Here is a 72,089-nt window from a genome sequence, read left to right on the forward strand (position 1 = left end):
CGCTCACGTTTTTCTTGTTCTTTCTTCTGAAAATACGTTTCTCCTCTCTCCTTTTCTCTCGATAACTCTCTTTGCATTACGTGTTGCTACTGTCTGCAGGGTTGTTCTATACGCTGCGTTTTTCATATCAGTAGCATTACGATACAACTGATCGTACCACGGGTTAATTTATGGTATTTTTTGGTACCCAGGAGTAGCTTTTGCTGCAGTTTGTAGGGAGTTGATAATTCTTTGCCATTGTGCTTCTATACTATTATCGAGACAAGTAGTGCTTTCGTAAAGCAGGTGGGTATGTTGAGCGGAGTTGCATTCTGCTACTTGTTGTGTTTGCAGCTTTTCGATGTCAGGTTTCCGTGTTGTGTTAGATTGCATCTTTGCTGCTACATTGAGACGAATGCGATCCTCGGAACGAGTATACTCTAAAACACTGAATGAATGCCTTCCGTCTATCACAACATGATCGATTTGATTTCTCGTTGTTTGATCAGGAGAAATTCAGGTGGTCTTGGGTTCATCGAAATGCTTGAATCTGGCGCTGCTAACTACCATGTTTTGTTGCTGCCGCAAAGTCAATCAACCTCATGCCTTTGTCTGATGTTTCTTCATGGAGGCTGAATTTTCCGACGGTGGCGCCAAAAATATTTTCCTTTCCGATTTTTGCATTAAAATCCACTAGCAGAATTTTACTTCACTTTAGAGAATTTTACTTTATTTTAAGAGTTAGTATCGGGTGATTTCAAGTGAGACCTATCGATTCAAAAATTCTGAACTCAAATTTAGGTATATTAATGATAACAAATTGTCATTGAAATCTAGATTTTGATTCTCTGTGTACAAGTCTTAAAAATCTAGACTTCAATAACAACAACAAATATAATTCTTATTTCATTTTTGTTTTATAGTTTACGTATATTTATTTTTTATTTGGCTTCTCTAAATTATTGTTACAGAGTTGAAGATGTATTTATTGTTTATTTTATATATATTTATAAAAATCAAGAAAAAAATATTAAATACACTATATAGTCACTTTGTGTACTGATGCCTTGGCAATTATTTATTTATTTTTTTTTGAGTATTTATTTATTTTTTTTTTGTTTATTTATTTCTTCTTATTGTATTGAGTTGAACAAGGTCTAGTATTATGAGAATTGCTATATATTGAAAAAATATATGTATATTTGCCTTAATAAAATAGCATGTGATTTAAAAAATAGATATCAATTTTTAATTTGTAATGTTTAATTTTAAAAAAGACCTGATTTTATTGATTTTCATATTTTTTTTCAAAACTAATAATAATACATTTTAATAATTTGTTTTTTTTTCAATTTTATATTTATTTACAATTTATGGAAAAAAGTCCGATTTTGTATGTTTTTATTTAATTGTTTATTTGTGAGTTTGAAAAATATATGGAGTACTTTAACTGTATAGTAAATATTTATTAATAATAAAATAATTATTTTCTTGTGTTTTGTTTTTTTAGCTAACTATAATACAATACTTACTGTAACAAAATATAATTATGATATCAATTTTAATTCTTGTTATTCTACATTTTTTTAGAAAAAGAAAAATAGGTTTTGTCGCTACAATTATATATTAGTTTGTATATATGTATGATGTATGTCTTTTATCAGTTTACAGTTTGTTTTTCTGTTTTTTAATTATTGTATTTTGTATTTTATTTATAATAATTATCAAAATATGTAATAAAATAATGGATATGAATGTGATTAAGTATTTTCGTTATTTTTAGAATTTTGAAATTAATTTTGCATGGAATTGTATGAGTAAAGAAGATTATGTATTAAATGAGTGGGCTTTTCAAAAGCATTGAGGACATTTTTAAATTTAAATAAAAAAATAAATTCTAAGTTTGTGAAATGTCATGGAATTGTGGGTGATGTGCGTCTTCTAGCTGAGATTATTTTGGTTTCATACAAATTTGTTTATAATTTATTTTAAATATATATTTTTGAAATAAAAAACCCGTGTCATAAAATAAAATGTCCAATAAATAATATGATTATGACGTTATCATTATAGAACCAATACAATGGCATTTTTAAATTCATTGAAAATCACTTACATTTTTTAAAATATATATTAGAAAGTTCATGGATTTTTTAGAATATTTTTGATGACCTTGCTGAGATCATGAATTTGGAAAAAAAATAAATAACTTCAATATGAAACTTTGGGTTTTTTTACCTAATTTTTGAGAGTCTAAAGACGTGCCTTTTTATGAAAGTGTTTTGAGGATCATTAGATTCTATCTGAAAAGTGTAGGACCGGTTCTGGCCAAAGAAGACGCCTATTGTTTTTGGTAAAGATCCAAACTCCTAAAGTACGTAGATTCGAGAAATTGAAATTATATCCAAGAGAAGTGGTTGGACCTTCATCCCTTTGAAATTAGACATGTCAAAGACGACGCCTGTAATTTTCGATAAAAATGAACCGAAAACTTTATGCCGCCCAGTTTTCTAGTCAATTATAAGCCGAACATTACAACTTTTACACCGTGAGACGGAAATCCGGCCAACTAAGTAGAATGTCTGTTTTAATGATAATCGGTGAAATATTTATCGTGTCAAATGAACCAAGACAAATGAATTTAAATCTTATATTATAAATGTTCACTTCGGGAAAATACAATTTGGAAAAGACGATGGGATAAGAAAGAGGATCTCACGAAATGTTGTGCAGTCTCCAAATATAGATCCGTAGAATGTTAAAGTTCAGGGATAGATGTGTAGGTTATTAGCTGGTCGAGGCCGTCCGACTATACTGCTCCGTTCACTGGTTTAAATATTTGAAAGTGGCGTGGAATAATGCCTTTTTGGAGATTATGATTCTCTATTCAGATAAGTAGACTTTAAAATTTGAGATCCTATCTGAATACTTTATTACTCACTTCATAAACTGTTGTATATATTGACTCCCTCATTCTGCTCAAATTAACTTTTGGTTATTCATTAAATTAAGACGCCATAGACTTCGTCGAAAGAGACTACATTTAACTCGTCTATAAATAATCCCTTCACTTCGTTTACGAAGACTTCCTTCTCTATAAAGTCTCCCTTTAGGTTGTCTATAACGACTACCCTTAGATCGCCCAAAAAAACTCCCTTCAGCTTGTCAATAAAGACCGCCTTCAGCTCTTCTATAAAAACCGTCTACAGCTCAATAGCTCGTCTATAAAGGCCGCCATCAACTCATCAATAATATCCTCCTTAATTTTCTTTTTATAAAGACCACCTACAGTTCGTCTGCAAAATGCGCCTTCAACTCTTCTGCAAAGACCGACTTCAGCTCGACTATAAGACAGCACTCAACTTTATTATTAAGTCTACCTCCAGCTCGTCATGATGGTATAAAGATCGTCTTCAACTCTTCAAAAATATCCTCCTTAATTTTTTATAAAGACCATCTACAGTTCGTTTGTAAAGACCGCCTTCAACTCTTCTATAAATACCGACTTTAGCTCGACTATAAGGCCGCATTTATTATGCTTTCCTTCATCTCGTTTAATAGGTTTGTCTATAAACATATTTCCTTCAGCTCGATTATTGAAATTTTTAACCATAAAAAGATTTCCTGCCTTCAAATTGCCCATAGTAGTCTCACTGTCTTTAGATTGCCTATAGAAGACTCCTCCTTGAACCGTTAAGAAATTCATACATTCAGATCGTTTACATGCAGTCTCTTCTCGTTTACAAATAATCCCAGTCTTTCAAAACGCGTTTGCAATTCCCATTTAAAATTCTCCAGGACACAGCTCATCCATAAGGAATCAATTCGCCTTATCTCATTCAGAAAACTTTTAAATACATCCTTCTGTCCGCCTATAAAATACCTTTGCTCCAGTTCTTCAAAAAAGCTAAATTGAAGGTAGTCTGTAGAAGAGCAGTTTGCAATTTAATTTGGGTCGTTTATATAGAATTCCTAAACTTCCGAGCAAACATAAAGGTTTACTTCGCCTCAGCTCATTTTTAATATTATGTATAAAATTCGTTTCATTTCAGTCCGTCCATAAATAATCGATCTATATTTAAAACCCTGTCATTTCAGCATAACTGCAACTTATAATAAAAACAAATTTTTTACGACCGCAGGTTCTTTTTTTGTTGGTATAGACAACTTTCTGAATATAACTCGCCCATAAAAAAAAGATCCACAATTGGGTTTCCCTTTCAGCTCCTGTATAAAAACATTACTTTAACTCGTCTACAGACTCCCTTCAGTTCGTCTAAAAAACTTCTTCCCTTTCCACTCAGGTTTTTTAAAAAAGATTCCTTTGACATAGACTTGCATACAATTCAAGCTTACAGCTCGTCTATAGGTACAAACATATGTATGAGACTCCATCAACTAGTATTTAAACGATTGCATTAGCTTCAGCGAATTTTTTTCTAATAAAATCCCTATTAAGTTCAGCTTCTTTATAAAAATGTTCCATATTTTAGATCAACTATTAAGATTATTTATCCTCAGCCCATACATACGTTGTTGGTGGTTTTTAATAGCCCACTAAAATTTTGAAATTTATATTGAGATCATATTTGTTAGTGTTGCCATATTTCTGCAGCTTCATTAGTAACGTTTTGGTCTGTTAGAATTCCAATGTTATGTGCAACTATTGGTGATTTCAAGATACCCAAATCCAAAATAAATTAAATATTATCGACACAGGGGTGCTGGATGTTTTTGGAAGAGATATATTCTCCAAAGCAAAAAATAAAATGATCTCACAAAAATTTGTTTCAGTTTAAATTTCAATATAATTTAACTTAAATATTATGAATCCTATCACATAAGCCTGTGTATAAATACTATAATATAAATAATCCATTCATAATCTAGTTTATAATGTTTATCTGGGCATTCTTACTCAAAAATATTAAACCAATTTTAATGAAGAAACCAAAATAATCTCTTCTACATAATATAATGAAATGATATTTCACAATTTCTATGGAAAATCAAAATAATAAAATAAAGATCTAAAAATTATGAAATGATTATACACAACACATATTTACCATATAAAGCACAATCTAGAGACTCCACACTATACTAAAAAAAATATTAGCTTAAAGTTGTTGTCACACATTTTTGTTGTTGTTGATGTTGTCAGTGTTAGAATAGTTGTTGTAGTAGTAGTTTGTGGTGCTAAAAAATCAGTGTCTTTAGAATTGGTGGTGATATGGTGGAGTTGGTGGTGGTAGTGGTCATAATTAACAAGCTGTTGGTGGGTTTAACCTATTGTTATCCAAAGGATGGGTGTTACAGGAAAATAAAAAACACAAAAAAGAAAGAAAAAAATATAAAAAATTTATAGGATTAAATATCACCTAAAAATACTAAAGAGAAACACACACACACTCACATATAGAAATATATAAAAAATATATAAGAGAAAAATGAACTAAAAAATATTAATCAAATATCTTACGCATCGGTGCTGGCACTTGGTCCAGGATCTTCAAATAGTACTTCTGAACGTGTACTGATAATATAAATCAGACAGAACGAAATGAAAAATACCAAAACGCCGGTGCTTAGTGTAACAATTTCATGGGTACGGGACGGACGCAAAAATAGTCGTGAACTCAACGAGCTCCATGTTGATTCAGTCCATGTGGAATATTCACCAGAACTCCAATTGTAATCTATAAGGAAATATATTTTGTTTAATAAAATAAATTGGGTCCCAATAAGCCTCGTTTCTAGACAGCAGATAATTACAAAATAATTTCTATAGTTCAATAATAAAAAAACTATTTCTGCTTCATATAGAAAAAAACACCTCCATTAAGACTCTATAGAGATTCCTCTTACCTCGTCCATGAAGACTTCCTTCTAATTTTCGCCTTTGCTCGTCTATAAAGACTCCCTTCAGCTCGCCTATAAAGACTCCCTTCAGCTCGCCTATAAAGACTCCCTTCAGCTCGCCTATAAAAGACTCCCTTCAGCTCGCCTATAAAAGACTCCCTTCAGCTCGCCTATAAAATACTCCCTTCAGGTCGTCTATAAAGACTCCCTTTAGCTCGCCTATAAATACTCCGTTCAGCTCGCCTATAAAGACTCCCTTTAGCTCGCCTATAAAGACTACCTTCAGCTCGCCTATAAAGACTACCTTCAGCTCGCCTATAAAGACTCTTTTCAGCTCGCCTATAAAGACTCCCTTTAGCTCGTCTATAAAAGACTCCCTTCAGCTCGTCTATAAAAGACTCCCTTCAGCTCGTCTATAAAAGACTCCCTTCAGCTCGTCTATAAAAGACTCCCTTCAGCTCGTCTATAAAAGACTCCCTTCAGCTCGTCTATAAAAGACTCCCTTCAGCTCGTCTATAAAAGACTCCCTTCAGCTCGTCTATAAAAGACTCCCTTCAGCTCGTCTATAAAAGACTCCCTTCAGCTCGTCTATAAAGACTCCTTTCAGCTCGTCTATAAAGACTCCTTTCAGCTCGTCTATAAAAGACTCCCTTCAGCTCGTCTATAAAAGACTCCCTTCAGCTCGTCTATAAAAGACTCCCTTCAGCTCGTCTATAAAAGACTCCCTTCAGCTCGTCTATAAAAGACTCCCTTCAGCTCGTCTATAAAAGACTCCCTTCAGCTCGTCTATAAAAGACTCCCTTCAGCTCGTCTATAAAGACTCCCTTCAGCTCGTCTATAAAGACTCCCTTCAGCTCGTCTATAAAAGACTCCCTTCAGCTCGTCTATAAAAGACTCCCTTCAGCTCGTCTATAAAGACTCTCTTCAGCTCGTCTATAAAGACTCCCTTCAGCTCGTCTATAAAGACTCCTTTCAGCTCGTCTATAAAGACTCCCTTCTGCTCGTCTATAAAGACTCCTTTCAGCTCGTCTATAAAGACTCCCTTTAGCTCGTCTATAAAGACTCCCTTCAGCTCGACTATAAAGACTCCCTTCAGCTCGTATATAAAGATATCCTCTAGTTTGTATATAAAGAAGCCCTTCAGCCTACATATGCCTTCCAGGCGTCTATAATGACACCCTTCAGCTCACTTATAAAGTCTTCCTTCAGCTCGCCTAAAAGTACTCCCTTTTGCTCTGCTGGTCTTTAAGATTTCCCTCATTCGTGCTGAACTTGTCCAGATAGGTTTATGGAATAGTCTTATATAATTCAACCTACTCACTTTCTATGATAAATGCAGGACTTAAGGCTAATGAAAAGTTTTGTGTGGTCAGGCCACACTCTCCCTGTTTGCTATAGCCAGCAAACCAATATTTTGGCAATTGGGTACAATTTTCCTGGCTGGCATTGGGTATTTTTTGTGAGAGCAAATAACCCATTATGCGATAAGTCCATATGGTGGCCTCCTGGCTATCTCGATTTACACTTATATAGCTGAAATTAAAAAAAAAATTGAATAATGAAATAAAATTAAAATCTAATTTCAAAACTCACCGATTTGGTGCAATCAAAGGCAACTTCGAAAAACTATTCGGCTTTGAGGCAGCAAAGAACAGCGGACAATTTTGCGACTTTATAAAACAATACAAAATCTCATCGATTAATATTGGGCTGGGTAACTCCTCACCACTGTATTCCTGCCCGGTTAACATTTCATACAAAGACATTGCCACCACCGCTGAAACATTGCGTATTTTCATTTGTACATCTTCCGCATGGAAATATTTCCCCGCATCTCCGTTCACCATTAACTTTGTCCAATCCAGCGATGAATTGGTATAATTATATTTCAAATTTGCCCCATCATCATATACCGAATGATAGAAACGATTTTTGGGGGGTGCATTCAAGATTGCAGCAGGGAATGAAATGTTTTTCCTTAAAAACGATTGTGCCGATGTTGGTGGCATTTGATAGCCCACAAAACTCTGGAAATTTATATTGAAATCATATTTGGGAGTGTTGCCATATTTCTGCAACTTCATTAGCAACGTTTTGGCCTGTGGAAATTCCAATATTGTGTGCAGCTTAATATTGGTAATTTCATCGAATGTACCCAAATCCAAAATAAATTCAATATTATCGAAAGTAATGGGTGCTGTGTGGGTTGAGGGTTTGGGAAACGATAAATTCTCCAAATCGTAGACAAAACGCTGCGAACCAATATAATCATACGATTCACCGTTAAATATCATAAAGAGAATATTTAATTTGGGATTCCTCAATTGTTGTTTATCCTTGAGCAAACGTGACAGAGTATGAGCAACACTGACGAGTATGGTGTAACCGGTTAAGGAATCCATTGCACCAACACCTGGAATGAAAAAAAATATATTTTTTTAATATTAGAATAATTTAATTTATAGACGAGCTGAACGGAGTCTTTGTAGACCAGCTGAACGGAGTCTTTGTAGACCAGCTGAAGGGAGTCTTAAGAGACGAGCTGATAGGGAGTCTTTATAGACGAGCTGATAGGGAGTCTTTATAGACGAGCTGATAGGGAGTCTTTATAGACGAGCTGATAGGGAGTCTTTATAGACGAGCTGATAGGGAGTCTTTATAGACGAGCTGATAGGGAGTCTTTATAGACGAGCTGATAGGGAGTCTTTATAGACGAGCTGATAGGGAGTCTTTATAGACGAGCTGATAGGGAGTCTTTATAGACGAGCTGATAGGGAGTCTTTATAGACGAGCTGATAGGGAGTCTTTATAGACGAGCTGATAGGGAGTCTTTATAGACGAGCTGATAGGGAGTCTTTATAGACGAGCTGATAGGGAGTCTTTATAGACGAGCTGATAGGGAGTCTTTATAGACGAGCTGATAGGGAGTCTTTATAGACGAGCTGATAGGGAGTCTTTATAGACGAGCTGAAGGGAGTCTTTATAGACGAGCTGAAGGGAGTCTTTATAGACGAGCTGAAGGGAGTCTTTATGGACGAGCTGAAGGGAGTCTTTATAGACGAGCTGAAGGGAGTCTTTATGGACGAGCTGAAGGGAGTCTTTATAGAGGAGCTGAAGGGAGTCTTTATAGACGAGCTGAAGGGAGTCTTTATAGACGAGCTGAAGGGAGTCTTTATAGACGAGCTGAAGGGAGTCTTTATAGACGAGCTGAAGGGAGTCTTTATAGACGAGTTGAAGGAAGTCTGTATAGACGATCTGAAGGTAGTCTTTATAGACGAGCTGAAGGGAGTCTTTATAGACGAGCTGAAGGGAGTCTTCTACATAAATAGATAGCCATCTTTACACAAGCTGGAAAGGGGAAAAATCTGATAGTTCTTCGAAAATATTCTTTAAAAAAATCCATGTTTGTGGCTCTGAAAGACATTAAAAAATCCACTTTTATGGCTTGGATAGTCCTTCAAAAATATTCTCTAAAAAATCTACGTTTACAGTTCAGAAAGGCCTTCAAAAAAATCGACGTTTATGGCTCTGATAGTCCTTCCAAAATCGACATATATGGCTCTGTTAGTCCTTCAAAAATATTCTTTAAAAATCCCACTTTTATGGCTCTGATAGTCCTTTAAAAAAATATTTTCTAAAAAATCAATTTTTATGTTTTTGATAGTCCTTGAAAAACATTCTTTAAAATATCCACGTTTATGGCTCTGATAGTCCTTGAAAAATATTATTTCTACAATCCACGTTGATGTCTCGGATAATCTTGGGAACATTTTCTCTTAAAGAATTCAATAGGAACACCTTCTGGCGTTCTTCGGGTCTTTCTATGGGAAGACCTTGGTGTTTATAAAATATCTCCTGTATAATAAGATTTTCTGGTCCTTTTAACCCTGTATAAGTAGTCCTTTTGGTCCTCCACAAGAAGACTTTTTGGTCTTCTTGCCTTCTATAAGTAGACATTCTGATATTTTAGAATAAGATCTTCGACTCTTCTATGAGAGAACATTCTATAAGAACTTCTTCTTCAGGTTCTCTATAAGAAGAAATTTTTGGTCTCTTATAAGAAGTAATTTTGGTCCTCTATTTCTTCTTCTTTATGTAGAACTACAGGTCCTCTATTAGAAGACTTGTTGGTTTTCTGAGGGAATATCTGTTTATGGTCTTCTGGACCAAATAATCACAGCACAGAAGACCTTATTTGAGTTTATCTCCATTAACCAAATAAGTCCTTATGATCCTCTATTAGAATACCACCCACTCCATATGCTGTTGTCTTTGTATGCCCTCCTCTGAGAAAAACAAATTTTGGTCTGTCAAAAAAAACCCCTCCTGATGGCCTTCTTCTATTTGAATACCACCCATTCCATGTGTTCTATGTTGTACCCAAAACAATTGCCAGCATTAAAAAAAAAAGGAATTTGGGTTTTTCCATTACCACGTTACCAATTACCTCACGCACACTCAATTGTGTCACCATATGTCAGCGAAATGACTTTTGCGCCGATCCACAATGTAATGCCAACAAACAAATTCCCATCGTATATCATCATCGGAATGGAAAATGGCACCCTTAATACGACGCTGTGGAAATAAACCATTCAATTGTTAGAATCGAAAAAAAAACAAAACTGCAGTAATTTGCCATATGGCACTTGCGCAAGCAAGCACGCACACACACTGAAGATTAGCTGACAGGTAATGACACTGGCTGGTATACAAAGGATGTACACCTGCCGTGTAGCCACACAGCAAAATGAAAAACGGAACTAAATGTTTGTTTGATGGGGGAGTGCAGCGCATAGTTACAAGTTGCCCATTTTGTTGAAGGGGAGAAATTGACCGCTTCAGGTTGTCAGAGGAGAGTTTTGTTTTGTTACCGTTGCATAATTACACACCAAATTATATTTTATATATACTTTTAGAGAGCAACAATTTTGAGGATCATCGCAACAAGGATGAGTGGTGGTTGTTGTTTTCTCCCTCTTTAATTTTAAAATTGAAGATGAGTGAGTTTTTTCTGTTGAGTTATTTGAAGTAGTCGGGAGGTTTTGTGTGTATGTGTGTGTTATCTTAATAGGGTGTTATTTGTTATCTTTTGTTTCTCTTTGTTTTTATTCGATCGTGAGAATTGTTTTTTAAATTTACATAATCGTGGGAGTTAACTCATCCTTTTGTGGGTTTGCCTGGGAATTGGTAACGTTTCGTACTGTTATTTTATATAACTAGGTTGCATTTTTATTTTAGGTGATAAATAATGCTAATATATGTAAAATAGAGTTGAAGGTTTGGAACATAAATTCAGAAACTTATTTTAGAATCCTCTAACAAAGACTGTGCTTTGAAAAAATGGTGTAAAAAATGTATAGCAATTCATCGTATGAAAACGGCTGGGCTGATTTGACTAACATTTCATTTCGATTGTTTGTAATTGCAGTGGGAAGGTTTGAGAAAAGATTTGAGAAAAGTCGCGAAATTGGAAATACCGAATGAATTATTTTGATATGGAAATTTGTGTGGAAGTGTTTTTCGAATTTTAATTTCTTAGTGGGGCGACACGAAGTTCGTCGGGTCTGCTGTGTTTTTAGGAAAACAATTTTTCAAGAACTAACAGAAGGTGGACTCAACTCTACGGTCAATAGCCAGGTACATTTGTACCTTTTTTCGAATAAAAATGTTGTAAAACTTTTAATAATGGAGATATTTGGATCCAATTTTGAGGAATTATTCTTGAGGTATTTTCACATATACTCGAAGAAAAAAATTATAAATATGTTTCATATATATAATTTTTAAAATTTTTTAAAGTTATTACCTACGTAGATCAATAACCGTGGTACATTTGGTACTCAAATTTATATATACAAAAAAAATATTTTTAATGTCACAGCGAAACGTTAATTAATTACAGCACTTATTTTCAAGCTCAGAATAGAGCTTTCAAAAAACATAGTTTTCAAGCCCTATAAGGATGTAGATTTGTATACCCGACACAACTATGTCGTCAGGTTATTATAGCTTTGTACAGCCCCAAGACTTTGTAACGCCTCGAAATATTGGTCCTAGACCCACCTTTAAGTATACCGATCATATCTCTACCAGCTAAGTCGATCTAGACATGTGTGTCCGTCCGTCTGTCCATTATAATTTGTAAACACGGTTATGGACCAATCTTCACGAAATTTTGCATGTAGGATGGGTTCTGGCCAATGTGGACCCCTATTGTTTGTGGTAAAGATCGGTTAATATTTAGGGTATAAAATGGACCAAATACTACATTTTTGTCTTATTTTCTGGTCGCTCCAGAGACCGCAATGATGGCTCGAACATAGCGAAATTTTACATGGAGAAAGGGATCGGGCCAAAGAATAAGCATGCCTGTTTTGATAAAGATCGGCAATTATTTAGCGGGTCAAATGGACCGGTTATGGTCAAGGACGACGTCTATAATTTTCAGTGATGTTGAGATGCTATTTAGGGGGGAACTGAAAACTTTATTTTTGTCAGATTTGCTAGTCGTTGCATATTTTACATGGATCTGAGCAAATACTTAAAATGACTGTATATGATGATCGGTCAACATTCAATCAAAATCTAAAGTGACCAAATTTTCACTTTATGGCGGAAATATCCACCTCGGGGAAACAAGATTTTCCAAACAATATGCCAAGGTTAGAAAATGGAGCTGTTGGCCTATAATCGGTCAAGATCGGCAATATCGCGAAATATTGCCAGGTTCACCGAAAGTTAGATTTTCCACAGAAAGTTAGATTTTTATGGTAGTTGTGTAGGGTATCATATGGCCGGCCCGTCCGACTATACTACTCCGCTCACTGGTTTAAAATACAGATGAATTTTGAGAATATTTTTGCACCTTCTTAAATTGTGGAGGAGATGAGATTTTAAACACACCGATCTGTTTTGATTCGGTTTTAGCATATGAAAATTTTAAAATTCCAAATTATACATTAGCGGGAGTTAGAATGGAAAATGTGGTATACTTAGGATCCAATTTGACAAGTTTATGTCGTCTGCGTTATCGATTTTTAATAACCTTCCTAGAAACTTCCTAAAACGGTTTTTTGTTGCTATAGCAAAATAAGTTCGTTGAAAAGCTTTCATTGAAAAAAAAATCATTGTGAGTATTTTTTTATTTTTACTATAAAAAAATTAAAAAAAAAATGCTATAAAATAATAGTTTATCAGCTTCTAGGGATTAGTTGTGGGGTTCTAAAGATTTTTTTATATAAAAGCTATTTATTCACAGCTCCTCAAGATTTATTGTAAAGAAAAAAATTGCTCCTCGGCTTTGGAAGATATTTTCCTATAGAAAAAAATGGTGCTCAGCTTCTGAGAAAAGGTCTGTTTGGAAAAAAGTTTATGCAAAAAAGTTCTGATATTTTTTCCAATATTTTCCAATATTTTATTGATCCGCAGCTAATGAGATAAAACAGGAAATATAAATCGTTTTTAGCTTCCTCGCCCTTTGAGGATTTTTTTTTTCGTTTTTGGTAGATAAAAAATGGATTTCGCATTCTAAAAAATGGAAAAAATGGATTTCGCATTACTTTTACAACAACACCAAAAAATCCGAAAAAAGACGATTTTTGAACAGAAAAAATTCTATAGAATTTTAAAAAATTGTTCTGATTCTGTAAGTTTTTTGATACAGAATCGGGTTTCCGTTACAGCAGATTTTTAAATACAAGAAATAATCAGCTTCTTATGATAGGTTTTATATACATGACTCATGACAAGTCAAAAAGTGTCCCCAGGTTTGCGTAGGTCTACGGAACTACTACACACTGTATTTATTATTCGCTTTTTATCAAATAGTTGGCCATCTGTGGTGGTACCTCTCCACAGATGGAAGAGGTTACTGTATGTTAAAATGTTTGTGGTGGAGGTACCAAAAGGAGTAAACTGCTGGGTCTCATCTTCGTACATGATCTAGGTTTGGAAAAAGTATTTCGATTTGCAAAGCTTGATCCAAATTTTCAAAATCTTGACATATTGAGAGGTTCCCAAAGGAGAGAATCGATCCCATCTTCAAACTTGATCTAGCTGAGGTAAAAATATTATGATGTGCAACGGTTTGGATCAAATCGAACATTTTAATCGTTCAATATTGAATTAACAAATTTTTTATAATTTTTACACTTTGTAGTTGAGGTACCAGTGGGAGTAGACGAACGGGTGTCATCTTCAAGCTTGACCTATGTAAGGTAAATATATTAATATGTGCAATGTTAGGATGAAATTAAATATTCCTTTCGCTCTATTTGAGAAAAACTAGAAGGAACAGACATGGTTAAATGGTGGTTAAAATATTAGGTTGTGCAAAATTAAGTTTAAATCGGATAGTTCGCTCGCATGAAATTACATTTCAACAAAATGTTGACCAATTGTGGGGCAAGTACCAGAAGGAGATGACCGATGGGTCCCATATTTGGATTTGATCTAGGCTTTATAAAAATATTACGATGACCAACGTTTGTATGAAATTTGGATTCTCCGTACGTTTCATATAAGAATTACAAATTTTCAAAATTTTGATTCCTTGTGGGCGAGGTACTACAAGGAGTGAACCGATAAGTCTCATCTCCCAACAGTATACAGGTTGGTTAAAATATTAGGTTGTACAAAGTTTGGTTTAAATAGTTTTTCTATTCACAATATATTATTTAATGAATTTTCAGTATAATTCCAACTCTGACCGATTACACACATCTTCGAACTTAATATGAGCTTCAAAGAAATGTTATGACGTGCACAGTTTGTCTCTAATCGGACATTCGATTCACCTGATATTGCATTTTTAAATATTCAAACTTGTCACGCTTTGTGGTCCAGAAGTAGTGGACCAATGGGTCCTATCTTCGAACTTGATCTAGACTTGGTAAAGATAATAGGTTGTGCAAAGTTTTTTTTTTTTCAAATTGAATATTTCGTGCTCATAATCTTTAAAATTTTTTCACAAGTTTTTGATCTTTTTGTGTGATAGGTAACAGAAGGAGTAGACCGATGTTCCCTATCTTCGAACTTGAACTATGTTTGGAAGAAATATAACGATGCGATGAGGCACATTTTCAACGTATCAAAGTATATATACCATCATTGGCCATAAGGCTGAGGGTAAAAAAACGTTCGTTAATTTTTTTTTTTTTTTTTTTAGAAAAAAATATTGTGAATATTTTTTTTATATTTTTCTATGAAAATAATTATATATATATAAAAACTTATTCACAGCTCATCGGTATTTATTATATAGGAAAATTGGTCAACAGCTTTTGAGGAATGGTTTACTTTAAAAAATTGGTGAACAAATTCCGCAGCTGAGGATTTTTTATAGAAAAAAAAATATCCTCGCTTTTAAGGACTTTTTCGAAAAAATTGATTTTCACTATCTATATAAAAAATTCTTTATACACAATTTAAAAATGTTTTTTCTACAATAAAATGGTCTACATTTTCTGAGGACATTTGTTATAAAAAAATTATGCACATCCCCTGTTTTTTCTACAGAAAAAATGAACGACATATCATCACAGAGGATCATTTGATCCTCATTAAGAAGTTCTTATCCTCGTTCATAAGAAGTCCTCCTAGTCGTCCATAAGAACACCTTCGGGTTTATATAAAAGTACCTTCTTCTGGTCTTCTATAAGAAGACCTTCTAATAATTTAAAGGAAGATATTATGGTGTCAATAAGAAGATCATCTGATGCTCTTTTTCCTTTAACTTTGGGAGTTCATATATTTCACAAAGTCTGTGAAGTAAAGTTCTAATTTTTTATGTATATAAAGTATGTGTATTGATTTTATTTTAATATTAGGTAATTTATAAGAAGACTTTTTCCTATAAGAAAAAGAAAAGAATCTCCTATAAGAAAAATGTAAAGTATTCTATAAGAAGACCTTATGATTTTCTACAAAAAGACCTTATGTAGTCTATAAGAGGACATATGGTATTAAGAGTCCTTCTGATCTTCTATAAGAATATATTATGATGTTTTGGTATTTTATTTGAAAATCGTGAGATCTTTTATTCTTTAATGATCTCAACTCTGTTTTTTTTGTATTATTTTTTTAATAAATTTAATAAATGCATTTTATTGCTAAATATATTTTTTTATTATTTTTATTAATCTTTTATATGTAAAAATCCATACATTTGTTGTTCTTGTTAATTCTAAATTATAAAATAATCGACTAGAATATGTTTCGTTAGAGTATTCCTTTTTTGGTTTGTTATGCTATATATTTATGAAATTCATATTTATATCTTAAATAACTTCAATTACATTAATAATATTGAGCGTTATAAATGTGTGTGTGTTTGGTATATGATATAAGTATATTGTTTTTGAGCAAAATACAAAATATTGAAGGCACTTTTAATCATTTGTTATTCATGTTCAATAACAATTGTATTGCACTTAAGGCCACCAATAATAGTATTGTTTGTCAAAAGAAAAGTGGGATCAAATATGGGCTTATATTATATATATATATTTTTTAATTTAGAATTAATTCTTATATTTTCTTTTCATAATTAATACTAATTTTTAATAATATTTTCATCTATACATTTTACTTATATTGAGCATTTTTGTTTGTTTTTTTAATCCGAACATTTTTTTTTTTCAACAATTGCTACTAATTTGATTGTTTTTTTTTCAATTTAAAATGTGTTGATTTTTTTCAATATATTAAAAATTTTAAATTTTTTAAAATTCGATCCCACATTTTTATTTTTTAATTTCTAAGGATATGTTATTTGTTTTAATAAGAAATATTTATTTTAAAAATATAAATATTGCTGTTTGTTTTTTGTGTTTTGCTGAATTATCAGTCAATAATAAAATGATAAGCAGAATGCAGTTGTCACAAAAAAATTATCAAAAATATATATCATGTGTGTTTAATAAAATACGTGAAATTATAATTTGTATGAAACCAGTTCCACGTGAAGTTGATTTGGTCTTGAAATCACAAATTCGATATGTCGAGGAATTAAAAAAAAAATAATAATTTAAAGATGATAATGAATAGCCAAGCAGTTAACAATATAATATTCGAAACCATCAACCTCAAATACATTAATATATGCACTTAATAAAAATTTCTCAATTTAATAATAATAATAAAATGATAAAAACTTAGAATCTTGTTTACTTTTTGTCAGTTTAAAAAAAAGGAAAAAACTAATATTTATTTAAGGGAACCTTCCCCATTCTCGGTTTTAAATTTTCAAGTTAGTCATTGGACTGGTAAATGAATACCAATGCATGTTAAGATTTGTAACTATACACATATATTATTGAAGATTTAAAAGGGAAGTAAAATAACCTTCCCCATTCTCGATTTTAAATTTTCAAGATAGTCATTGGACTGGTAAATCAATACCAATGCATGTTAAGATAATTGAAGATTTAAAAGGGAAGAAAAATAATTTAAACATTTTTTGTTATTGGTTTTTTGTGATTATGCCCGCCTTATTTTTGATGGTGGGCATGATAACTCCTCACTGGAACATCGAAATCCGGAAATTCCAACGATGTTAGAAAGAGTACATGTCTGGCTCTCTGGCTCAAATATTAACAAAATGGCAGACGTTTGATAAAAAAATTGATATAGGTCTATTTTGACCAGAAACTAAGTTAAAAAATAAGGAATTTCTTCTCCGATTGGCTTTATCCTAGTTCATACGATAGATACACACTCACAGAAAAACGTCCCAAAATTTGGAATCGATTGGATTATTAGTTTTTTAATTATCGTGCCCGCGTTTAAAGTTTAAGAATCACTCTTGCCGTCACTTAATGCTGACACAATTAATCGGCTATATCTTCAAAAAATTTTGAATTAGTGTAGATTCGAAAAACTAAATGTGGAACCGATCATGGCCTCGTGGCTAGGTTCCCATTCATGAAAAATAAAGAAATTGAAATTAAAAATTTAAATTTTTTGACACCGAGACACAATTAATCGCATATATCTTCAAGATTTGTTGAATTAGTGTAGATACGAAAAACTGAAAAAAAAATTTTGACACCTAGAATTTTCCCCTTAATAGAAGTTTTAAAACAAATTTATATTAGCCATGTTTTCGCTTTTAACTTTGTTTTGCATATAAGAATTTAAACTTTAAAAACTCTTCTAGAAAAATCTATTTAAATTATATACCAGTACTTTAAAAAATAAAATTTAATAATAATAAAAACAAATTGAAAATAGTTGGCATTTCAAATTTTATATTAAATTTCACATGGAATGTATCATATGCAAATATTTATATTTTTAATATTCTCTGATTTTCAATAAATTTGATATATTTTTCGTTTATTTTTATCCAAAATTTTATAAGCCTAACTTTTTGTTTAGAAATTTCTGGAGAATGATTTTTCATCTGAAAGGTTATGAATTTGAGCCACTCGAGTAAATGAAAACTGTTTGTAATTTAAACATTCCAAAATTTAAAAATTGTTGGCATTCTGTTATCATCTCTGAATTATTTTTTTATAACTTTTTTATGTAATTTCAAACCAATATTTTTTTAAAAAATATATTGTTAAAATGAAATTATTATTTCTATATAAAATTTCACATGAAATCTCTCGTATGCAAATATTTATGTTTTGTTAATATTCATGGATTTTCAATTAATTTGATGTATTTTTCGTTAAGTTTTGAGAATAAATTTTCATCTGAAAATTTTTTGTATTGAAAATTCTTAGGTGATGAATTTGAACTATTCGAGTAAATTGAAACTGTTAGTTATTAAAATATTCCAAAATTTGAAAAATGTTGGCATTCTGTTATCATCTATGAATTACTTTGATATTTTTTTTCTTTTTCATGTAATTTAAAATTATGATATTTTCAAATGTATATCGTTAAAAATATATTTCATATATTAAATTTCACATGGAATGCCTCATATGCAAATATTTATATTTTTAATATTCACTGATTTTTAATTAACTTGTTATATTTATTTTTTTAATTTTAGGCACTGTAATGATTTTCTCTTGTTATAGAGAATATTTTTTTCTCTTATTTTCACTTAAACATATTGTTGCATCTTATTTTTTTATTTAATATTTCACAAAATTTTGTTTTATCTTGTTTAAAATTTATAAATTTTTGGTATTCTCTTTGAAACTTTTGCTCCACAAACAAAGAAATCATGATTACATCTCTCCGCTTCCATATTTTGTTGAACGATTTATTTTAAAGTATGTTTCTCTCTCTCTCTTTCTAATTCTTTTATCTGATATTTTAGTCTCCCATTTTTTTCTCAATAGGCAACATTACGGTTTTTAATTTGATTTAACTGTGTTAAGAGCTTTAAAAATGCTCCAATTATTGTGTTGATAATTATGGCTCTCTTTCTCCACAATCAGTTCCAACTCTTTAGTGTATAGTGTTTTCTTTTAATGTATTTCCATGTTCTCTCTCTATCTCCGTAATCCATTTAACTGTTTATGTTTCTTTCTCAGTGATGTGAATCTCTTGCTCTCAACTCCGTAATCCATTTAACTGTTTATGTTTCTTTCTCAGTGATGTGAATCTCTTGCTATCAAGCTTGTTAAGAGCATGCATGCTGTTTATTTATCTTTCTCAGTGATATCTTTTTCTTTGTCTGTAATCGATTTAATTGTTAAGAGGAGCTCCTCTGTTTGTTTGGTGATATTTATACTCATATTGCCATTCTCTTTCTCTGCCCTTGATTTAACTGTTAAGAGCTTCACATCTTAATTAAGTTTCACACGCTTGGCTTCCGGTTCGGAATTCATTGAATCTGTTGAATTAATAAATTCCAATTGATAATCCTCCACTTCCAGATTCAAATTTCTCTCATTACGATCACAAATGACAGCAATTGTGGTTTTCTGTTGAGCCTGAGCGATTTTATGTTCGACCAAATAGAACATATACTCATCGTAAAGTAATCGTATCAAATGGAAGCTGCCAAAACTTGGTGCGGAGCGTAAAGTAAGATCTCGTATAACCATTGAACTGTAAAGGCACCATTTCAGTAAAAATTGCCTAGCAGCTTTGGGATACGAAGGCTTCCCTTGATATTCCTGCAGGGCAGTGTCAACAACCATTTGCAACCAGGAAGCCCATTGTTCGAGAGAACTTTTTTGTTGTAGCGTATTTTTGAAATCATTTTCAAATTGCTGCACAATCAGCGGGTCACATTGACACACCCATGCTGCCTGCTCCTGGACATTGTGGAAATCTACACGAGAGAGATCTTTTAACATTTGTGAGATTTGGGTGCTGTTTTGGAGAACGGCTTTCGCGGCTTGAGCCAAATGATTGAGAGAGGTGTAACGCCGTAAGGTTTGACAAAAAGCCGATACCGTGGAGGTTTTGATTTGTATCATTTGCTCCGGCACTCCGGACATACAATCACTTAACCATATTTCCATGTTGGAGGCAAAATTACGTATGGCCTGTGTCAGGGCATTGGGCATGGAGCGTAGGACATCCGGTATTATGACATCAACCATATTTTGGAAAAATTGATAGTCAATATCTTGGACGAACTTTTGTATGGTCGTCGAGAGGCATAGCAGATCCCATTTACGCTTGCTCAGATATTTATCGACCAAATGATGATGTTCGGAGGCCTGTTGCCAAAAGTCACGCCATAAATATTCAATGGTATTGAATTCAAGATTCAAAATGGCCTCTAAAAATTTCTCACAATGTTCCTGGTAACGTAGACGAAATAGATCCACATCTTGTATTGAAATTTCCGGAGGGAATGTGTGATCCAAATCGATGAGTGGGAAACATGGCACAGCATTGCTGCCATCGCCCAGCAATTGGGAGCAGGTGGCAAAGGTTTCGGGTTTGAATATGATTTTCTTGGACAACTTTCGATTGGGTTGATGACACGATGAGGATGAACCCATGGATGAGGAAGATGTGGGTGAGGAGTCACTGGTATTGCCACTGTGTAATTTCCCATTGGGTGAAATATTCTGCTGCTGCTGTTGCACCTGATGATGTTGTTGCATTGTTGTTGTTGTAATGTTTGAATGTTTTTGGGATTGTTGTAAAACTTTGTGAGATCCGGGGGATTTTTCTTCGTCATGATTTTTCAGCAAAGAATCGGATTTAATACGTATCCCATAGTAGTGATATTTGGAATTGCCTCGGGTCCCCAAACGCCGAGTACGCAACCCTGCAAACACCGAGCGTATTAATTTACCAAAACTTGCCGCATTTACCGGTTCGATATTGCACTCCTGACAATGTTCTATATAATGGCTGTAAAGAGTGGAACGGGGTAATGAAACTCCCTCGGCAGTTTCATAATTCTGAGAGAGCCATTTCACTGTGGCCGAGGCAATTTTATTGGAACTACCACCCATTAGATGGTTGTGTTCATTTTCCATGGAATTTTCATCATGGTCGGCAATTAAATTCAAACACTGCGAACCCATGGCCGAGGTTGAGGTGGAATTGGGTGTTTGTGGCGATGAACTGTGTACCTCCTCGGATGAGGTATTTAGTAGGAGATTTTCTTCAACGGGTACTAAATAGGGTAGAATTGAGGTGGTGGTGTGATCCGTACCATTTATGGAAAGATCGGTTATCCCGTTGAAATCTCCGGTGGCCGATGTGGTGGTATAGAAGGTCTGTTGATGTGTCTGATAATCCTGTAGTTGACAAAAGGGGTATGAAATTTGGGTTTGGGTGGAATTGGCATGATACAATTGTTCCGCATCGACATATTGCACTTGATAATTTTGTCCGGCATCCTGGGCCGACACCGTGACAGTTATAAATTGGGGACATGCTGTGGCCTCTTCGTTATCTGTACCCTGGTGCTGATGATGATGGTGGTGATGGTGTTGCTGCTGCTGATGATGATGCGAGGCTAAGTCGACTACACCTTCCTTGATGGCTGTGAGGGTATCCATTGTAACCTGATGGGCCTCATCATTGCTGGAACCATCCGCTGCTGTATCCATGGGTAGCACCACATTTATGACAGCCACTTCGTCGTGATGTCCAGATGCTCCACTGGCGGAGGCCACATCCGTTGCGGTGGTGGTCTGTGATAAGGGTGAGGGGGACTGTTGGCCATTCGGCAGCTCCTGATGATGCGAATGATGCTGTTGCAAATCGCCGTTCGCCGCCACCAATGTCTTTTGCGTCATTATATCCTGCAATTGTTCGGTGGTAATAAACTGATACTCCTCACCGTTAAAGCACAACGATGTTGTCGTCGCATTGGAGTCCCTAGTTACCAGGGTTTCTAGCGGCACCGTTGTCGTCGTAATATCATTTGTTGTGGCATTAATGAGGGGCAAAACATTATTTGTTTCGGTTGTTATAGTATCCACGGCTGTTGTTTCGCCTGCAACCACTGTCAGTGTAGGAGACGCAGACGATGCGGTATCTATGAGTCCCGTTGCGGCTGCAGCTGTAGAACCACCAGACGCCGTTGTTGTTGCTGTTATTAGAAAATTTCTAGGGGCCGCAGCCAATCGGGTCGTCATTTTCGGGCCGATTAATCCGCCAGTAATTAGCCAAGAGCAAGGTTGTCCGAAGAAAAGAAAAAAATCCGCAAATGACAAAAAATTCGCAAGCTTTCGTTTACATGTAATCCAAATGAGAAGCTATTGTGTAATGTGTGGATCGATGACTGGCTACCAGAGCAATTAAAAAAATATTTTTTTTATCCAAAAAAATTATTTTTTCTTCAATTTTTTTCCGAAAAAAATTATCCTGCAGTGACACAGGTGAAGCAAGTGAAAAGTATGACGTTATTCCTTTGGTGTTCGGTATACGTTTAGAAATCCGTTTTAAGGATATGTTTTTCATTGGGATATATGTATGTGAGTTTGGAGTTTTTCCACCATTCCAGCAGCAACCCCTCTAATTCTTCGGCCTCTGCTGCTGCTGCCCGTGTTGTTAACGTCCCCTAGAAAGTGGGTGCTACCAAGGTAACCAACCAAACTCAAATAGTTGATGATGACTGGTTGCTATATAAATTCCATATATATAGTATAGCTACTGAATAAATATCACATCGACTCATGAGTGTATTAGTGTCGAAGGAAGAACAGCAGGTACACACACAGGCAGCAGCAAACGGGGCAAGTGAATCGATTGAAGTCGTTCTTATTTTGCATTCAAGGGTTGTTTTTTCTGTTCTGTTGGCCACGGTACATTTAACTTGGCTCATTTGCGCAGTCGTTTGGCCAACATCAAACAGCCATGAAGGGAAAATGCACTTGTCCGCTTCGGTGGGTTTTTTCTGTTTTTCAAGCAAGGATCAAAACCGGCAAACCGACCGACAGCTGGCGAAAAACCGAACGACAAGTGTTCAGCAAAACAGAATTTAGTTTTATTTTTTTCAGAACGGCTCAAAAGAAACCTCCCCTCTTCATTCTGAAAAAATTGGGTTTGAGTGATTATTTAGTTGTAATTCCCCCTCTTCTTGCTCTCCCTTACCACAATTGTCTCTATCAATGTTGTGGCTGCATGATAATAATTTCTTATAACAAAAAATAAATAAAAAACTAATTTTCATTTTCATTTATTGGTGGTATATTTTTTACCAGTGGTAGTTGTAGCAGCTCTATTGGGTTTTTTATCAGTTGTTTATTTCCTATCCCCCCATCAATCCCTCACTTCTAGCACCTTGCCACCATGAATATCCTTTTTTCTCTCCTGTCATTGATGTTTGTTGTTGTTATTATTTTCAAGCCAGTTCATCTATTGCGTGTTGCAGTTGGCGATTTTTTTGACAAGTTGTTTTTTTATTGTTGTTATTATTTTTTCTATTGGCTGTAGTAGGCGACAATTAAGCAGCTACAATGACGATAGTGCGCTAATGTTATTGGCGGTGGTGGTGGATATTATTTTTGTTGTTGTTGATGTTGTTATTTATTGTTATGTGTTTTTTTTTCGATAACCAATTTCACAACTCATTTGAATATTTCATTGAATACGCAGAAGGGTAGTCGGAGCCCTGATTTAATATTTGATTCTAAGATAGTGGGACCCGGTTATTTCTATGACTTGAAAATAGGAATAACCGGGTCCCACTATCTATATCTATATTATTGACACTGGCCTTCCAGCGGTTTCACACCTTGGGCGCCTACTTCTTATACCCGTTGAAGTAGTGAAGCTAATATGAGCCCCGACTTCACCCATACTTTCTCACTTACTTAGCTTGCTCGACATTTGTTCCATAAACCGAACGTAAAGAAGATTTCCAGGCGCGTCGATCTTGTGCTCAGTTTTTCCAATTTGAAAGATCAATTTTCAGTTTGAAAGATATGTCATCCTCCAGTGGATCTTTCCATCGTATTCGTGTCCTTCCCCTTCTGCGTGAACCATCAATTGGCTCGTGTTTATATGCCTTTTGAGCTGGAGCATCCTCATAATTCGCATAACATGACCTAGCCAACGTAGTCGCTGCAGCTCGATACGTCCGACCTACGTCCGTATATGGATGATAATACTCGTGGTACATTCGACTCAGATCGGCTCATAGATCTATCGGAGAATTTTTCTCTCAAACACTCCAAGAGCAGCCTCATCTGCTTGAGAAAGTGCCCATGCTTCGGATCCATACAAAAGCACGGGTAGTATCAACGTCTTGTAGAGTGTGAGTTTGGTCGGGCGAGAGGTGGGCTTATTCTTGAATTGCTTACTCACACCATAGTAGCATCTGTTGGCCAAAACTATTTTTCTCCGGAAAGCTGATGTTATTAGTTTTATTTATGGTGGTACCAAAGTATATAAAATCGTTGAGTACCTCGAAGCTGTAGTTATCAAGTTCCACAGTTGGTCCGAGTCTACTGGACGTCTTGCGCGTTGATACCATCAGTTTGGTCTTTTCGCCATTTACTACCAGTCCCACTTTGGTAGACTCCTCCTCAATTTGTTCAAAGGTGGCTGTTACCGCTCTCAATGTTCGACCCATTATGTCGATGTCATCGGCATAGGCGAGTAACATATTTTGTTCGGTGTACAGAGTGCAATTTTTTGTTCACATTTGCATCTCGTATACAATTTGTCCTGCCACCTTTTCCAGCAGGACGTTAAAAAGGCAACACGACACCTTGTCTGAATCCACGTTCGGTTTTGAAGGGCTCTGAAAGGTAATTTCCGACTTGTGACCTTGTGCCACGTAAAGATTCCCTGCATAGCCGTATTAAATTTGCAGGAAAACCTTAGACAGACATGGTGTTAAACACATCTGAACGGATAGGGCTGTCGAATGCGGTTGTGTAGTCGACGAATAGGTGGAATGTGTCGACATGTTTTTCGTGGATCTTTTCCAGGATTTTTTGCAGTGTGAAAATCTGGTTTATGGTGGATTTGCAAGGTCTGAGCCGCATTGGTATGGTCCAATAATGTCATTGATATGGTCCAATACAGCACGCTGGATAGCACTTTATATGCGATGGGAAAGAGAGTTATTCCTCTATAGTTGGAACATATCGTTTTGTCTCCTTTTTTGTGCACGGACAAAGGATGCTGAGGTTCCTATCGTTTGGCATGCATTCCCCTAGCCAAATTGTACTTATCAGATGGTACATGCTCCTGATCAGCATCTGACCACCAGTCTTGAATAGTTCGGCTGGTAATCCATCGGCTCCTGCTGCTTTATTATTCTTAAGCCGCATACTTTATTATTTATTCTAACCTCACCTTGGCTAGGTTGTGTGCAATCTACACCGTCATATCTTATTGGTTCTGGGTATCTTCTTCACCGTCACTATTTGATACCAGAAAATGAAAATGCTCCTTCAAAGATCCTCAACACGCTATCTGTATCTGTCACCAAGTTTCCCATCTTCATCTCTACAGGAGGATGTGCCTGCGCGAAAGCCTTCGGTTTGGTGTTTTACTCGTTGGTAAAATTTCCGGACTTCGTTCTGACTCCTGTAAATCTCGATTTGCTCCCACTCATGTTTTTCTTGTTCTTTCTTCTTGTATCGGAATATACGTTTCTCCCGATAATTCTCCCTCGCATTTCGTGTTGCTACTGTCTGCAGGGTTGCCCTATATGCTGCGTTTTTCAGATCAGTAGCATTACGAAACTCCTGATCGTACCATGCGTTTCTTGATGGTGGCTTTTGGTACCCAAGGATTGCTTTTGCTGCAGTTTATTATAATCGGGACAAGAAGTGCTTTCGTCAAGCAGCTGGGTAAGTTAAGCGGAGTCGGCTTCTGCTTTCTGGTGTGTTTGCAGCTATTCGATGGTGGGTTTTGGTAGGTAATGGTCCAAATGGATAAGGAAAAATTAAATTGATCATGTTTTTGCTTTTGCTGCAGTTTATTATAAATATATATATATAAATACTTGAAAGTGGTGCTGCTAACTACCATGTTTTTTGCTGTCGCGAAATCAATCAATCTTATGCCGTTGTCGGATGTTTCATCATGGAGGCTGAATTTTCACTCCCTACGCCTATATAGGATAACATTAACTGACATAAAATCGATCGTGAAAGTTGGAAATGAGACCTCAGAGCATTTCCGTACAGACCGAGAATTCAGTGAAGGTGACATTCTATCCTACTACTTATTATATGTTGTTTTCTCGATGAGAATGCCGACCAATGATTTTAAAGCATTGAAAAAGCTATTGACCTGTGGCAAATTGTCTACAGAGTGAACAATCAACATACGGAAATGGGAGCTATTTCAAAAAAGTGTCCATTATAGAAAATATTTTTTTCGTAGAATTTTTTTACCCACCAAGAGCCGTTTAAGACCATCAAAATGCGTTTAAGACCATACATAAACCAATACATAATTTACAGTTTATTCTTAATATATAAAAATAAAATTATTTTTAATGTCAATAACGAACCAACTTAAAAACAAAAACGATATAAAACCACCCTCGTAAAACATTAATCGTTTGTTGTTAAACGCAAAAAAAAAAAAAGAAAAAAACACCGAAAAAAGATACCAACATTGGTATGGTGCATTATACGGAACTATTGTTATTTCCGGTATTTGCACCTTATGCCGGCGTTTGTAAAAAAGGGGTTGCTGTGCTGCTGCACTTCAACAAACAAACAGGTAGTAAACGCTGAATAAGAAACAACCATTTGTAAACATTATTGTTTGATCGCATTAACTTCGTATTGTTAGAATTCTCCATCCATATACCCAAAATTGTTTGGAAATTTCTGTTAGCACGTGTTTTTGTTTCCATTCCTTGTTTTTTTCCTTATTGATGTCGTATGTTGTTGCAAGTGTGTGTTGGTTGCGTATGTCAGGTGGTGTATTACTAATATACATGTAGCAACTTATGTTTAATAGGATTTCAAATATTTTTCTATGTTAACTTAAATGTACTTACCGGTTTTATTTTTGGATTATAAAAAATAAATAAAATATTGATGTTTTTGAAGAAGTATTCATAGACTTTAAGATATTGAAATAATAACGTTAGCTTATTTTAATTTTTAAACTTCGAAGGAAAATAGTAAATTCGGACGGGGCCGACTTTATATACCCTCTACCACTTTGGGTATATTTAGAAGATGCATCGTAACAAATGTCATATTTGTGAAGGACTTTTGAGATGAAATTGAATGAAATTAAATATGAAATCTGTATTCATATGTGAACCGACTTTAAGTACGTTATGCAAAATTTCTTGTCAATCAGCCTAACATTGACCCTTCGGTGCGGCAATTACCAAAAAATAAACCAATTTTCATGAAACTTAGCACACATCATTCTAGACTCAATTAAGTACGCTATGCCAGATTTCGTGCAAATCGCAAGAAATTTAGGGGCTTTCGTACACTATTTACATAAAATCGGACGAAATTATATATGAGAGCTATATCTAAATCTGGGAGCTATATCTAAATCGATTTCTCCCAATTTCAATAGGGTTCGTCCTTGGGCCAAATAAATGAGCTGTACCAAATTTCATTCAAATCCGATGATAAATGGGCTCCATACTTTTGGAATTTAAAAATACTGTTAGAGTACAGTATTGAGGTAGTGTTGAAAATTCAAACTTATAAGTACGAAAAGTGGTAAATGGTACTAAATATGGTACATTTTTGATCTATGTGAACGGATAGGTCTGATAGGGATCTTGAAATTTATGATTAAAATTACTTTTTAAGTGTAGAATTGGAGAATTTTTGGAAAATCGTATTTACGTCTAGGAAGAGTAATAAATGATACTAAATTTGGTACAATTTGGATGTTGGTGAACGAAGAGAGCTGGAATTCTTAAATGTGGACTTATGATTATTATTGGAGTACATGTCTGAGGTAGTTTTGGAAATTCGTACTTATGGGTAAAAGAAGTGCTAAATTTGGTACAATTTGAACGGATAGAACTGGAATCCTGAAAGTTGCAACTAGGATTAATATTGGAGTGTGGGATTGAAATAGTTTTGGAATATTGAAATGAAAAGTACAAAACGGTATCAAATCTGGTAAAATTTGGATTTTGGTGAACAGATGAAGCTTTAATTCTTAAATTTGGACTTACGATTGCTATTGGAAAACAGAATTGAGGTAGTTTCGGAAATTCGTACTTTTTTGTATGAAAAGTACTAAATTTCGTATAATTTGGACTTTGTCGTGTTAGAAATTCTTACATATGAGTAGGAAAAGTATTAACTGGTACACAATTTGTAACAATTTGGATAATGGAGAGAACTGGAAACCTAAAATTTGGAATATTGATTACGGTCGGAATATAGAACTGAGATATGAGGATAGTTTTTAACATTTTTTTAACTTATGTGAAGTAAACGATACTAAATTTGATACAATTTGATTTTGTGCGACTGAATAGATCTAGATTCCTAAATATTGGAATACAAAGTTCTGTTGGATTGTAGGATTGAGGAAGTTAGGGAAATTCGTACCTATGAGTACAAAGCGATACTAAAGTTAGAACAGTTTGGATTTTGAGTGAAGGGATGGAGTTGGAAACCTTTTATTTGGAATATTGATTGTTGTTCGAGCGTAGAATTAAGACATGTTGGACATGGTAGTATTGAAAATGTGTATTTATGTGTTCCAAAAGTGCGGAATGGAACTAAAATTAATTTAAAAAAATTAATTAATTTAATTAATTAAATTTAGAACCTGTACGTATTTGCTAAAATATTATATATTATTGGAATTCTAATCACTTTTGAATCTCTATAATGGGAAAAAGAAAGATATTTCGGAAATTACTGCTTATGTGTATGAATAGTACTAAATGGTAATAAACTTTATATTAGACGTAAGAATAGAGGTGCAGTTCGGAATTATAATACAACAAATTATACAGTATTATATGATTTCAACATAAATTATTATTTATTTGTTTTGTATTCCCTTTCCGCATACGAAGTTGCGGGCACTTGCTAATGGTAATATATTTACTTTACATAGATTAAGCTTGAATATGGGACCCGTTAGTCAACTCCTTCTGGTACCTTGCCCACAAAACGTCAACATTTTCAAAATTTGTTATTCCAATATGAAGATAATGGAATGTACAAACTTTGCAAATCGTAATATTTTTCCAAACCTACAATAAGATGGTTAACTATTTGAAAAAAACGTATACCTTATATAAAGTTTATTAGCCTGTGTTTTATTCCGTAGACCTGCGCAAACCATTGACTGAGAGTTATACATCTGTCGACAACACCGTCTGACAGTTTTTTATTTGTTCTGAGAATTTGATCGTTTAACTAATATATTCAGAAATATTACACTGAAGATAAAACATCCTACTGCAATTTGCATGACACAATACTGCAGCTGAAGTTCATATCCTTTTTAAACTTTTGAATTCCTCTATAGCTTCTTTAGATATGTTATTTTTTTGTTTTCTTTACCGTGTCAATTAATGGGACCGATATGGTTTTTTAATATTTATTTTTTATTAGCCTCAATCTTCTCGGTGTTATTTTCACTTCATAAAACAAAAGTGTGACTTGTTCGTAACTATAGTCAAGTTTTCATGTTTAAGGGAACCCCACCCATTAATTTTTCAAGATTTTCAAAGGGCTGGTAAATCAATACCAATGCTTGTTAAGTTATGTTAATTTGCATATATATATATATATATATATATTTGAAGATGTAAAAGAGAAGAAAAATAATTTACAAAACATTTTTGTTATTGTTTTGTTGTTGTTTTTTGTAATTAAAGAAAAGTCCTTATTTTTGATGGCGGGCATGATAACTGCTCACTGGAACATCGGAATCCGAAAATTCCAACGGTGTCAGAAAGAGTACATGTCGGGCTCTCGTATGAACTAGGATTATTGACTTCGCTCTAATATTAACAAAATGGCGGGCCTTTAAAAAAATATTTTAGGAAAATCGCCGATTTTTTACCAAAAACCAAGTTAAAAAATAAGGAAGTTCTTCACCGATTGGCTTTATCCTAGTTCATACGATAGCTATACACTCACAGAGAAACGTGTAAAGATAGGCATAGGGTTCATTCCCAAATGGGAACCGCTGTTAATAGTTCTTTGTAGGAATAGTTGGTAGGCAGATTTCGTACACAATTAGAACGCAAAATACAGAATTATAATTACAAATTGTAATTACAATTCATTTGAAAACCGTGTCCAAAATAAAAAAAATACAGAATTAAGGGGGAATCGAGCTATACAAAATCGTGGTCCGATATACTCAATTTGCTATACCAAACATCCTGGCTTTACTAGCAATGCCTGTGCAAATTTTCAGAGTTCTATCTAAAAATTGTCTGTCATTTCAAACGTCATAGTCTATAAAGAATTTTATTCTGATCTTCGATGTTGCAAATGAAATGAAAAATTAAATATCTACTCCACCATGAACAAGCAAAAAATTAATCACACCATAACTTAAGAACTTGGCATGTGGCGAATTTATCCGTCGAGGTTCTTAATATACTCGCCAAAAAATAGTTTCCACCTCCCAGATCTTACCTAGATTTTGTGTCCCAGAGTAATCAATAAGTCGTCTAAACAGACGAAAACATTTTCTCTAATTTTACTCGGGAGAACATGGCACATCAATCGTTAGAATATTTGCGCGACGTTACATAGTCCAATCTATGCATTACATCAAGTCTACAATATGACCTTAATCGGCATAGAATTTTACTCTAATTATAGAATTAAGTCTCCGACAAATATTTTGAGGTGACTGCAGTTTAAAATTTAAAATCGATGTTCATTGTTTGGAAATAAATAAAATCCATACTTATTGCTTTAGGGTATAATGGAACATAAACACAGGGGCGTTATGGTTATGCAGAGCGATATCTGGTATAGCGCCAATTGACGTTAAAGAAACATAAAACTTATTTTATATACATATGTATGTCTACAATTAAAAAAAGGTATATCAAAATTCTTCACTTACCATAGACACCTTCAAACATGCCAGTTGTATCCATTCGTGTTGTCACCATTATGAATTTTTCATTACGATCTATCTGAGCCGCACGCTTTACATCTTCTTCCTGGACATCGACAATTTTTCGCGGAAATAAGGTCGCGTAGATATTTTTACCCTCCAAAGGATCACAATATCTAGTTTGAGCCAAATTATTAATAAAATTCGAACGACGCCAACAAACTTCTGTACTAACAGCAGCACTCATAAAACTTTTAATTTCCACCGCACAAAGGCTACGCAAGTGCTGTTGTTCAAAATCGAAACTATTGAATTTCTTGTAGCAGTCAATAAGCCGAACTACGGTCTCATTATCTGGTATAATTATAATGGGAAAGGGGAAATCTTCATGTAGTAGTCCAGTGCCCCAAGGATTCCATGTTTCTTCGGGACGTAAGGCGGAGCAAGTGGCGGTCTCCTGGCTGTTCGGCTTCAATATACCACTAAATTGATTTGGGCATGTCAATTCGTGAGAGAAACTTATGGTTTCCTCTGTATAGTTATTGAAGGCATTTAAAACAATGACAGCGGTAATGTTGCGTCCACCTTCATTTTTCAGACGCAACATATTTTGGCGTGTAAAGAAATCGGATTTTAAAATGGCAGCATACGGTGGAGCGGGTGGTGAGTTCAAAAGGAATTCTAATTGATTATTATCGTCGACATAGTGCAATGCTCCAACAGAGCCAGCTTCGGCAGCTGTAAGGAAAGATGGTGGTTAGAGAATGTTTGTCATTTTATAATAATATAATTATGTGGTACTTACAGGAACATCCAGTTTGGTGGGTACCGTTGAGACGACGGAAACATGAGCCTCCAAAGAATGACTCGTAAATCTTTTCATGCAAACGTTTGCCGGAAACTACAGAAGAAGAAGTGCCAAGAATTAAATAGAGAACAACAAAAACAATAATGATAACGAACGAAATCGATTGGCGAAAAAGGTCAACAACTAATGTTGCACTGGGTAAATAAACAAAACAAAGGCTTAAAGACATATTGTTATGAGTCACTCTCTCCCACTACTTGGGAAATGGTGGTCCCAGTCCAGTATATTATTAACCTTATTATTAATTAGTTTTAGCACAATATTCTTATTTATTGCGGCTGGAATCCCAGTTTCAATACCAATCTTCTGATTATAAATCCACTTATCCACCCACCTTCACTTGTTGAGATCAGTCCCAGCAGAACGTATGCGAATAATGCATATTTTACAACCTGAGTCCAATGTAGCTCCATGGCTACGTGTTTAGTATATATTTTTTAAATTTTTAATAAATTCTTCTTAAAAATTTAGACGAAAACAAATCATCCGCAAAATATTTAACTAAAAATACGGACAAACAACAACAACAATGTAGACAGTTCAATGTAATGATTCTTTGATATGAACGAACGAAAGTAGTTCTTCATTCGGTTTCTGTAGTTCAATAATTCACTTTCTTGACTTCTTTTTTAAAATATGAAATTCAGTTAGGGACATGGTCCAATTAACAGGTCGAGTAAGAGGCGAATAGTATCGGCCATTTTGGAAGAAAATCCCTCAAAATGTCAAATTTTCTGTTTACGTTTTCACACGTCGAAGTCAATTTTTCTCAGTTTGTGGAGAAGGTCATGTTTTTGTTAAAATGTGGAAGAATAGTGAGGATGTAATAAAAGGAATTTACCAATAGGGTGGAATTGACTTAGGTTAGGTAAAAATATCTACAGTATTTTTCCGTTAATTGCACATCAAAATTTGCATAAATTTTTGTTCAATTAACCGAGGAACTAATTATCCGAACCCGCTTAATTGAATAGTTTGTTTTTGAATTAAATTATGTCAAATATGTATGTAAAAAATGACAGATTATTTGTCAATTATTAGGTTCGTTCGTTTACTCAATAATTTGTACGAATTTGTACAAATTATTACAAAATGTTGTTCGTTTACCCAAAAGTCCAGTAAAAGAGAGTGAATTGAGAGAGCAGATTTGACAGTTGTGTTACTGAGTATTTGCAAATTCTTACAAGGAAAATTTACTCAGTAAGAATTTTCTTGTACCATCAGCTGATATTAGGTGTGTCTGGTTACTTTCCCTGCAGGAATTGTCCAGTAACTTCTTTCTGAGAGAGTAAGGTAGTTTTATTCTCTTTTGCAAGAAAAATGCGAAAAGTAAACAGACGGCATCCCTGCAGAAGCTTGCAACTAATCAGCTGATTTGTCAAAACAAACCAATTTGTCCGCCATTATAAAGAATTAAAAGAAAGAAAACACAACCAGTTTAACAAGTTTTTGAAATAAAAAGGAAATAAAATAAAAAATGAGCAATAATTTTTCTAAAAATTTTTCTAAAATGCTGGAAATAGTCTTTTATTTTCCTATTACATATTAATACTTACGTTTTTCTCGTTTTGTAAAGTTTTTCTCCAAAAACAATTAGTCTTGCTAATTCCAAAAAAAATTATTTTCAAATTGAAAGCACAAAAATAAATAAACAAACAATAGAAAACATCTGATTGAATGTCGATGTATGAGAAGAAGAAGAGTTGCAAGAGATTGCAAGAAGAAATTTTTCCAGCAAGAATTTGCAAACTCTCACTGAAAGAACTGTCAAAATTTCTCTCTCCAACCGCTCTCTTTTGCAGAACTTTTGGGTTAACAGACGACTTCCAGTAACAATTTGTAACAATTGTTACAAACTTTAGGGTAACCAGACACACCTATTTAATCAGCTGTTTTGCTATGTTTTGTAAACAAACAAAAAATTGTTCTCAAGAAAATTGATTGTTTTGTGAATTTTATTTTGATTTTGTATCATTAAATACCAAAATGGATGAAGAAAACGCAAGTATTTAAAAATAAGGTAATACAAGAGTAATTGGCGAACGATTTTTTAGGTTCCAAATCCAAACAAAAAAGTGTGCATCCCTAACATGTCTGGAACACCATCGGTTATGTCCACCCCAATATCAATTGCAGATACAGGAATAACAGGTCACAAACTTTTAAATGGTTGTGGGGAACAAACAACATCAATTTTCCGCTTGTTATCCATTTTTCTAATAAAAATGCTGTTTTTTAGTTTGAGCCAATTTGTTTGTTGTTTTAATCAGCTGTGTCGAAACAATCTTTTTACTGGATGTTGTTCGTTTACTTTTTGAAGTTTTCTCTCTTGAAAAGGAAAAATTCGTATTTACTCTCTGCAAATTCTTACTGAGTAAATATTACTGGGAAAGTAAACGAACGAACCTATTATTATGCAATTAACCGGTGAAAAGTAAAAGGAAATTTATTTTTGATGACATGAATTTTGAACCAATTAAGCGGGAAAACCAATTAACACGGTTTAATTATCCGAGAAAATTTGCACGTATTTTCTATGAAATATTTTTTGCCCCATCATGTGGCTCAATTAAGCGTGGAAACCAATTAACCGTAGGTTCAATAATCCGAAAAATACTGTATTGATTCAGGCCGCTGAGTTAATAAATGCAAAGTTGCCATCGAATCGGATATTTTTGATCTTTGTGAGGAAGGTAATAGAGTGGGCTCAAAGATCTATCATTTTCTTTTTTGTTTTAATTTCCCTGAAAACGATCTATGTTTAAACTGGGCCCAATTTTATTCGAAACAAAGTGAATTTTTCTCTTCGTTGTCCAAAAACATTGGACTATATTAATTGAATCGGAAATTTTGGAAAATTGTGAGGTAGATAATAGAGTGGATTCAAAAGATCTACAATTGAACTTGATGAAATTTTTATTCAATACGAATATACGCGCAATATACCATTACACATATTGGAGAATTAGAAATATAATCCATTATTTTTAAACTAATTTGGAAAATTTCCCTTTGATATATGTGTAATATCCGATTTCAACTATACTCCATTCATGAAAATCTGTAGACCGCATCTTCGGATATCCCAGATTTAGTAAAAATATTACAATGTGCAAAGCTAATATTTCAGCCTTATTATCGGTATGTTGAAGGTCCTAGATGGCATATATCTGTCGGCAACATTGACTGACACTTCGATTAACTAATATATGCCGAGGCATCGCACTGAAGGCAAAACATACTACTTAAAAAAGAAAGATTCCATTTCTGAAGAAGTCATTCAAACTTTTCTATTATATAGTATCTAATATTTTGTATAACGATTAGAACAGAGGCCATTTCAAATATTTAGACCAATATTATAGTTTTTCAGTATAAATCTCCAATGTTGAAATCGCAATTTTAAAAATGAAATGTTACACGGAAACTGTTAATACCTAAAATGTTTGGTATTCAAAAATATATCGGTCCCTATCGATATAGGTTTCCATAATTTGCTGCCTATTTGGAACCCAAGGTACCGATATTTTTGCCATTCCGCGTTCTTAAAGAATAAACAACATATTCACATAAAGAGTAAACAACATATTTTGACATAGCCCATATAGGGGTCCCGCCCCTTGGAGGGAATTTGGTGTTCCAAGGCGCATTTTCCAAACAAAGAGCTGCAGTTTAGGATCATGGGTAGTCGCCTCACAGTTTTAGGTGTATTTAAGGTTTTAACCGCATTTTCAAAAAAAGGGCTATTGATTTTGCTTTACGGGTTGTTGGAGGCTATAGAATAACTTCGCAAAAAAGCTTCAATGTTTTAGTTGCTTCTCAAATAAGGGATCCGTGCAATTTTTGTTATTTCAAAGAATTAACAAAAAATTGACCATGTACAGGGATAAAAATTTGGCATTCCAGGGTTTGTTCAATATAGGTTAATATTTTAACTTGTCCTCCATATAGAGGTCCCGACTCATTTTATGGATATATATGTATATACAAATAAGCATTTTGGATTTTATTTTTGGCAAAGTATGCAGTGTTGTTATATCGGTACTAGATCGAGTAATTAGTGGCAATAATTATGGAACCCATTAAAATAAAAACAAATTTGAAATGTTGTACCATTGGTACTGGATCGACTAAATTGTGGACAACGAATAAGTTACTCTCGAACCCATGAACAAATAGTATCGGATTTGTGCTTTTAATTGGGCGCTAAGGTGTCAGATCCGTAGAGGAACCTCTACCCACAGAACTGCATTACGTAGAGAAGAGTATTGCATCTTATACGTTATTTTCAGAACGAGATAGAAGAAGTTGCAAGTGTCATCAGAAGCGCGGAATCTTCCAAAGCGATTTGTCCAGGCGAATTGAAAGAAATGTAGGAGTGGGAGTAGAGAACCTTACCAAATTGGCTAAATTGTCATAAGCCAAATTATTGGGCTTGGACCTGAATGCCAGCTATGTGAATCTCACAAGCCAAAATCGCTTTTGTTTCTAGGCCAGGAAAAGTTGTCCATGCGAGGAGGAGATGAAGCGGGTATTCGTGCAAGTCCAGGTCAATAGGCCCAGAACTCTAGTTCTATGGGTTCATAACAACATTTATTTTTAAAATTTACTCCTATAGTTCGATGGGTCCTTAAGACAATTTATTTAGAAAATCGTCATCATTAGTTAGGTGGAATTTTGATAGGCCCAGAATTCCAGCTCCAAATATCCACTCCAATAGTTCGATGAGTCATTAGGAAAATGTATTAAAAAATCCACGCATATAGTTCGAATGCCAGCTAAGTGAATCTCACAAGCCAAAATCGCTTTTGTTTCTAGGCCAGGAAAAGTTGTCCATGCGAGGAGGAGATGAAGCGGGTATTCGTGCAAGTCCAGGTCAATAGGCCCAGAACTCTAGTTTTATGGGTTCATAACAACATTTATTTTTAAAATTTACTCCTATAGTTCGATGGGTCCTTAAGACAATTTATTTAGAAAATCGTCATCATTAGTTAGGTGGAATTTTGATAGGCCCAGAATTCCAGCTCCAAATATCCACTCCAATAGTTCGATGAGTCATTAGGAAAATGTATTAAAAAATCCACGCATATAGTTCGATGGGTCCTTAAGAAAGAAAATACGCGCCTATAGCTCTGTGAGTTCCTAAGAAAATGTATTTAAAAAATCAATCCCAATAGTTCTATTGGTCTCGAAGAAATTTTTTTTAAATCCACGCCCATAGTTCTGCTTTTCTTAAAGATAACTTATTTAAAAAAATTCAGGCATATAGTTCTGCTGGTCTTAAAAAAATTTTTAAAATCCACAAAAAATATACCCATAATGAATTAAAAAAATAGGAATATACAAGGGTCCCAATGGAATGTTAGAGGTCCATATCTCAGGAAATATGCCAACATTTGCTAAAAATAATTTCATAAATAAACCATTATTTTATAAATCTTAACTTACTTTATTTTTTTCTTTCACAATAAAAAATACAAACTAAATAGTAGGTAGTATAGTAATTTCTTCTAAAACAAAGTATCTTCCGAGCGAATATATTCACCAATATCCGATTGATGGAAACACACAGTTGTCAGTGGATCGGCCGTTTTACAATCCATCGTTGATCGGGCCAATACACCAAAGCCCAATGGTAAATCATTCATATTATACACAATAACACCTTGATATTGACCGGCATTTTCGGTAATACGACCCAAACCCGACTTGGGTATATGATTACCGTATAGAAACTGTTGTTCAAATGACTGTTTCACCCAAACTTTGTATTGAGCATAGGGTGCCAAATAATACAGAGCCGTAATGTGGAATTTCAATTTGTTCGTTTTGGAGAATTTACCAAAACATGTGCCGACAGAGATGAGCTTCTTGTGACCAAAACATTCTGACAATTTCAATATTTTCTCCGAAACATAATAGACACGATCCAAGTGTTCACGGAAGCAATAGGTGCCATCGGGACGATCAATCAATTGTTTTACATTTGTGCCAATGCTGCAAGAGAAAAAAAAAATGCGGTGAAGAATTTTCGAGCAACGAAAAAAGGGTAAACAATTGACTTACTATTTTGATAGCTTCTCGAAGAGAATTTTGGCCCGTTCATCACTTAAACGTTTCATTGTGTGGGTGTTTTATAGAATGCAGGCACTAACTGTGCAAAATATTTAAAATTTATTTGATTTTTTAATAATTCTTGGTAGTGGATCTTTAAAACGTTGGGTAAACTACGGCAACAATTTATAAAATGTCAACATTGTTTTTATTTTTTGACAGCCACGTGCAGTTTACAGTAGGGAGAAGTAGATCGATTTGGAGACAAAGCGATTAATCGACAATTGATTAACAAAGAAGGTATTAAAATTAATTAAATATTTTACTAATTAAATAAAAGTATTAATAAAATATTTTCTTTCGTTAAATAAATAGCATTTTCGAGATTTTAATTTAAATTGAAGCATAAAAAATCCCGAGCGAAGAAAAAAATCTGAATTAATCGCTTTAAATATTCCAATGGACCTAGTACGCCATCTGGTATTAAAAAAAAGTACATTTGGTACTGTACACAAAATATAAATTAACCCCAAATGGCGTTGCCATAATTAATCCATTTTTTCAAAAATATTTTATTTATATAAAATATTTAATTAACATAATTCGAATATATACATATCTTTCTATAAATATAATCTACAATTTAATTTTCAAGTAGTATAACATGAAAATTTTAGTATCCAGCAATAATGATCGATAATACTGTTCACGGGTACAATTGACAGAAGTGGGTAATACTGTTTTTGATATCACCCATCATGTGTTCTACGCGTTGACGCGTCATTCTACCTTGGTTCTAATGAGGAAATATATACTTTCATAGGACAATCAGTAGAACTTTAGAATATTTGTTGTTGTAACAGATTATACTGCTGGGTATTTTCTCTTTAATCTGGTCCTATTTCTAACTTCAGGTTCATGAAGGCTGCGACCTGCATCAGCTGTGTCCAAAATTGAAATGGAGTTAGATGAGTGGGTTTGGCTGGGTAGTTGAAGAGGTGTATTGTGTCATGTCCACCGTGCTATCAATTCGTGCCCAGTATGAATTGAGACTGCTACACCATGCAGAGCTCGTTTGTGTCAAGGCGGCTTTGGTTTGTTGTTGTAACAGGTTGGCTGTTTTAGGAATTCGGATTTGAAGAGGGTAGCGGGAGAAATTGTGCCCAGTATGAATTGAGACTGCTACACTATGCAGAGCTCAGTTGTGCCAAGACGGCTCTGGTTTGTTGTTGTTGTTGTAACAGGTTGGCTGTTTTAAGAATTCGGATTTAGCCATAAGTCTATAGGCAATAGACTCGTAGGCTCGGACGGACAATTAGATATATGGTGTGTGTCGTGAGGGCTTTGCTGGCATGAAGGGCGCCTGTTTAGGTTTCCGCGGACAATGCGCTCTCGATACGAGTTGAATACATTGCTGTATCCGGACCTTAGTTGTACCAAAATTGAACGGGTTTGCCTAGGAAGAAGCCTCTCACTCTCTGAAATTACAGGAGGATGTTGTTGTAGGACTTTATTGCATCTGTAGCCATTTATGGCTTCGGAGACCGCGTTCGCTATCGACATTCTGTTAACGTCCGATGAAATGACGTCTTGGATGCCAACACGATAGCTCTGAAGTCCTGGCGGATGTGTCGCAGAATTGGATCTGCCATCACTGTTTGATTGTTGGGATGACACGACAGATACCATGCCAGCAGGAACTGTCTATTGAACAACACATTATGTTGCTTGACTGACAGCATCCTGGTCTCCTCATGGAGGCGATCGACGCTTGTCATCTGGACACATCCGGTTGCAATTAGGAGTGCATTATTTTGGGTTGCTTGCAAGGATCTCCATTGTGTGTCACTAAGGAAAGAAGTCCAACTGGGGCAGCATAATTCAGGATGGAACGACCTATAGCCTTATAAGTCGTTACCAACGTTTCTATATCCTTGCCCCATGAGGTGCCAGCCAAAGCTTTCAGAACTTTATTCCTAGCTTTCACCTTCTGGTTGATGTAATTGGAATGCGAGGAGAAATGAAGGAGGCTATCGAAAACCACCCCAAGGATGTTCGGATTATGGACGGTTGGGATACGCCCACCTTCAACGGAAATGCCAAGTTCTAGATTGACTTCTCGCGTCCAGGAAGTGAAAAGTGCCACAGTAGACTTTGCAGTGGATAATTTTAGATTGCGCTCCCGGAAGAAGTTGGTGCTAAATAGTTGGAAATTCTTGCACTTACGTCGTCAATGTTAACGCCGGACGAAATAATCGTCATCGGCGTACGACACCACTGAAACATCTGATGGAGGAATGAAGAGTTTCGCAAGATACATGTTGAACAAAATGGGAGATAGGATACCGCCTTGCGGTACTCCCATTTTGATCTTGCGATATTTGGATTTATGGCCACGGAACTCAAAGAAGGCCTGCCGTCCATTAAGGTAGTTGGGAAGCCAACGCTTGATATCACTCGGAAGGGTGGAATTTGTGTTGTCGGATATCAGTTCGGAATGATCGACCGTATCAAACGCCTTGAAAAGCTGCCACAATGGTCCGTTCTGGTGGTCGTCGCTGATTGAGGCCATTCGCAATCTTGGAAGTAATTTCTTGTAAAGCCGTCGTTGTGCTATATGATTCCCTGAAACCGTGTTGGTGGGAATCAAGAACGAAATGCAGTTTCAGGGACGGAAGCAATAGAGACTCTAAAACCTTGGCTACTGGTGAAAAAGAGAAATCGGGCGGTAGGATGCTTCATTAGTAGCGGATTTATCAGGTTTTAAGATTGAAATAATCCGGACAACTTTCCAAATGTCAGGAATTACCAACTGTGACATCGATAACTCGAGAACTTTGGTCTGATAGCCCAGTCCTATTGCTCCAAGCTTCTTTAACATGGACCAAGGGCTTTGGTTGGCTTCGATTTGGAGGTAATTGCCTCTACCTCGCTGGATGTAAATGATAGTGACTGCAAGTCTCTTTTAGGATTCTTGGATCTCCGGATAACTGTTCGCTTGGTCCTGTTCTGCGAAGATGGATGCTTAATAAATTGGCGTCAGATCTGCAATGCACATTTTTTGGAAAGGCGGACAGGTGTAAGTAAATTAGATTATTACGCACTGTATTATAGCTGCCATGAAACGAGATATGAATTTGGCTGTGGTTTTTTGGTTAACAGCAGCAACATGGTAGTTAGCAGCGCCAGATTCAAGCATTTCAATATAGACCACCTGGATTTCTTCCGATCAAGCAACGAGAATTCAAATCGATCATGTTGTGATAGACGGTAGGTATTCATTCTTGCATCCTTGATATTGTATGATGAGTCCTTCAACAACATTTTTTTAAATATCTACAATATATTTGGGTAGGTGAATTTATGGATCGGTCGTAGTTGTATCCCATCTTAGTGAATCTTGAGTAGGCGATAATTTTTTCATCAACTCTTCAGTAAAAATACCCCAAAATGATTCCTCAAAATTTAATACAAATATCTCCATTATTGGGTATTTTTAATCAAAAAATGATACAAATTACTCTATATTTTATTCAATATAACCTCACATTTGTAATCACAATTTAAAAAAAATAATTTTAATATATTTTTTTATTAAGTTTGGGGGTTTTTTATTGTTCTACGTTTCGTTTCTTATTTTTGTTTTTCATTGCTCGTTTAAAGACTACTATTTAAAAAGATATACTTATTGTCTTTTTTAGCGTTTGTTTTCTTAAAACTAATAATACTAACTAGTAACTTAAAAAATAAATACACATACATAGATATGTAAACGGATTTTATATACATATTATAATTAATACTATAACATTTTTTGTTGTTGTTTAGGTCAAAAATCAAATAGAAATTCTTATTAAGTTTTTATGAAACAGAAAAAAATGTGTTTTTCTTTTCAAAAAAATATCACTAAAATAGCTTCTTGGATAGAATTGTCGGGGGACAATAACATACATACATATTCTGTAAATTATAATTATTATTGTAACCTGAGTCACTAATCACTAATACAATATCATCATTTATCAACAATTTTGTGTTGGTTGTGCATGGGTGTGGGTGAGTCTACAAAAATTCTTAAATTATGCAATACTTAGAGAGGAAATCCTGGCAGGGATAAATTTGCTAAATGGGAAATTTCTATAATCACAAAGTTTTTTTTTTGATATTTTAATTAATTCCAAAAAAATGTAGTTTTTGTTTTCTTAAATTAAATGTATAACCTGTTTTGAAAAGAAAAATTCATCTACCCTGCAATTGGGCGGATGTGTGGTTGGTTAGTTAACATCTTAGTATCATTGCCCTAAAACTAGTGTTTAACACTAAAGCTTACAAAACCTATTATCACTCTTTTCTTAAACTCCCACCGTTTGCAATTTATCCTGAGAATAGTCTCGTTCCTTGAGCAGTTCATCCAGCTGATGTTCCTGATAGTAGACCACAAATTCCGTGGGCGATAGACTTTCAAATATTGCACAAATACTTGGTTTGAGATTGTAGAAAAATATAAGCTGGCGTCGGGATGCAAAGTCCCGCAGAAGAGATTCAATGACCGTGGCTGCTGTAAAATCAGCACCATAAATGTGAGAGGCATCTATCACGACGGGAACATTGTTACGCAGCGATTGTTTATTCACCAAATTGCGTACATAGTCCACAGAGGGGAAGATGATGCAACGATCTGGGGTAATCATTAGATATTCTGTGCCACCGGGAGTGGTCAAGATTTCGGTGGACAATTTGGGGCGAGCAGCACTGTACAAAATGAAGATGACATTGAGGCCCACACCAATTAAAATACCCATTTCTAGGGGCAAAACCAAACAGGCAATGAAGGTAACGAGGCCGGGAAGTAAATCGCTTTCTGAAAAAGGGGAGATAGAGAGAAGAAAAACGGGTTAATAAAAATATATTTTTAGGGGAGAATTATCACACTTACTTTTCGCCCTCCACATGGGTTTGACAACCTTAACCTCCACCATAAACACGACAGCGGCAATAATAATGGCCGCCAATGTGGCATTGGGTATATAATAGAAATAGGGTGTAAAGAAGATCAAGGAAATAATGACCAAAGCTCCAGAATAGATGTTGCTAAGGGGAGTGCGCACCCCACTGGCATTGTTGACAGCACCACGACTTAATGCACCCGTACCGGGGAAACCTTGGACAAAGGAATTGGCAATATTGGCTGCACCAATGGCAATTAATTCCTGGGAGGCATCAACGGGTTTGCCATTAGCTATAAAACAAGAATGAAACAAATTAGTAAAAATTTCAAAAATCTCTTTCATTCCAAAAACTCACCAAATGCCTTACAAATGGCAATATTTTCCATCAGCGATATCAATGGTATCACAATTAATCCCGAACCCATGCTACGCATCATATCAACAAACGATTCCTCCTTTCCACTGAGAGTTTCATTGACACTTAGGTGGGTAGGTGGCAGGGCGAAACTGGGCAGACCTTGTGGTATGTAACCAATAACTTTAAAGGGTGTTCCCTCGTTATACGAGTGCAGTAGGACACCCATAATACAACATACGATAACCAAGATGGCATTGCGTGATGTACCAACAATCCAAATTATTTTGTTAATCACATTTTGTGCCTTGGTGCGTAAGTGCGGCTCTTTGGGGCCAATTTTACAGGATGGCAAGAGCTGTAATTGAAAAGAGAGAGGGAAAAAGTTATGAATATTGAAATGATACTGTAAAGTAGTCAAAATAATAATATAGGTAAGATTTCCAAAGGATGTTTTTAATAACAGGTGAATTAAAAAGTCACCCATCTGACATATAGATGGCGTTGTTAGCGTTGAGTTTTATATAATTTTTTGTTAGTCCTATATGCACGTCAATTATAAAACCAAGATAGCGTTAATTCAAAATTATATGCATTTGTAGAACTTTTAAGGGATTCAATAGCATGTTAGTTCAAATTTTTCATCTGTGTACATAGATGGCGCTTCTGAAATTGAATATATAATCTTCTGTGTACCCTAACCTTTAATGAATAGGGTGCTGCTGGATTTTTTTTTTATCAAAAAAATCTCAAAATACTCTTAATTAGGGATGTAGTTATGGTTAAGAGGGTTAAAACTAAAACTGTGCCAAAATTTATGATTTTTCGTAGAGAAGATTGATTTACAACTGGAAGCCTAATTGCCAAAATAACATCCGAAAATCAGAAGGTATATTTATCGATATAATGGGTGAACCTATATGATTATTTTTGGCAGGGTAACAGCTACCCAATCAGAACAAAATATAAAATCACAAAATCTAAGTGAGGTCTACAGTAAAGGTTTAGAAGATTTATAATACAATGCGAAATTTATATATTAAATTACATTCAATTCGGATATACACCGAAAATCGAACAGGTTACGTTAGATATATAGGGGCTATACCTAATAGTGGACTTTATATATTTTTGATAGCCAAAATCAATCCAATGAGTTTTGAAATCCAAAATATCCAATTGCAGACAACTTGGCCTAAAATGTATATAAAATCATTAGTGGACCTCTCGCCAGACCAAATTCACACTCTACACTCTGATGCATGTCTACTTGCGCAAGCAGATGAGGCAGCTCTTGGAGTGTTTGAGAGAAAAATTCTCCGGAAGATCTATGGGCCGATCTGCGTCGATGGTGAATATCGACGTCGAATGAACTATGAGTATGAGTCAGACGGATGGAGCTGCAGCGACTACGATGGCTAGGCCATCTTGTGAGAATGGATTGAGATGCCCCAAAGGGCATATAAAAACGATCGATGATTCACGCAGAAGGGGAAGGCCACGAATCCGATGGAAAGTTCATGTAGAGGACAACATCTCGGAAAATGGTTTTGCATATTGGATGAGATATGCTCAAGACCGACGTGCCTGGAAATCTTTTTTAAGCGTGGCTTATAGAACAACCCTATCATAAGCCAGCTAAGTAAGTAAGGAAGATTTTCCGCCAATAAAATTCAAAATATCAAATTATGGCGAATTTGGTTGAAGATGAACCAAAATAGGTTGTTTTGGTAGAGAATTGTGCTATCTAATAAGAAAAATTTAATGGATATATAAGGCATTTACCTAAAACTAGACCAATTCCGATAAGTTTTTGAACATACGTTTCTTACTCTATAAGGACTGCAAAATGTAAATTACGGCTTTTTGAGGAAAATTTTGAAACAAACGAACCTTTAAAATGATATTTGAAAAAATCCCTTTATCTGTCGAAGAAGTTTTCCATAGATAGATGAAGAGATATCCCATAGATTAATAAAATTATTAGAAGTTCTCTCTTACGTTGTTTTTCGAATAGTCATTTGATATCTATTCCATTGTTCATTTAAAGATAAAATAATATTGCATTTGAGGTTCTGCAAGGTGTTTTATAAATAGCCTATATTTGCAGTCCTCTGAATAAATCTTTTTATATAGAAGAAGAGAAGACCTTTGAAAGTGTCTTATAAAGGTCGATGGCATTTAAAAAAAGATTTCCACGGGTCGATAAAGGAATTTCAATTTTGTATTATAGGAATAATTTCAGTATTCTACAAAGGGTCTTCTATCTTTGAATTTATCTTCTGGAGAAATCTTCTGCAGTTTATCTACAGAGTAAGTATATCTCTGAAGAAGAAATTCTGAATTCTGATTTTTTTAATGATGGAGGAGAGGTCTAATAACACTAGTTTTGGAAGTGGTCTTCTGTTAATTTTTTCTCTCAAAATGCCTCTTTTGGGAAATAAATAAAATCTGAAATTTCTTTTAATTTTCGAGGGGAGGTCTTTAACACAAAGCCCTTGAAATGGTCTTCTGTTAATTTTTTTCTCTAAAAATGTCTCCTTTAGGAAATAAATAAATGTGTATCGTCCATAGACACAAGAGTTTTACTATAAATAGAAGTGCTTTCGTTCTTCTATTGGCAAGAAGCCTTTGTAGTTGTCTTACAAATGACTCTTCAAAATACAACCTCTTGGGAGGCCTTCAAGATTTTTCAAGAGTTATCCTACAAATACAAATACTTTTAAGAAATTTTCTTCATAAAACGGAATATTTTTCCAACACTACTACCTATTTTAGCATCCAGAATATCTTATCTTGTTATACAAAAGAAACAAATTATCTTCAAACTTACCCTCATAATAAGCAGCACAACAATACAGGTAATGCCCAATATCGTATCCGATGCCCGAACATCCTTAATGTTATGTATAATTTCTGTCCAGATTTCTACAAATGTTGTACCTTTGGCTGATATACCGAGGATATTTTTCACCTGCGATGTTAAAATGATTAACGATACAGCCGATGTAAAACCAGAGGATACAGGCCCGGAGACAAAATCTATTAGAAATCCAAGACCAAAAAGGCCCATTAACATTTCCACGATGCCACACATTAAACACAAAAGGACAGATTTTTGCCATGAGCCTTGGGCGACTTGAAATGTTAACAAGGCCACAATGGCGGAGGGGCCAACGGGAACATCTTTACAACTGCCCAGGAATATGTAAACGAAACAACCCAAAAAGGAACCATAGAGACCGTACTGGAAAGAAAAGGGGGAAAATAATTATTAATTATTTAAAAACATTAAATACAGTGGAGGATGATTTGTTTTTTCTTTTTTCATGTTCCATTGTATTTTTTTATATTTGTGATCTTCAACTTACCGCTGCTGGCAAACCGGCTATACCGGAGTAGGCCAAGGCTTGTGGTATAACAGTTAAGCCAACTGTTATGCCAGCCACTAAATCGCCAACCGCATCCTCGCTATTATATTTGGGCAGCCACCTTAAGATGGGTATTCGTTTGTGTAGAATCTTCTTTTTGAATGTTTTTCGCGTTTGCTCTTGCAGCCAAGATTTTGCGCATGACATTGGTTTGGTGGGTGGTATGATCTTTTTGCCATCATCCGTCACTGGAAAATAAGAAGAGAGATAATTTTTAACAATAATTAAATAGTAAAAAAATTAAAAAAACTACCATTACTCTGGGCACAGCAATTCATCATTTGTCAATTATTTAAAAATATTTTCCAAAATTTATTTTCAAGAGGATCCAAAAGTCCTCTCCGCCCTTAACGTTCTAAGGTCTTTTCGTAACTAAAATCTAAATTGATTTTCCAAAAACCATTTCGAATTTTTTTTTTTTAATTTATAATGTCCAGATGAGCCGCAGCTGTGTGGGTTGACTGCCAGAACAGGTACCTGACCCTAACGTGAGTGAAAACAATAGAATCTTAAATCTTGTTTTGGAATTTGCTGTGATTGCGACCTCATCCAACAAGTTATTTTAAATGCAGTGGAAATGCAGCAGGTACTAAACCTCATCTTCTTTTATTTTTCGAAGAGATTAAAGCCGCTTGTTAATAAAGGGGATGAGTCGCTCGAAACATCAGTTACGCTGTAGCAATTAGATAGTCCATGTAAAAGATTTAGTTACCTTTTTTTCTTCTTCAAAGTGTCTGAATAGATTTACAACTTAGGGAGGAAACAGACAGAGTCGGAGATAAGGTTGAATAAAAATAGGCTTTCGAATAAAAGGGCGCCTAATGGAAAATATTGAAAATCTAGATTTTGAATATTAACAATATACAAAAATGAGAGGATGGGGTTTTGGTTTAGATGTTCTTTGGCAGTTGAAAAAATATTCCTGTTGCCATTTTTTTCAAACATTCTCTTCGTTCTAGGGTCCTGACAAAAACCTTCAATCCTGTGTTTAATGTTTGGCATTGCTGAAATGTTAATTTAGCATATTTGGTCTCGGTTTTCTAATAGATTTTTACTCGGGTCCTATCTTCTTAGGGTTTACATCGACTCTATTGCTTATCCTATTAAAATTATAAGTTAAAAATATTCTCGGGTTATCAGCCAAGGGCACAACATTTGTAGAAATCTGGACAGAAATTATACTCAACATTAAATGTGTTCGGACCTCGGATACGATATTCGGTATTACTTTCATTGTTGTGTTGCTTTTTAGGAGGGGAAGTTTAAAAAGAAGATAATTTTTTTCTACAGTTGAGATATTCTAAAGGAGGCATTTTCGGACGTCTTTTTGTCTATGGCAGACCACTTAAGATGTGTTCTGTCAATAGATGAATTGAAGATTGAAAGATATTATATTTATAAAAGACCGATTAAAAAACATATTGTGTCCATAGACAACATGTAGAATACCCTCAAAAGAGGTATTTTCAAATGACCTTTAAACTGTTAAATGTATCTTCATAGAATACCTCTGGCAGAAGACTAAAGTGCTTCTATTTATAGAAGGCTACTTGAAAGATCTTTTGTCCATAGAATGTCCATCTAAAATATATCTTAACAATTTTTTGGGACATAATACATCTTCAAATATTTTATGTCTATGGAAGATCCCCCGAAGAAGATTTTGTTTTTAAAAACCATTCAATGGAAGATCACTTCGAAGCCTATGAAATATACCTTTAAAAGGTCCTTTAGTATTAAGACTGTATAGTACTTCACGAAAAGTTCTTTATCGATCTATAGAATGGATCTGCAAAATAATCACTTAGGAGCCTTCTACCACTATAGACTTCTTTTATAATTCCATTTCTATTAAGATATATAGAGTACTTCACCAAAATTCCTTTATCGATTTATAGATGGCTTCTACAAAGGTGGTCTCTATTTATATTAACCCTCTTTCCAGGCTTTTATCTACAGAAGATCCTTCTACCTATAAATGTCATAGTAGTCTTCTGTTAACAGAAGAACTATTTAAAGAAGTCTTTTTTCTGCACAAGTTTTTTTGACAGATATTCTGCCCAAAGAAGACATGTAGAAGACAATCCAAAAGTGGCATTTTCAAAATTATATCTGTTGAAGATCTATTAAAAACATATTTTGTCCATAGACGACATATAGAAGACACCTCAAATGTGTTTTTCTACTATTAAATATCTCTTCATATAGGTTATATACCTATAGAGGACCCTTTGCAGAAGATTTTTTTTTATGAAAATTATTTTATTTATTGAAGACAACTTAAATGCATTTTTATCCAAAGAAGATTGCTTTAAATGTCCTCAAACGACTGAAACATTAGAGCACCTCGCAAATAGTCCTTTATCGACCTATGGAAGGCTTCTTCAAATGTCATCTATCTTTATAAGACCACTTTAAAGGACTTCTATCTGTGTAAAATTTATACGAAGATATATGGAAGATCTCTGCATTAGTCTATCTATGGATGACTTCTTCAGCATATAGAAAGCCTTTAAAAATTCTTATTTAAAGTACTTCTCCTAGAGCTGAAATTTTTCACATTCTCCTAACTAAATGAGGACTTTAAAACTTCAGTGATTTTTCAAAATCTGAAGCCCATCTTGAATAATAAATACTAAATAACCTGATGGCGGAGGCGAATAGAAAAAGTACGACCACATGAGGATAACACAAAATGGAATTGACAGCAGAGGAAAATGGCAACACCTAATAAGCAAGGACTCCAACCACTTCAAAGAGACGTTGTTTCTAGGCAACGATAGAGGTTGGCAGCAGACATTACATGGGATAGGATAAAACAGACCAATCATGTACTTAGCTGGAAAAAAATACTAAAAAATGTCAAACAATACTTAATAATTAAAGAAGGCGTTGCTTCTTGGAAACGGCAGATGACAGTCCTATCACTTAAGACAGTGGAACAAGTTGAGAACAAATTCTAAGAAGGCATCATAATGAAATGTATCCGAAGCACCCTAATCTTCTAGAAACAAACCTTGGGGCATCAACATAATAGGAATGACAGGAGATAACGTCACCCAGAAAATATGACAAACACAAAATTAGCAAGGACCCCAACCAATACACAAAATTCAATGAGGCGTTGTTTCTAGACAGCGGTAGATGGCAGACCTATCACCTAAGACATGCTAACCAGGCCAATCATCTACATAGTTTTGATAAGAAAATAATAATTAACGATATGTTGTAAAAGTCCTAGAGGAGTAACAACAAAAATAAATTATTTTCTAAGATGGCATACAAAAGTTGTATATTCCCTCTTTCAGATGAAATGTATTCTGATGTTCTAGAAACCAAACTCGTGGCATCGCCATGTGGGGATAACACAAAATAGAAACGATAGGAGATAACACCACCCTAAGAAATATGACAACACTAAATAATTAAGGACCTCAACTACCGCACAAAATTCATATAGGCGTTGTTTCTTAGCAACTATACATTGCGGCAGCCTTCATTATCTAGGACAAAGCACAGCAAATTAGCTTACTAGTCGCGTAAGCTAATTTGTTACCTTTATAATTTAAGATTTTTTATTTAATTTATAATTTTTATAATTTACAGTTTATAAAATTTTATAAGTCATAATGTGTGACCCATCTTATTGTATGGATAAAAAAATATATTCTCCTAAAGATAACACGCACACAAAAAAACATCCGCAGCACCTAGGGCATCACTCAACTACTGTTGTTAAAATGTAATGCTTCCGATTAAATGGGTGAGGCTTTAGGCATTAAAAAACATGCATATTTTTTAGTTTTATGCGACAGGTGAACTTAACCCAGAAACGAAACAGGATTCATCAAGGTTTATTAATTCTACCAAAAAACATTATTTAAAAAAAATACTGTAAAAAATACAATAAAAAATAAATACATAACTTCTACATTTATCAACCATAAATTCCACGAAGTATTGAGGGTTACGATATTTACATTTTCTTTAAACATTTGTTAACATCGATTAACACAAATGTTTTTTTCAATTTGAAAATAAATTTTTGTTAATGTTTTTTTGAGAAAAATCGCACAACCTCATGAGTTTTTTTTTGTTTCATTTCATACACAATACCGACTTAGATAATAAGCCCACAACCTCCGTCCAACACCCCTAATACCCCTTTTGCTGAACAAAATATATTTTGTTTAAGGTGAGGTGAATGTGTGTAGAAAATTGTTTTGTTTGTGAAATGGAAAATGAAAATTGAAAACCAAAAAAAAAAAAAAAAAAAAAATGATAATAACAATAATTCAAGCGTAAAAATAATACTGTAGCTTTGTAGCTAATCAAGTTGAGATCGATCGATCAGATTTGATGGGATGTACTTAAATTAAAAAAAGCATGTGCTTAGATAAGAGATGGGAACGATATAAATTCATATCATTAAGGTGTCTCATAATTCTTAATAATACTCAATAATGATTTTCAAAATGAAAATGTCCTTAAAAATAAAACCTTAGGTCGATCATACGCAGCGGAAATTCTAAAAATTAAACGTGTGACATCAACATGTCCGGAAACACCCAAAATAGGATAGCGCCGCCGAGAGGAAATTTGCAAACACTAAGTAATTAATGTCCCCAACTCTACATGGAGAAGTTATTTCTAGGAAACGATAGATGGCATCACATGAGGATAACACAAAATATAATGACAGGGAATAGCGCCACCTATAGTATAAGGTTGAACACTAAATAAGCAAAGACCCCATACATAATTCAAAATAGTTGACAGTCCTATCATCTAGTATATACTACAGGAGATCAATTAACGAAGCTACGACATGATCTACTCAAGTAAGATGGCGATGCTTTGTAAAAGCCATATGCCCCCAAGAAGAGTAACAGGAGTTAAAAATATTTTCAAAGATGGCATACAAGAGACTTACATCTTCTCCTCCAGATGAAATGCAGTCGAAGCCCCCCTGATATTCTAATAAAAAACCTCGAGGTATCTACATCAACGTACATATGAGCATAAACAGAGTAGGAATGCAGGGAGTAGCTCCACCCAGAGCATAATGTTAAATACTAAATGAGCAAGCACCACAAACACAGCACATAATTCAAAAAGGCGTTTTTTCGATGCCAACGATAGATGGCAGCCCCATCACTGAGGACAGGCTACAACAGACCATTCATATACTTGGCTGGAAAAAAAGGACTAACACAAGATCTAATCGGATAATGTGGCGATGTTTTGGAATAAGATGAACTGCCACTGCCATAATTCAAGAAGGCCATGTTTCTAGGCGACGATAGATGGCAGCCCTATCAGCTAGGAAAGGCTACAGCACATCAATCATCTACTTAATGGAAATGAAACAACCATAAGTAATCAAACTAACACAAGGACCAATTGGGTAATATGGCGATGCTTTGAGAAGCCTAATGTTACCAATGGGATTAACGAAAAGTCCTTTTGCTAAAAAGACACAAAACAATCTTACATCTACTCCTCCAAAAAAAGTAAAGACCTCAATCACTGCACAAAATTCAATGATATGTTGTTTCTAGGCAACGATAGATGGCAGCGCCATCACCTATGACAGACTACATCATACCAATCATCTACTTAGGGGATTAATCAGGTAGGGTAGCTATGCTATATGGAAGCCTTCTTCTACTGGAGAAAAAAATTATATTCTAAGAAGTTTTTCGATTTCTAAATAAATATCTACATATATTTGAAAAAAATATTATTTATATAAAATCAATTAAAAAATTGTCTATTTAAAAATTATATCGCGATTTCCTTTGTCGTCTTTGTGGTATTGTAATTTGTCTAGGGGGAATTTAGTGGTTAGCAGTCCACGCGTTGTATTAATAAATTGATATGCCAACTCAAAGGTGATATCTTGGTTTTATATCTTGAGGTTAAGGTTAAATAATATTAAAACAATGATGTAACTAAGATTTCACAAGAAAATGTAAACAATAAAACGTTTAGCTTTCCTTAAAATACATTTTTTAACGCCTTCAGTAGTCCTCTGTCTATAGATGGACATTTCTTAGAGGTATTTTTGTAACTTTTCAAATGTTTCGTATCAATAGGCGATTTTGGGACACGTTCTATTTGTCTGTAGTTTGATGGTAGTTTTGGGTTCTCATAGGATAGCTTAAACTATATAGGTTCTCTCCATTCTTCAATATTTTCAATCGTTTTTGAACAGATTTGGATCGAATTTGCTATTGGGTTTCAAATCTTCCAACTACCTCGGATAGGCCAGTCGAGTGCGCCACCAAGAAGAAAATTGCAACACTATAATCAAGAACGCCAACTACTGCACCAAATTAAAAAAGGCGGCGTTTCTAGACTAGAAAATGTATAAAAAAACGATTAGCTTGCCTTAATATACCTTCTTTAACTTCTGAGGACTTCTTGAATAATCTGATATATATATATATATATATATATATAAATTATGTCTTCAGTAGTCCTCTACCTATAGAGAGACGTTTCTTAGTGGTGTTTTGTAATTTTTCAAATGTTTTGTATCAATAGGCGATTTTGGAAAACGTTCCATTTGCCTGTAGTTTGCAATTTTGGATTCTCATAGCATCGCTAAAGTAATGTATATATTAGTTACTATTTCAGATAGTTCCTACATAACTGTACCCTCCAAATTCTGTCTTTTGTGGAAGTTTGTTAATCGAATCATTAGTAATTTTAAAAAGTTTATTCCCATTGGGTTGAAAGTCTCCCTGCTGAAAATGTTAAATCTCCATCTTCTTCCTACCATATAACAGTTCGTCCCATTATTCGATATTTTGAGTATATTGGTTCCGTTTTTTAACCGATTTGCATCGAATTTCCTATTTTGGGTTCTAATTTGGTGTCAAATCTTATTACTAACTCGTGAGGATAACACAAAATAGGAATGACATTAGATAGCGCTACTTAGAAGAAAATGGCAACACTGCACAAATTCACATAGGCGTTGTTTCTAGACTACGATAGATGGCGCCAATCCCTTTTGGCTGCAGCCTGCCAATACAATTCCAACTAAAGTGATAAATTGGTTTTATATCTTGAGGTTAAGGCTGTAACAATGATTTCACAAAAAAATATAAAAAAAAAACATTTAGCTTGCCTTAAAATACTGCCTTCAGCAGCGATTCTAAAGATAAGGGCTTAGGCGAGCCTAGATTTGTTTTTAAAAAAATGTTAAGGGCCTTCCATGAGCCTAAATTTTTTTAATTATTTTGAAGGGGCCCATAGTAAGTCTATATTTTTAAAAATACTTTTCCAAGTTCTATCAGAGGTGTGGATTTTATAAAGAATATGTATTTCGAACCCTATATTTTTAAAAGAACTTCAAGTCTTTCATGGACTTTTTAACAAATATTAAGGCGTGGATTTATTAAAGAATATTTTTTTTAGGCTTGGATTTATTAAAGAATATTTATTAAGGTGTGGATTTTTGTATAGAATATTTTTTGAAGGCGTGGATTTTGTATAGGATATTTTTTTATGGTTTGAATTTTTTATAGAATATTTTTTGAAGGCGAGGATTTTTATAGAATATTTTTTGAGGGTGTAGATTTTTTATAGAATATTTTTTTGAAGGCCTAGATTTTTTATAGAATTTTTTAAGGAATATTTTTTAATGCGTGGATTTATTAAAGAATATTTTTCAAGGGCCAACTGAGGCGTGGATTTGATGCGTGGATTTATTAAAGAATATTTTTCAAGGGCCAACTGAGGCGTGGATTTATTAAAGAATATTTTTTTAAGGTGTGGATTTTTGTATAGAATATTTTTTGAAGGCGTGGATGAATTTTTTATAGAATATTTTATGTAGGCGTGGATTTATTAAAGAATATTTTTTTAAGGCGTGGATTTATTAAAGAATATTTTTTTAAGGTGTGGATTTTTGTATAGAATATTTTTTTAAGGTGTGGATTTTTGTATAGAATATGTTTTTAAGGTGTGGATTTTTATTGAATATTTTTTGAAAGCCTGGATTTTTTATAGAATATTTTTTGAAGGGCTTGATTTTTGTAAAGAATATTTTTGGAAGGTGTGGATTTTTATTGAATATTTTTTGAAAGCCTGGATTTTTTATAGAATATTTTTTTAATGCCTTGATTTTTGTAAAGAATATTTTTGGAAGGCGTGAATTTTTTTAAAGAATATTTTTGAAGGCTTGGATTTTTATAGCATATTTTTTTTTTGGAGGCGTGTATTTTTATAGCATATTGTTTGAAGGTTGGATTTTTATAGGATCTTTTTTGAAGGCTTGGATTTTTATAGCATATTTTTTTGGAGGCGTGTATTTTTATAGCATATTTTTTGAAGGTTGGATTTTTATAGGATATTTTTTGAAGGCGTGGATTTTTTATAGAATATATTATCATGGACCATTCTACGCCTGGATTTTTTATAGAATATTTTTTTAAGGCGAGAATTTTTTGGAAGGCGGGTATTTTTATAAAATATTTTTAAGGCGATCATTTTTTAAGGCGTGGATTATTTTAGAGAAATTTCTTGAAGGCCTGGATTTTTTTACAGAATATTTTTAAAGGATCCCTTCAGCTCGTATATGAAGACTGCCCCCTTCAGCCCGTCTATTCAACTGTCTTCAGCTGGCCTATAGAAGATGAGCAGTATTTTTATAGAAGAAACCTTCTATAAAATACTCCCCTTATCTCAACAAAAACAACTCCCTTCGTCTCGACTATAGAATTGCATCAGCTCAGTATATAAAGACTCCCTCCTTCAGCCCGTCTATTCACCTGTCTTCAGCTGGTCTATAGAAGATGAGCAGATACTCTATAGAAGAACCCTTCTATAAAAAGACTTCCCTCATCTCATCTAAAACCATTTCCTTCGTCTCGTCTATATAGAATTGCATCAGCTTATCTTTTAGTTCTTCTTTAAGTCCTTCTTCTCTTCAGTTCATCTAAAAATACTCCCTTGAGCTTGTCTATCAAAAACTTTCCTTCGATAAAGTTTTTTTCCCAATTTTTTGGAATTTTTTAAAAGTCCCCCTCTTTGTGTTATTGTTGTTGCATTATTTTTATTATTAATTATATATTTTTTTGTTGCATTTAGGTTTGTGTAAATAATATTTGCCAACGTAATAATAAACCATTAGCAGATGCTTAATCTATGCCAGACTCTTAAATAATTCGATTCTAATGATAAATCAACAATAACCAAGAAAAAAGTATCAAATCTGTGCCAGACACACAAATCGTTGATCCATGACGAATGTGATTTTATTGTTTTTTCAATTCTAAATAGAATTTAGAAAAGGCAACAAAACAGATTTCAATTATTTTGAAAACGAACAAAATTCCCATCTACAAAATTTAATTTCAAGCATGTGGCAGCAAAAAAAAAAAAATGGGACGTTTGAATTCTTAAATAACGGTTTTTGAAAATATCGCACGTCCGATAATTACACGCCTCCCCATTTTGTTATTAGACAGCCAGACAGACACCACCCGCCTCCAAAACAGTAGCCAGATACCTACTGACACCACCACCACGAGCGAGAGCAAGTAAAACGTCTGTTATTAACGCGCGTCGTCTTACGTCCAACATGAATTCGCATTTTTGTTTGTTTTTGTTTTGAATTTTTGTGATTTCATTGTTGCGGAATAATTACCTGAAAGTTTTATTTTTTGTGAAAGAGTTTTGATTGTGAGCTGTCGTTTTTTATTTTACAATTTTATTTTTTGTTACTGTTGTTGTATTTGCTTAACTAAATTCGGCAAATAGTAACTTTTCGAATATTTTTCGATTTTTTTTGTTGCTGCTGCTGTCCATTTAAAAAATTGGTAATTATCGGTAATGAATATGAAATAATCGAGAGAATGTCAGAAAGAATTATTATTTAAGGCGGTTGTGATTTTGAAGTTCATTTCATTGCCTTCATAGAATTGAATTCGCCGTGTTTATGGAACTTCTAAAAATATAAAATTTATGGCTTCATTTGTCCGATTTTAATTTCCTCCAATACGTCTATAAAGACTCTTGTCCACCCTCCAGCTCGTCTATAAAGACTCCCTTTACCTCGTCTCTAAAGACAAAAAAAAAATCCCTTTATTTCGGCCAAAAAATACTCCCATTTTATTTTCATTCGAATTGTTTTCAAAACAAACAAAATACACCGTGGTACAATAAACTTCACCTAGTCAGCTGTTCGGAAATTTCATCGATGAAAAGTTTAAGTAAACATCTCACAGACAGCAGTCGGATGGAATTTGCATTAATGAAATAATTTAGCTCCGAACGATATTATAAAACAAAAATGTTTTTTGTTTTCAATACGAGTTGAATGAAACATATGGTATTTCATTATATAGTCGAATTGAATTAAAAAAAGTAGCAACAAAAAATGTCATTATACTCAATATTAACATAATTGAATACAAATCGTCGTCATAGATAATGGGTGGAAGTAGGTGGATATTTTATAGAAATTCAGCTGTCCAGCTACCATATATTCACATAAATTTTGACATTTCCTAAAACATTTTTGTTGGACAATAATAAAACATGTCAAACATAGCTTTAAAATTTGCAATTTAGCCCATCTTTAAATACGACGTGTGTTGAATATAATTTTTTTTAATTTTTATTGGATTTTAAATATTTTGGTAAACAGACTAGTAGTATTCTAAATACGAATATTGAAACATGATTGAATTTTGAATATTTTGATAATTTTTAGACGAGCTGGAATGTATATTTTTAGATCAGATGGTGTAAAGTTTTATAGACCAGTTGAAGGCAGTCTTTTTGTACGAGGTGGAGGGTGTCTTTATTAGAGAGCTGAGATGATCATTTACAGACGAGTTAAAGGAGTCTTTATAGACGAGTTCGGGGAACATTTAATCTGTTTAGGATGTATTCACAGACCAGCTGAAGGGAGTGGTATTTTATATAGATCTTATATAGATAGCGGCCTCCAGGAGTGTGTTTCTTAAATATTTTTTTCAAGGACTCCTATTCTAGATGTTTATAAAATTTTGTTGATATAGATTTTCCACCCAGGCGTAGATTAAAAAAAATATATTTTTCGAGAAACATCCCGGCGTAAATTTTTAAAAACTAGGCATAGTTTGTTTTTTGTTTTTTTAAGCGAATTTAATTTGGTGTTATGGGATCTGATTGTTTCCTATAAAAAATAATCAATATAGGTCCAGCTTATAAAACCGTACCTTCAAAATGTCGGTATTTTGGGATTATAAAACAGTACCCCTCTATTATTCCATATTTTGGTTACGTCGGATTGGTTATAATTTAATAGTTTAGGTTCTTATTTTTTGTAGCTCCCATGAAACGGTACTTGTAGCTCCCCAGAAAGAAATTTAATATTTTTATTTTTAATTGGGTGTCAAATCTTCCTACTAAAAATTATTAATATCGGGCCTAGTTTTAGTATGGTCCACCATTTTTGATATTTTGAGGATTTCGGTAGGTTCAAAGACCTGAGAGTCTGTAGTTTGGTATTTCTTTTCGTCAATAAGAACAAGACCTATAGAAGGCGATCCCATCAGTTCGACTATATGAACAACCCCTTCAGTTCCACTATAGAAATGAACCCTTCAGTTCTACTAAAGAAACGACTCTACTGTTCTGTGCAAGATAGCCTAAGCGGGTCAAATTTCAAATATGTCCTTGGCATATTTGTGGATTTTAAAGGCGCATTTGACTTGCTTTTATGGGATAGCGTGCTCAAAAGTTTGACAGAGTTCGGGTGTAGGGAGATCGCTCTTTGGTCGAGTTATTTCCGGGATAGGAAGGTTTGTGTCGTGGGAGCCAGTGCTTCGGTCTGGAGGGATGTGCAGCGTGGTTGCCTTCAGGGTTCCATTTGTAGTCCATGTATATGGAATCTTATGATGGATTCTCTGTTGCGGGAGCTAGCTGCCTCCTTCAAGTTCTGTGCATATGCGGATGACTTGCTCATCATGATTGAAGGGGATAGTCGCCTTGAACTGGAAAATCGTGGTGAGCAAGCTAAGCTGATTGTGCAGGCTTGGAGTGACCGAGTTGGAGTGGAAGTGGCTACCGAGGCAGGTTGGCACGCATCCGTCCTCCCAGCATTCGAGCTGGTGAACGCGGCATAAGGTATTCGTGTACTGTCAAACATCTCGGGATAACGGTGTCAGAGCCTTTTTAATTTTCTTCCACATTTCGATCGGTTGAAGGAGAAGCTGACAACGGTCGTTGTCGCGGACTGATTGGAGGGCTTTTTGTTGCCTGCGCAACTTACGGTACACCTATATGGTACAGAACTGCCTCGTCTTTCTTTGGGCAGTAGATGCTCCTTTCGTGTCAGCGGGCCGTCATGTTAGCATGCTTGTCAGTGTGTCGCACTGTTTCCACAGAGGCGTTGCAAGTGCTGCTTGGCGCCGCGGCGCTAGATCTTGAAGTGAGATATAGGGTTATCATGTATAATCTTAACCTTGGCTTGCAGTTGGATTAGGATGATTGGCTCAGGCCTTCTGATTTGGTGGATGGGGTGAGTAGACGGTAGTGCACTACCCTTCAGGACTGTGTTGTTGATAGGTGGAGGACAAGGTGGACGAACAGTGACAAAAGGAGGGTGACGTACGAATTTATTCGTGACGCAACGTTCGTAGTGGACCGGCCAGACTTTCGCTTTGGCTTAAGTACTGGTTTCTTACTGACGGGACATGGTTCTCTCAATGCGTTTCTGCATAAAAGAGGCCTGTCTCAGACGGATTTATATGGGTGCGGGATGACTGAGGACTGGAGGCATATACTGACGGAATGCCGTTACTATGATGACATTAGAGATTTATCAAGTATGGGTATATCGAATGGAGGGGCGGGTGGGATTTCAGAAGGGCTCTTGAAGACGATTGGAACTTTAGTTGTTTAAGTAGTTTTGCTCGTGAAGCATTTAGGAGAAGGACAGTACTTAGTGGAGGTCGGTTGCACGGGGTGGTGGTGGGTTGGTGCACCGGGCGGCGGTGTGTGCTGGTTTTGGTTCGGTTATCGGCGGTTGTAGGTGGCCTGCGGTTTTCTGTGCATCGTGGGTGGTTCGTGGTTTCCACTTCATGTGCTTCACTCGTCCTGTGGATGTAGTGTAGGCAGTCCGTGAGGGCAGTTTTGTTGATTGTTTGTGTTGTGATGTCCGATACCGCGGTCCTCTGGGCCATTTATGCAGTCCCTTGAGGACAGCATGGTAATTGTTTGTGTATTTGTTTGTCGTTGTCACCGCCTGTGGCTAGGGTTTTCCTTGCCACTTACGGTTATGATCCTGTCGCTAATTTTGTTTTGGGATACCAGCCCGGACTTGCGTAAAACTGCGGATGTCAGGTGCCCCTGGAGCCACACCCCCTCAACAAGGGGGAGAGTGTGCCTTCTGCATGCTCTCCGATTGGTACAGCACTTCGGTGCTGGTGCGCTGGAGGGCGCATTTCTGCCTGTGACTCAGCCACTGTGAGGTAGGCCAATAGGCAAGTACTCACACAAAACTCTTCAAGATACCGTTCTACTGTAGACTACGACCTCTTCAGATCGTGTGAATATTTTTTCACCTTCCGAATCAAAAATATTTAGGTATATTTTATAAACTAACCTCATATTTTTACACCTTTCATGTTTGTTTTGAGAATTTAATTTTTATTTATATATTTATTTTTCATGTAGAGTATTAGAATAGAAAATTATACCTCATCGAAGTGATTCATTAGTAAGTGGTTATGTATAATTATAGTTTTTATTATGAAAAAAAAAAAAAATAAAAAAAAAACAAAACTCAAACTGCGCGTGCCGAAACCAAATAAAGTGGGTAACAAATCGACATGCTATCCATACACACATATAATCGTATGCGATCAATACTTGTATTGGAAATGTTTGTTGTTTTAATTTTACCTCATCGATTAAGTCAAAACGTTTATAACACACACTAAAAAATTATTGCATTTTAAAATATAAATTTATAAAACACACAAAAGTGATCGTTAGAGTATCAGGTTCGAATGGGGTTTGGCCCTTCGTATTTGTGTCGTCTACCCTTCATTCTTCGTCTTCTTTAAATACCTTTTTAAGGCCATAGTTGAATAAACTTTGTGGTGTGTGTTTTTCCCCAAAAATAACTTGGAAACCTTCACAGTTTGCCGGTATTTTTTATTCAATATTTATTTTTAAATTCTCTCGATTTGTTACCGTTATTAACACACTACACGATCAAATTGGGTCAACTTCCGCAAAATCGAAACAAATTATAATTAGCACAATTAAGCCAAGCCGGCGGCGGTGTCTGCTTGTAACTAATTACGATCGTTCTCGTAAATAAATTAATTATTTATTTATTTCTATATTTAATATTGTTTTGAAAAGGAACAGAGAGAGAGAGGGAGGGAGAGAAGGGAGAACAGAATGTGAAGCATGTATTTTTAAATCAGATCACATGTGATTTCCCTAGCTCAACAAAAATGGGAAAATAAATGTAATTATTTTCCAATTGTGTAATTTGAAAATTATTATTGAATACAAGAAAAAATTTTATCACTTTTTAATCCGTCAGTTAATTGAACCGATGTGTATGGCAAACATTTATCTACGCAGAACAAAAGAAAACGTTTTCAGTATTTATTTTAGAAAAATGTTGACAATACCCACTTCGTTGTAGGTTAAATACCTTATATAGAACAGAAATGTGGAGGAGTGCAATATTCTCTATAAAATGCAACCATGACAAGCAAATTGGGTCAATCTCCTATCGTTGCGGTATGCAGCAAATTGACAGTTCTGTGCAAATATTAGCACAAAATGGAATTTCATGCAAAACATCTGCTTCCAGCTTTTACCAGGTTGTATGCGATGATGTCATATTCTTGTATTCAAAAATTTATTAACCTTCAGTTCGAATATGGGAACAACGCCTTCAGTTCTACTGTAGGAACGACAACTTCAGTTCGTCAAAGGGAAAGACTTCTTTCAGCTCATATGTAGATGACGACTCCTTCAGCTCTTCTATAGATGATGAATATATCACTCATCTATACAAGGCGACCCCTTTAGTTTATCTACAGGATTCGATACCTTTAGTTAGTCTACAGGAACGACCCCTTTAGCTCGTTTAAAGAAGATATTCGTCTATAGAAGACGACCCCTTCAGTTCGTCTATAAGAAATTTAGTATGTCTATTGACACGACCCCTTTAACTCGTTTATAGAAGGCGATTCCTTTCGTTCCACTATAGAAAGCGACACCTTCAGTTCGACTATAGAAAGACACATACAGTTCGTTTATAGAAGATGACCCTTTCAGCTCATCTATAGAAATCGACCCCTTCAGTTTGACTAAAGAAAGCGACACCTTCAGTTCAGGCGACTGATTTAACTCGTCTATATAAGGCGACCCCTTCAGTTCGTCGGCAGAAACTACCTCATTAGCTCATCTATAGACGACGCCCTCTTTAGATTGTCTCTAGAAGATTACCTCATCCGCCTATAGAAGTCGACCATTTCAACTCATATATAAAAGACGATCCTTTCAGCTCATCTATAGAAACCGACCCCTTCAGCTCAGGACGACCCATTCAGCTCGCTTACAGAAACTACGCATTTAGCTCATCTATATGAGACGACCTTCAGTTCGTCTATACCTTCACCTTCAGTTCGTCTATAAAAGGCGACTGCTTCAGCTCGACCATAGAAGGCGAATCCTTCAGTTCGTCTGTAGAAACTATCTCATTAGTTCATCTATAGAAGATGCCTCCTTTAGCTCATATATAGACGACGCCCCCCGTATATAGGAGACTACATCTTTAGCTCATATATAGAAGACTACCCCATCCGCTCATCTATAGATGGCGACTCCTACAGTTCATCTATAGAAGACGATCATTTCAGCTCATCTATAGAAAGCGACCGCGTCAGTTCGACTACAGAAAACGACACCTTCAGTTCGACTGCAAATGTTATCCCTCTAGTTCGTCTATAGAAGAAGACCATTTCAGCTCATCTATAGAAAGCGACCCATTCAGTTCGACAACAGAAAGCTTCCCCTTCAGTTCGACTATACAAGGTGAACACTTCAGTTCTTCTATAGTAGACGACCCCTTTAGTTAATCTATTATAACCAAGGCGACCTCTTCAACTCGCCTATAGAAGATGCCCTCCAGCTAGTCTATGAGGATTTTCTTCATATCTTCTATAAAAAAACCCTTTCGTCTCGCTTCTTAAGTCTACCTTGAGACCGTATATGGAAGACTCCTTCCGATAGTCTTGTGAATTCTCCCTTCAGCTTGCCTATAGAATATTCCCTACGGATCGTCTCGTAAATTCTCATAAAAAGCTGTAAAATTTTGTACATACGTTGCATTTACGCCTGGGTAATGGGGATGTTGGAAGATTGGTTAAATCGGTCTACCCTCTGTTATAACCTCCATATAACGGTACACCGATATATTGGGACAGGTTTTTTTAATTGATTTAACCATAAATTGGTGTCTGGAAAACTAATTGAGTACGAAATCTCCCTACAAAAAAGTTATCAATATTGGTCCAATATAGGGCTACCCTCCTTAATATAGGGGTACCCCCCGAATGTGGGTATATTGGGGAGCTTGGGTAGGCTCTCCAACCAAATTGACTGTAATTTAGTATTTGATATGCGCATTGGATAGGAAATTCCCCTGTCAAAAATTATCAATATTGGCTCCAGTTTCAGCTTGGTCCCCATATAGCAGTACCCTCCATTATTCGATATTTTGGGGAGTTTGGATACGTTTTTCAACCGAATTAGCTGAATTTTTGTATTTGAGATTCACATTGGTTAGAAAATCTTCAAACCAAAAATTATCGACAATGACCCAGGGTAGTCCCCATATAACAGGTACTTCAAAATGTCGATACTTTGGGCACATTTTGATACCCAGGTGGCTAAAATTTAGTATTTGGCATTGATACTGTGCAGGAAGTCATCCCACCAAAATTTATCAATATTGGCCTAATTTTCGGGATAGCCCCCATATGACGTGTATCCCCCAAAATTTCGATACTTTCACGATTTTGACCACGTTTCTCAACCGAATTAGTTGTAATTTAGTATTTGGGATTCGCATTGGGTAGACAATCTCCAAACCAAAAATTATCAATATTGACTCAAGATTCGGGGTGGTCCCCATATAACGGGTACTTTAAAATTTCGATACTTTGGGCAGTTTGGGGACATTTTGAAACCCAGTTGGATATAATTTGGTATTTTGCATTCTCATTGGGTAGAATACCTTCCTACCAAAAATTATCTATATTGGCCCAAGTTTCGGGGTGGACCTCATAGGGTACCCCAAAATTCCGATATTTTGAGGAGTTTGGCCAAGTTTCTCAACAGCAAATTTAGCTGCAATTTTGTATTTGGGATTCGCATTGGGTAGACAATCTCCAAACCAAAAATTGTCGACATTGACTCAGGATTCAGGGTAGTTATAAGTTCGGCCCGTCCCGTTTATAAATTATTGTGGTATTATTTTTATTATTTATTTCCGCCTCAAAACTGCCTTCGACGTGGATTTTCTTAAATACCGAATCGAATATATAAGTCAAGACCACACGATATCTAGAACACCACATGATCTTTATATGTATGGGTGTGTGTGCGTGTAATAACCCAAAATCAAATTCCATGAAATGGTATGGAATGTTTTGGCTGGTTACGTTTTTTTTGTTGTTATTGTTATACCAAAGTAATTCACCCGGATCCAATTAATTAGAGGTTATTTATTAACGACAAACAAGAAAATAACGCATTGCAAATCGAATTTTTTAAATTCCATTATTGATAATTTTGTTTGCAAGTGATTTGAAATTCATTATTATTTTTTTTAAGATTTATAAATAAGGGAATTTTATGGGTGACTAAAAACAAATCCGCAAATCTAAAACAGACATCTATGTCTGGCGAAGAGATGAGGAACACCAACACAGCTCCCATAACTAAAACTTTTTTTTATTTTTTTTTTTAATAATTTCTCAATATTTTTCTCATAATTAAAAAATAGTTTATGAACAGTTTTTGTTTTTCAATATTTTCCTAGAAAAGCATTTCCGACATTTGAAATTATTGTAGTATGGGAAAATATTTAAATATGAAAACATTGTTTCTGAAAGCTAAACAACAACAATAAAACAATTTATGAAAATGAAAACGTGGTTTGAAAAATTTTTTATTTAATTTTTTTGTAATTAAATTTTAGCGGAAAACAGATTTGTTGGGGATGCAAAATCTGCCAGGCAATGCGTCATAATAGGTAGGAATATTTTTTAAATTTCATTTGTAAATATTTAAACTATATGGAAATTTTTACATAGATCCCACTGTGATCAATTAATTTTATTTGAAACCTTTCCGTTGTATCGCTTCGTCACAAAATATTTTTTTGTTATAATTCCATAAATTTCATTTCAAAATAAAATTTCAAATATTCATCTAACAGTCTTTGCGCATGAGACAAACCAAATTTATGTGGGACGGTCATGGATTTTGAAAGCATATTGACGTATTCCGGTTTTACATTTTTCGAGAAATGTTTTGAGACCACAGCGAAGAAGAAGATGAAGATAAACGTAGTAGTTTTATATTTTTATTAGAGCGTTGATAATTTTGAATAATAAATTAAGATTCCAAAATACAAAAATATCAATATGTTTTTGTTATGGATTGAAAAATGCAGCACAGTGGGACATTGATACAAATATTTTTTCAAGAGTGTATATTTAATAAAAAAATCAAACACTTGACAAGGCGTGGATTTCTTAAAAGATTTTTTCTAAGGCTAAACTATCTCTCCTGCTTGACGAAAACACTTCTTGTCCCGATAATAATATAGAAGCACAATGGCAAATAATTGCCCATTTCCTACAAACTGCAGCAAAAGCAACACTTGGGTACCAAAAACCACCACCAAGAAACCCTTGGTACGATCAGGAGTATCGTAATGCTCCTGATGTGAAAACCCCAGCGTATAGGGCAATCCTGCAGACGTAGCAACACGTAATGTGAGGGAGAATTATCGGGAGAAAAGGGGAGAGAAGAAACGTGTTTTCAGAAAATATAAGAAAGAACAAGAAAAACGTGAGCGTGAGCAAATCGAGATGTGCAGGAGTCAGAATGAAGTCCGGAAATTTTACCAACGAGTAAAACACCAAATCGAAGGTTTTGGTGCAGGCACATCCTTTTGCAGATATGAAGAAGGAAACCTGCTGACAGATACAGACAGGGTGTTGAGGATCTGGAAGGAGCATTTTGAAAAGCTACTGGTATCAAATAGTGGCGGTGAAGAAGATACCCCAGAACCAATAAGATATGATAGTATAGAGTGTATACCACCTAGCCAAGATGAGGTCATAAAAGACATTAATCGGCTCAAGAACAATAAAGCAGCAGGAACCGATGGGTTACCAGCCGAACTATTCAAGACTGGTGGTCAGATGCTGGTCAGGAGCATGCACCAGCTGATTAGTGCAATTTGGCTATAGGAATGCATGCCCAATGATTGGAACCTCAGCATCTGTGTCCCGTGCACAAAAAAGAAGACAAGTCGATATGTGTCAGCTATAGAGGAATTAGCCAAGATGAGGCCATAAACCAATTAATCGGCTCAAGAACAATAAAGCAACATAAGCCGAGAGGCTGCAGCCCAACTATTCAAGACTGGTGGTCAGATGCTGGTCGGGAGCATGCACCAGGTGATTAGTACAATTTGGCTAGAGGAATGCATGCCCAAGGATTGGAACCTTAGCATCCTGTGTCCCGTGCACAAAAAAGGAGACAAGACGATATGCGCCAACTATAGTGGAATTAGCCTTCTTCCCATCGCATATAAAGTGCTATCCAGTGTGCTGTGTGAACGATTGTAGCCAATAGTCAATGGCATTACTAGACTATACCTATGCGGCTTCAGACCTGGCAAATCCACCATTGACCAGATTTTCACTCCGCGCCAAGTGCTGAAAAAAACCACGAAAAACACATCGACACATTCAACCTATTCGTCGACTATTAAGCCGCATTCGACAACCCTATCCGTTGAGAGGTGTTTAAAGTCATGCCTATGTTCGGTATTCCTACAAAATTAATACGGCTATGCAGGATAACTGTAAGTGGCACAAGGTCAGCAGTTAAAGTTGGAAAAAAATTCTCGAAGTCCTTCAATACCGAACGAGGATTCAGACATGGTGACAGTTTGTAGTGTGATCATTTTAACATCCTGCTCGAAAAGGTCATACGAGACGCAAAGGTAAACAGAAATGGCACTCTGTATACCAAAAAACACATGTTACTCGCCTACGCCGAGGACACCGACGTAATGGGTCGAACATTGCGAGCGATAACAGCCACCTTTGAACAAATTGAGAAGGAGTCTGTCAAAGTGGGTCTCGCAGTAAACGTCGAGAAGACCAAACTGATGGTATCAAGGCGCAAGACGTCCAGTAGACTTGGGTCAACTGTGGAACTTGAGAACTACAGTTTCGAGGTAGATAAAGGTTCCTTATATACCTTGGTACCGACATAAACAAAACGAATGACATCAGTTTTGAAATTCGGTGAAAGATTGTGATGGCCAACAGATGTTACTATGGTCTAAGTAAGCAGTTTAGAAGCAAGGCCACCTCCCGCCAGACCAAACTCACACTCTACAAGACGCTGATACTACCCGTGCTGTTATATGGATCTGAAGCTTGGATACTTACGCAAGCAGATTGGAGTGTCTAAGAGAAAAATTCTCCGAAAGATCTATGGGCCGATCTGCGTTGACGGTGAATATCGCCGTCGGATGAACCATGACTTGAACAAACTATTCTCGGACATCGAAATTGTTAGACGTATTGAGCTGCGAACCAGCTGATTATTCACGCAGAAGGGGAAGGCCACGAATAAGATAGAAAGACCAAGTGGAAGACAACATTGCCGAAAATGGTCTTTCAAATTGGAAAACACTGCGCAAACTGACCGACGCGCCTGGAAATCTTTTTTAAGCTCGACTTATGGAACGAAAGCTCTGTCACAAGCCAGCTAAGCAAAAAATATTTTTAAAAAATCCACGCCTATATTTAGAGCTTTGAAAAATATTTTTAAAGATCTATGTTTGAGGCCTGAAAACTTATTTTTAAACCAGTGAGCGGAGCAGTATAGTCGGACGAGGCCGACCATATGATACCCTACACAACTTCCACGAAAATCTAACTTTCTGTTGTTATATATTCTGAACTTTTGGCTATATTTCGCGATATTCGCACCCTCTTGACCGACTAGATGTCAACAAATAGTTCTAATATTCAGAAGACGAGGGGTGTACTTGTCCAGATTTTCTTTACCGTGGATTATGATGTGATGTTGGACTTTCATCATATAGTTCGACTCGAAAAAAACACACAAAAAATTAAGTTTTCGGTCCACTTTATCCCAAAATTATTATCTAATCATCGCTGAAAATTATAGGCGTTGTCCTTGACCATAACTGTAATCCCATGGAAAATTTCAAAGCGATCAGAGCTATATTTCCGCCCTCTGGTGTGGTATTGGGTTACTAAATAATATGTCAGTACGAAGCACCCGTAAATATTTAAATGTAACTCCCACATCAGAATACATACGACCATATAATTGGTATCAATTTAAAGGTCGACCACTCCTCTTGAACATACTACCAACTTCTCGGTTCTTGGTCCTTCAGGGGCAAATATATACGCCATAGAAAACAAATTTTATATTTTTTCACACAAAAGTCAGGGTCTATTTGACCCGCTAAATATTGACCAATCCTTATCAAAACAGATATGCTTATTCTTTGGCCCGATCCCATTTTCCACGTAAAATTTCGCGATGTTCGGGCCATAATTGCGGCCTCTGGAGCGACCAGAAAAACTAAAAAAATTAAGTATTTGGTCCATTTCATTACCTAAAAATTAACCGATCTTTACCAAAAACAATAGGGTTCTTCATTGGCCAGAACCCATCCTACATGCAAAATTTCGTGAAGCTTGGTCCATAACTGTGGCCTGCATCGTGTTTACTAATTATAATGGACAGACGGACGGACGGACACACATGTCTAGATCGACTCAGCTAGTCGAGATATGACGATCGGTATATTTAAAGGATGATCTAGGACCAATATTTCGCGGCGTTACAAACTCTTGGGTCTGCACAAATCTATAATACCCTGACAACATACACCCCTATTCCGTATGTCGTCGTCGTTGTCGACGACGTTTCTCTTTCGACATCACTTCGCATCGACATCGACATCACTTCGACACTGATTTGGTATTCTGTAACCCTCATGCGACGATGTCGACTATTTATCGATAATTTCAATAAAAACAAAAATGTTGTTGCATATTTTTGGGCAAAAATGTGTTTGTATCCTTCACCGCACTGTGGCACAGGCCATTATGTCTTGGGAAACGTGTTTGCAACGACCAAAAAGAAACGAGATAGACCCATAGTTACTTTTTAGTATATATGTACATACATAGAATTATTTTTCAGTCGATTTATGCATGTCCCTCCATTCATGTATTATTTTAAACAAGTTACATGTCACCATTATGATCCGAACGGGATGAAATGTGGAAAAAATCCATCCAATTGGGATGAAATTTTATTTCCACATAGACGAGTCCTATTGACATAGGTCAAAATCGGTTTAGATTTATATATAGATCCCATATATTTTTCTTTATTTACACTTTATTTTGCATTAAGTATTGAATAGATTCTAGAATGATGTATCCTGTTCTTGTCCGGTCATGTTTTTTTAAATAAAAAAAAAATGTTCAAGCGCTTTAGTCGTCAACAAAAACTATGACGAAGAAATCTTCGACATCGTCGTCGTCACACATTGTTACGGAATACCAAAAATGTTTCAATAGTTATCGATAAATGTCGACAACGACATAGGGAATACCAATTTGCAAAAGACGACTCTCTTCGACGTCGTTTCGTGTCGACGACGACATACAGAATAGGGGTGATAGTTGTGTGGGGTATAAAAATCTACGTTTGAGTCCTGAAAAATATTTTTGATACTTACATATAAACTCATTGGAGTTCTGTGATCCATTACCGCTATCGGCCCCGCTGCTATGCATGTCGACGGTGGTGTTGGCGGCGGCGGCATTCGACGACTCATTAAGATGTGTATTAATGCTAATCGAAGAGCATTTAAAGCCATCGTTGAAATAAACGTGATCCGAGGCCGGATTCAATTTCATTGTGGAATATTTCGAATTCTTTTATTGTTGTAGTAGCCAGTATAACGACAAATCGAAGCGATTTTTTTTTTGTTTTGCACACAAAAAATAATATTTTTTCGCGCTCTTCTAAGCGGATGACCAGACAAATATTTTAGGTTTTGTTGTTTTAATTTTGTATTTTTTTGTTGGGCTTGACACTCGTAGGTAGGTACTTTAATTCACTTTGCAAGGCAAAAATATACACGTTTTAATTAAATTTGTGGGCGGTTTGAGATGATATTCGATGTTGTTGTTGTAAATTCCACTGCTACAATTTAAATAAACAAAATAAAAAAAATGTTTATTATTATAAAGGAATTATTTGTGTACAGATTTGTGTTTGTTGGTTAATTTGTTGTATTTTTCATTTTTATTGTTGTTGTTTTTTGTTGTATATACTTTGTATGTCTAATGTCTTGGCTAATTGTACCCTAAACGACTATATAAATATTTTTATTTTTGTTTTATAATTATTATTTTATGCAAACATTAACAAAAATTCGCAATATGAAAACCGCAAAAAGAGCCACGTGGTGTATTTTTTAATGAAAAAATTAATAATTAAAAAAAATAATAAAAAATAATAATATGAACATTTTTATTTTGAAATTTTAATACAATAAATATTTAATTAAATCAATAAATGTGCCATAAATTTATAAGTATTTTTTAATTACTAAATATGTGATTAATAATATATATGTTTTTTAAATTATTTATATTTTTTAATTTATAAATAATTTGTTAATTAATATTTTTTAATATTATTTTTTTTTTAATTTTAATTTTTTTAACATTATTTTTTTAATTTATAAATAATTTCTTTAATTAATATTTTTCTAATAATAATATTTTTTATTTTAATTTTTTTTATTTTAATTTTTTAACTTTAATTTTTTAACTTTAATTTTTTTTTAATTTTTTCTAAAATCCTAAGTGTAGAGCACACACTTTTTATTTAATCTGATTGCAGTCTTATTTTATTCTGTGTGACTTATTTTCATTTAAGTTTAGTTTTAATTTAATTGTTAACTAAATTAGATTTCCGCACTGTGGCGATTTTCATTAGTTAAGAGAGTGTGTGCGACGACTTTAAACAACAAAATTTAACAGCGTATTTAATTTTGTGTTGAACCGGTGGGTCATTAAACTTGAAATAATTGTAACATTAATTTTTTGGTATAAAACTTGTCATAATTTGGATTTGTACGAGGTTTAAGCACAGATGACGTTCATTAGACAAATATGTAGATTATTTACAGGGGCAGTTCAGTTCAGAGTCTCGTCTCCAGCTGTGATGGCATAAAAAAATTATTATTTGAAAATCACTGTATAAAGTGTAAGGTGGTATCGATATTTGTTTTTCAATATCAAGGTGGCATTTAAAATTCTAGCTAGCCGGAATTTTCAATAAAGCGTAAAATTGTAATTTTTCCACTTTTAAAAATAAAATTCCCAAGTTAATTTTTGTTTTTCTATTTCTTTAGAATTCAAGCGAACCATGAAATTTGACTCATGTATTTCGAAATGACATTGAAATTGTTTTTAGGCTATATTAGCAGGCTTAGTAATTAAGAAATAAAATAAAAAATAGTGTTCTTAATAAGGATTTAAATAATTTCGTATATGAAAAAAAAATACGAACGGCCGGAGGTTCATTAACAACATTATTAAAAACAAAATCCAAGCCCTGGAGGTTCCTTCAAAATTGTATTTAAAAAATCCAAGCCTAAAGCCCAAGAGGGTTTTGAAAATTTTATTTAAAAAATCCACGTTTAAATCCCCGAAGTTTTTTTGACCATCTATTTTAAAATTTCACCCCAGGATGTCCTATAGCCCTTTTATAAATTTAGGGCCAACGTCCTGAATGCCCTTTAGAAATTTTATTATAAAAAATACAAATCTACACATAAAGCC

At 34.8% G+C, this 72,089-nt stretch overlaps 4 protein-coding genes across 4 annotated transcripts; all 4 read right to left on the reverse strand.

The window, feature by feature from the left end:
• Positions 1 to 5,243: 5,243 nt before the first annotated feature.
• Positions 5,244 to 32,535, reverse strand: LOC133324806 (nicastrin). The gene is made up of 7 exons (XM_061533645.1): positions 32,436 to 32,535; positions 32,039 to 32,134; positions 31,240 to 31,971; positions 7,435 to 8,254; positions 7,163 to 7,374; positions 5,462 to 5,678; positions 5,244 to 5,268 (listed from the first exon to the last, which is right to left on the reverse strand). Exons 1-7 carry the CDS (start codon positions 32,512 to 32,514, stop codon positions 5,244 to 5,246), a joined length of 2,181 nt encoding a protein of 726 aa, XP_061389629.1. The 5' UTR covers positions 32,515 to 32,535.
• On the reverse strand, positions 19,596 to 22,364 carry LOC133324761 (DNA-binding protein RFX2-like). The gene is made up of 3 exons (XM_061533604.1): positions 21,755 to 22,364; positions 20,919 to 21,676; positions 19,596 to 20,837 (listed from the first exon to the last, which is right to left on the reverse strand). The coding sequence occupies exons 1-3, from the start codon at positions 22,362 to 22,364 to the stop codon at positions 19,596 to 19,598; spliced, it is 2,610 nt and encodes an 869-aa protein (XP_061389588.1).
• Positions 32,536 to 37,605: 5,070 nt separating the features above from the next.
• LOC133324816 (60S ribosome subunit biogenesis protein NIP7 homolog) lies at positions 37,606 to 38,223 on the reverse strand. Its single transcript, XM_061533656.1, has 2 exons — positions 38,168 to 38,223; positions 37,606 to 38,098 (listed from the first exon to the last, which is right to left on the reverse strand). The coding sequence occupies exons 1-2, from the start codon at positions 38,221 to 38,223 to the stop codon at positions 37,612 to 37,614; spliced, it is 543 nt and encodes a 180-aa protein (XP_061389640.1). The 3' UTR covers positions 37,606 to 37,611.
• A 4,284-nt stretch (positions 38,224 to 42,507) lies between these two features.
• On the reverse strand, positions 42,508 to 47,183 carry LOC133324772 (sodium-independent sulfate anion transporter). Its single transcript, XM_061533615.1, has 6 exons — positions 47,144 to 47,183; positions 46,831 to 47,078; positions 46,293 to 46,706; positions 43,460 to 43,817; positions 43,092 to 43,394; positions 42,508 to 43,016 (listed from the first exon to the last, which is right to left on the reverse strand). Exons 1-6 carry the CDS (start codon positions 47,169 to 47,171, stop codon positions 42,508 to 42,510), a joined length of 1,860 nt encoding a protein of 619 aa, XP_061389599.1. The 5' UTR covers positions 47,172 to 47,183.
• Between the last annotated feature and the right edge of the window lie 24,906 nt (positions 47,184 to 72,089).

The sequence above is a fragment of the Musca vetustissima genome, unplaced genomic scaffold (genome assembly GCF_032173495.1).
Source record: "Musca vetustissima isolate MV318-11 ecotype Yass unplaced genomic scaffold, APGP_CSIRO_Mvet_v1 utg8821, whole genome shotgun sequence".
NCBI lineage: Eukaryota > Metazoa > Arthropoda > Insecta > Diptera > Muscidae > Musca > Musca vetustissima.

Coding starts and splice junctions, on each gene's coding strand:
- LOC133324806 (XM_061533645.1), bottom strand. CDS start 32,514: ATGGAGCTACATTGGACTCAGGTTGTAAAATATGCATTATTCGCATAC. Junction 5,679..7,162: donor TCCTGCATTTATCATAGAAA/GTGAGTAGGTTG, acceptor ATTTCCTTATAG/ATTACAATTGGAGTTCTGGT. Junction 5,269..5,461: donor CCAAGTGCCAGCACCGATGC/GTAAGATATTTG, acceptor GGATAACAATAG/GTTAAACCCACCAACAGCTT.
- LOC133324772 (XM_061533615.1), bottom strand. CDS start 47,171: ATGATGAATTGCTGTGCCCAGAGTAATG. Junction 43,818..46,292: donor TTGTGCTGCTTATTATGAGG/GTAAGTTTGAAG, acceptor TTTCAATTACAG/CTCTTGCCATCCTGTAAAAT. Junction 43,395..43,459: donor TGCCATTTGTAAGGCATTTG/GTGAGTTTTTGG, acceptor CTTGTTTTATAG/CTAATGGCAAACCCGTTGAT.
- LOC133324761 (XM_061533604.1), bottom strand. CDS start 22,364: ATGACGACCCGATTGGCTGCGGCCCCTAGAAATTTTCTAATAACAGCA. Junction 21,677..21,754: donor CCTCACAGCCATCAAGGAAG/GTGTAGTCGACT, acceptor ACCAGGGTACAG/ATAACGAAGAGGCCACAGCA. Junction 20,838..20,918: donor AATCCCCCGGATCTCACAAA/GTTTTACAACAA, acceptor CAGCAGCAGCAG/AATATTTCACCCAATGGGAA.
- LOC133324816 (XM_061533656.1), bottom strand. CDS start 38,223: ATGAAACGTTTAAGTGATGAACGGGCCAAAATTCTCTTCGAGAAGCTA. Junction 38,099..38,167: donor TTCGAGAAGCTATCAAAATA/GTAAGTCAATTG, acceptor TTTCTCTTGCAG/CATTGGCACAAATGTAAAAC.